Source organism: Uloborus diversus, unplaced genomic scaffold (assembly GCF_026930045.1).
Source record: "Uloborus diversus isolate 005 unplaced genomic scaffold, Udiv.v.3.1 scaffold_1054, whole genome shotgun sequence".
In the NCBI taxonomy this organism is placed as follows: Eukaryota; Metazoa; Arthropoda; class Arachnida; order Araneae; family Uloboridae; genus Uloborus; species Uloborus diversus.
The window spans coordinates 1-67765 of record NW_026557715.1 but is presented as its reverse complement, the minus strand read 5'-3'; the positions used below and the strand labels follow the sequence as shown (position 1 = coordinate 67765).

General features: G+C 34.4%; 1 protein-coding gene across 1 annotated transcript; it reads left to right on the top strand.

Moving 5' to 3' along the window:
* Positions 1-10418: 10418 nt before the first annotated feature.
* LOC129232084 (multidrug resistance-associated protein 1-like) lies at positions 10419-43052 on the top strand (the record flags this gene model as incomplete). The annotated part of the gene is made up of 4 exons (XM_054866322.1): positions 10419-10577; positions 19180-19346; positions 41742-41936; positions 42938-43052. Coding segments are annotated over 4 exons (636 nt in total), but the record flags the coding sequence as incomplete, so codon positions are not given.
* Between the last annotated feature and the right edge of the window lie 24713 nt (positions 43053-67765).

Here is a 67765-nt window from a genome sequence, read left to right as displayed (position 1 = left end):
AATGTCAGTTATGGCAGGAATAGCCCATAACCATCTTGATACCATTGATGAATGATACCACCTGTTAACTGTAATACTTCTTGCAGAGTTAGTGAAAGAACTAACATTTCATCTACTTTCTGTGAATAACTGATGAAGAGACTTCTTTAAAAAATAACTAGAATTTATTAACAAGTGAAAAAATGTAAATATAATTGTATAAACATAACTGAAGCCAAAGGTAAAAAAGATTAATTAAATATGACTAGCAAGTTAGTTAAGCTCATCCTAATACGGCTCGCTAATCTATTACTACGATCAGCCAAGCTCAGTCGGCAATCCGCCGAACAATACGAGCTCTACCCTAGCTATCTTTTACAGGACAGACATCACCGAACGAGTCTTAAAAAAGAGAGAGCGAATCTCAGCTCCGATCGCTATTAAATAGTCTGTCCTCATCATTATTCACATCAATGCCCTTACGTCCACGCAACCAATGAGGATGCACCAAGTGGCAGAGACGCCTCCCTGCTAAGCTAGAGTCCCTATATGAAAACGTAGTTTTCAGAGTTGCGACAACGCGGTATCATTTTCCTATTGGTCGAAGACCGCCTGAGGCAGTGTTTTTTCTTCTCCCGTAGGATTAACATGGAGCGTATGACAGTGCTGTGGAAAAACCCAGAATCTGGAAAATTTAAGGTGAGTCCAAGATTTTAATGCTCATATTACTGTTCTACAATGTTCAAATTATACGTATGTAGCTTTACTTGAGTGAGTCCATTCCTATTTCTTTACCTAATGCGTAATTATATCAAGAACATGTGTTCCGGTGTGCTAAAATTCCCTTCTGACACTTTATTTGGGTCTTTTATAGTTAGTTTTCCTGTTAAATCGATTATTCCAATCACAACGTTATTGAAAAACAACACTTTAAGACAAGACAAAAGTTTAAATTGTGTAAATTAAATTTTTTTAACGATAGATCTCTGTTTTCGGTTTGGCGCGATCAATTTCGTGCTTGGCGACGAGTGGAAGTAAACAAAACACACACTTGTGATGTACGTGAGGATGTCTTAACATGTGATTTGTATTATAAATGCTGTATGTTGCAGAATTTTTTTTTTATAAATAAATGTGACTTGATATTAAAACCCATTTTAACTTATGTTTTGATGTTAGGGCTTTTATTTTTGCCGATCAGTGACAAAAATTGACTTATGTATCGTTTTTAATATTCCTTCAAGCTATAAAACTCCAAGTTAAATCTTCTCTTTATGCAACGTAAGTATTTACAGTGTCAAATTTTTGTTTTTTGAAAGGAGATGCAGAGGAAATAAAATGCTTATAAATTATAGAACTTTCAATGCTTGCTGGCAGTATCTTGTAAAAACATTTAGATTTAAGGAAAAACGATTTGTTATCATTTTCTGCCAAATATTTATTAGTTAAAAATTGTAAAAAAAAATATCAATTCAATTATGAAATTAATGTCACCACATGAATTTGCAAAAGCGTTTGAGGTGGATATGAAGTAGAACACTTGCTTGACACACAGCAGTTTTTATCGATTTTTTAGGTTGAGCGAGTCAATTTAAAATGTACTATTTTATTAAAAATTTAATGAATTGTAGGCAGTTTCGGTAATTTACTCTTTTTTATTCAACAAGCATGTCACTCTCTGTGTGTTCCATCATAAACAGAAAACTGAGATGTTCTAAGTTCGTTTCAAGTAGTGTGTTGGTACTTTTTATTATGCTCTAATTAAGGTTACTAATTTTTAGGTTGCCTTGTTATTTCCTTTACATGCTACTCTTTCTTTATCACCTGAAGAATAAAGTGCATGCTATCACCCCGCTTCAGGATAGTAAAAATTTCTATTTTTATTGAGAAAATGATTTTTAAATAATTATGGCCATGATTGATACGTAATTAAGTTTTAACAAGGGTTGAATTACCTTTGAGATCAGGACCGTTATCATGGGCTTTTGAGATTGTAAAAGTCCTCCCAGCCACAGCTCTTGTTTGTCAGAAATTAGGTACATTTAAAGTTTTGCATGTTGAAATATCAATACTTTTATGATAAAATGCTGAATCAAAGATTTTTTAAGTGAAACTTTTTATGCAAGGGCTTTGAAGTTATGATCCAATCTTTTTGTGTGACGAAAAGTGGTGGGGATAAGCAATGTCGGTTAGAAGGAAAGCAGTGGCTTGCTTGCCTTCAGGTATGGGAGAAAAGTGAGACATTACACTCTTCTCGCTTCCTTTCTCATTTTGTATGGTTGCATGTACTGCGTTCAGGCAGCACGGAGACCAATATGTACATTTGTCGTAAACAGATCATTTCTCTTCTTAAGAAGGAAGAAGATGATCATTATCAGTGGACACATGTATATAATTTTATGTAAAAATATGAATAAGAAACACAATCTGTTCAAAAGTGTTTGATGAATAGTTAAAATGTTTCACGTCTATCGTGTGTCATTATGGCACAACCTGTTTCTTGGAATCAAACTTTAGAAGAATTCTACTCTTCTAGATCAGCAGAAAAATAAAGTACATGAAGCTCTCACCCCACATCAAGTTCGTAAAAATTTCGATATTTGGTGGGAAAATGATTTTTAAATAATCCTATCTCAATTAATGTGGAGTTAAATTTTAATTAGTGTATAATTGCATTTTAAAATAAAGACTCATCGTGTGGTTTTGAGATTATCTGTAAAGATCAGGGTTCGAAAATATCCGATATTTTGATATACAGTCGAGTCCCGACTTACGCGAGGGATCCGTTCCAAGACACCTCGCGTAAGTCGAAATTTCGCGTTGTGGAAAAAGGTATGTGTAAAAACTTTTATAAACGTAACCAATCATTTTAGACACGTGTAAACACAACCTTAAACAGTTAAAAACCTTTTCTTAACCATACCTTACTGTTTCTTACATAAAGAACTAAATTTTTATTTGTATTTAAAAAAAAGCCGTTTTATTCAACATGAAATACTGCTATGATGCACAAAAACAATGATCAATGGGAAAGAAAGACATAAAATAAACCAGTACTGTACGTATGGCATGTAGTAAGGAGAACAAATGCCCTATAGTTGTACCGTACAGTTGATTCAGTAATGATATTTGTAACTTAAAAAAAGTGAAAATGATGATTTATGCTGCAATTATTCTAATATATTTTTAAATACAGTTGCTTCATTGGTTCTTTTATAAAGTTTCCCTCTATGGCATTACCCCTCTTCCTGGTTTCTTTAATTTACAATAAAAAAACAGCTTCCAGTTTCATAATTTTTGCATTTTGCTTGGATACTATTACTCGGTGAACTTTTATGGATTTCCTTTTCTTGACCTTTAATTGTAAGTATGGAAGATTCACTCATACCGTCATACCTAATTGTTGTGCTACCCTTCGAAGCATTTTTTGGTTCAGCTTCAGCTTTTCAAGAAGCTTTACCTTTTCTTTAATTGTCAGAAACGTTCTCTTTTCTTTCTATTTTCACCAACTTTAGATAAGGCAGTGCTCCTAGGTGTCATTATATTTCGTTAAATTTCGCATTTAGAATGAAAAAAAAAATAATGGAAAATGAGAAGTAGTTATTTATATAAGCGATAAAAGACTAGTACAGTGTGGGTACTTCTGCTCTCAGTGATTCTAAAGGGATGAAGGTCCGTTCACGAAAAGAACTTACTCACCACGGTTCCTTTCCGAAAATTTTCATGTTGCGGGCGAGGAATTCGCGCTAGCTCAAAAATTCTTTACTGTTGAAAAAATCGCGTTATAGCCATTTCGCGTAAGTCGGATCGCTTTGTAGCGGGAGTCAACTGTATATTGGATATTTTGATATTCATCTGATGTTTTCAACCAATGCAAAGTAAAGTGTTTAATAACTGCTTCCTTAAATCAGAGTTATTTATTTTCTTATATTATTATTATAATGCATCAACTTTAAAAGTAATTTTTCTTTCATTATTTATATTCATTTATTACATGTTCATTATTTTGCCTCACCCACTCAAAAAGTAATTCAATTGCATCCGAGTTCATTTCAACCACTCATAAAAATAAATATATAAATAAATAAATATTCAATTTATCAGAGCTTATCTTAATTTGTTGAAGTCTTTAGAAAATCAATACTTTTGTCAGGAAATAGAACATTGAAATAAAGGGGAATTCAAATGCTCTAAAACAGTGGTGGCTTTTAAAACTGATTCATGTGGCCAGCTGAAATATCAGGTATAGATAAATGAATTTACTAAAAAATGTAGCTTTATTTTAAAGAATTTAAATTCAAGCATCAGTATATTGCATTCTCTATATTTTTACTTCACTTAAATTTATATATTAAAAACAAACAAAAACAGTTTATAATTAATTTCCTTAGTATGCACTCACATATTTTCAATCACAATCACAAGTAAGCGCTTTGATGAGGTAGTGGCATTCACGTAAAAGTTTAAGACAGGAGTTCAATTTTTTTTCCCCGCAATCTTGACTAAAACCATTAAAAAAATTAATTCATAGTTTTCTGAAAAGTACTCAGGACTGCTAAAATAACACTTTCTGGAATAAAATTTGTTCAATATAACTGTACCATGTGATTTCATTATAGGATTTGTAGGACCATAGGAGCTATTTGTTGATCAAAAAATAAAATAAAAATATTAATATTATTCAAATAATTGGAACCCGTACAACATGTCCCTTTGTCCAACGTGCCCCACCTCCCTCTACAATTTTATTGTGAATATTCATAAGTGAGGTGCAGAAAAAATAAGCAAGTTTTCTCACGTTTCCTAAAAAATTTAGAATCACGAACGTTCATTACTTATTTTAGTCATCATAAACTGATTTCTCTTCTTAAAGGCAAAGATGATGCACAGTAACAAATATGTACATAATTTTATATACATAATTAAATGAAAAACAATCTATGCTAGTCAAAAGAGATTGATAAATTATGTAAAATATTCCCCTGTAATATGTGTTTTACTTTTTCAAGTGTTTTTAAAACACATCCTGTTATTTGAAATTAAATTTTACAACACACTTAATGCAAAGTAGTTGAAATACAGCTCTATTTCAATTAAAGTGTGTTTATTTATTTTACAGTTATAATTTTATGAACTAGTTTAAAAAAACATTCCTGCCAATTTGTGTTCAGCCGATGATTTAGCACATTTGAAGAGTTTTACTTCTGCTTTTAAATTTATTTGCCCTTAATGTTTTTTAAGTTTCTTCCAGATATTCTGCATTTTGAAGAAAGCTCAACTACTAGCTGAACTATAGCCCTGATGCAGATGTTCTAGAAAACTCATGATAGTATTGTACTGTTCCCTTAAAGAATTGTATAATAGAATGATCTCCAATATTTAGTTTACAAGGATGTCCAGAAATCATTTTCCAAGTTTTCTTAGCATGACAGCTTTATCAAAACTAATGAAGTTGTTTAAAAAAAATAATGAACTTCCATACGTAATATGCCATTCATGTTTGTTATGCTTCTTATTATGCTGATGACTTCAGGAAATTTGTTGCTAAAATGGTCTTAGGACTTTCAGCAATGACATGCAAACCAACAAAAATTCTGTGTTTAAATGCTGAATAGTGTAATTAAATGAAATTTTGATCTTCTTCATACAAACAGTGCTGTATTTCTGATTTGTCACGCCTATTATCATATTTATTATCATTCATTTGTATAATAATATTGAAATGTAAAGAGGTAAAACAAACAATGATTTTGCAACAGAAATTGAGAAATAGCTGGAATTCTGTTTTGAGTCTCTAAATTTAGAGTTTTGAATTTGTTTTGTAAAACAAATGCATTAAGGTTTATGCTTGTTTGTCATGTAAAAATATTGTTTTCAATTTAGATTTTTAATAAATTTTTCGGTATTCAATGCAAGGCTAAAAAATTCAGGTATACATAAAATTATGAAAGATATATTTAGGTTTGTTTATTTCAGCATTAAATGAACAGTTCATTCATGCTTATTCTCTTTGTGTAGTTATCCAGAAATCCCCCCCCCTCTCAAGAAGAGATTTTTCTCCCCACTTAAACTACAGGACAGGATTTGAATAACTGCAAATAACTCCAATTTTGGAAAGGATAGATAGCAACTGTTATCTTAGTCCACTTCCGACTGTCAATGCACCTTCTCTGTTTCTGACTAAATTCTGGAAGCATTTTTCAGCATGTTGGAATGTAGGTCATGTTCATCCATCCATGATACAGGGTAATGAATGGAATTGCAATCTATATGAAAAAATCTGAACAAAAATTCAATTTATTTCAATCAAGGTTTTTTTTTTTCCACAAACATTCACTTCACAAATAGTATAAAAGAAAATAAGTTACAAGCATCAGTATACTTTGCCCTGTCTAATCGAAACTCCCTAATTGAGTAGATGGGAGTAAAGCCTATAACAAAATTTATTTTCTTTATTTTTCTATGCTTATAAACAACTGAAATTTTTAATTAAACTTGTGTTTTGTCCATAGTTATTAGTTTTAGGAAATGATACTTTGGAGTAAAGAATTTTTAAAAATTTGATAATAATAACCACATTTTGAACATGTAAATATTTTAAAGTTACGTTGCATTTCAGAAAACAAAAAGATTAATCTTTGCTTATTTTGTTACTTAAGCAGTTATTGACAATAACAGTTTGCCCCAAAATCTATAAAAACTACAAATTCTGTTTTGGTACCCTGAATTTGATTTTAATTGCCTCATTGAGAAAAATATCTCTGTTTTCTCTCTCTTTTTTTTTTTTTTTTGTTTGTGTGTGTGTGTGTAAAAATGTTAGAAATTCTATGTTTGTATTAAAGTTTACAGATGTAACCACATCAAAAAATAAATTGAACATTAGAGACTTTTGTTGTAATCTTTATGTGGTAATGACCTGAACTGTTAGTATGGAATGAATGAGTTTTCTTCATGCTAAGTTGTATTTAAAATCTCTGTCAAAATTAAATGTAAACATTGCTTTTCCACAAACATTGAAAATAAGTACAAGTCCTCTACTGGTGCTGGGAATGATTTTTTTCTTTGTTTCATTAAGAAACTGTCTACTTTCTTTTCTTTATAATATTGTTTTGATTTGAAAATATTGTTCAAAATGTAAGTAATAGATGCATGATGTGATGCAGAGAAATAAATAAATAACAATAGATACATTTGTTTCTTATTCATATGAGTTGAAAATAAGTCATGTTTCAAATTACACCCCCTCAACTCCTCAATATATTTCTGAATATTTCTATCTACATCAAATTAAAGTTATAATTTTCAACTTTATTCAAAATAATATTTTAACCAAGAGTGCCTACTGAACCACTAAAATATTTAGAGGTTCTTGGTATTCTTTCTTTTTTTTGGGGGGGGGGGGGAGCTGTTACCTCGTTTTGACCATCTACCTATTTCTAGTATTGAGCTTTCAAATTTTCCTTTGCATATTTTTCTTTCAAATTTGTAATTTAATGTTTAACTTAATCACATTTAAATCAGAAAATTGTACAGCGTAAACTTAAACATGCAATTTTAATTAGCATTTTTTTTAATAGCAAACCATTTTAATTCGTGATATTGCATTTTAGATGGTTACAGGAAATATTTTTAGATTTAAAACTCTTTACAACATTTGCCTTTCCGAAACAAAAACAAGCAATTTCTAATGTGCATTATCTGTCGTTCATTTATTTATTTTCATTTTCTTACCTTTTTTTATCTCTTTATTTATTTTGAATCAATTAAATTCTAACACATGGAGGTGAGAATTCACATGCTGCGAACCAAAAAAAAAAAAAAAAAAAATAAATAAATAAAAATTATTACAAAAAAAAAAAAAAAACTGTCGGCAGATTTAAATGGATATATTTTTGCTGAAATTAAAAAATAATAAATTATTCCTTTGTTTTAACTGTAAAAGGCATGTGACAGCAAAGTTGCACTTTTTGAAGATTAGCCCATTAGTGACTGAAGTTTTTAATTAAACTAATGTTTTCTTTTTCGAATGAAAATGCTGAAAATTTTGTGTTTTAAATAAAGTTTATAGATACAATAACACCAAAAATTAAATTGAACCACAGAGATCTATGTTGTTTACAACAACAACAAGATTACAACAATAAGATCATGCTATTGATCTGAAAACTTGCATGAAATAAATGAGTTTTCCTCATGCTAAATTGTTTTCAATTTTTAGTTTTTGCTTTGTCGTAAAATTCAAAATAAGTACAAGTCCTTTTTTGGTGCTCTGAATTGTTTTAATTTTGTTTCATTAAAAAAATGTCTACTATCTAACTACCTTTCATTCTAGTATTGTTTTGGTATAAAAATATTTGGTAAAAATTTTAAATAATAGATAGTGTACTTTCAAGAAATAAATATAAAATAATGGAGACATCTGTTTCTTATGCATATAAGAATGTTGAAAAAATATGTCAAAATACACCCCCCCCCCCTCCTTAACTTCCCAATTTATTTCTGAATATTTCTATCTGCATCTAGTTTCAAATAAAAAAGACCTCTGATTAATATAATTTCAGTTTTCAACTTTATACAAATTAATCTATTAACTTGGTGTGCCCACTAAACCATTAAAATATTCAGAGGTTCTTCATCTCTTTTTTTTTTTTTTGGAGTGGGTTGGGGCAAGATAGGATCCCCGCAGTGTGGGGTGCCCCACGTCTTAAGGGGTCCAACGGCCTCTGAAATTAAAGAAAAAAATTGAAAAAACCTAGCACTAAGACTTATTTAACGTTACAAATATACACTGATGGCCTCTGGGGAGGGGCTATACAGATTTTGTTGCAGGGAGGCCTAAAATGTATAGATCCTGGCCTGGGTAGGATACCCTGTTTTAAGCTTCTACATATTTCTTTTATTACTCTTTCAAACTTTCCCTTGCATATACATGGGTGCCACACCCCTAACAGCACCCATCGCCCCCCCCCCCCCCCGTAGGTGGGCATCCTAGGCATATATTTCCTTTCGGAATTTTTAAGCTAATGCTAAACTTTGTTCCATTTAAATCAGAAAAGTATATTTTTCCTTTTATAGAAAAAAAATAAGTAATGCTTTTGATATCAATACAAGAAATATTTCTATGTTCAAAAATCTTTATAAAGCTTAATTTAATGTAGCAAAAACAAGCAATTTTTTATGTTCATTATTTGTTGCTTATTTATTTATTTTAATTTTCTTAATCAGTCTTTATTCTTTCATTCATTTTGAATCAATTAAAATTATAATTTTCGTTGTCTTGGAATCTTTTGATTAATTTAAAATTGATCGTATTAAGAGAATAAGGTTTAAGAAAAAAAATCTGCTCTTAATTTTGCTAACATAGGGCCATTTTGTCTTTTTTTAATGTTTGAATCAAAATCGAGCGTTTCATTTATTGACTGCATGCATTTTCGAATCCGCGTGCTTTTACATCCTTCAGAACCCGTTTCAGCCACTCTTCCCGCTCCCGCTTGTGACTATTTTTTGTAACGGAACTCGAAAGCGAACAAGGAGCCAATCTTGCAGCTCGGCGGCAACCCTATCTTCCCCCTGTAACCGGTTGTGTTTTCCGAGCGTAGCTGTTGTCGCAACTCTGAAAACTACGTTTTCATATAGGGACTCTATGCTAAGCCAATGGCGGGAGTCTGTTACGTCACCCTTCCGATCCGATCACTCACTTCCGATTCACTCGAATCGTTGGTCCGAACAGGCGTCGGTTGATTATCGTGAAGTTCAGTTACCTGGGCAAAAGTAAGTGTAGAGATATTTGTAGAAATTCTATTTCTAACAGAAGCCATTGCTCTTCAGCAGTGGAAACTTCATCCTATGGTCGAAAGACCAAAAATTGTATACTAAAACTAAATGTAAGATGTCCTGTTTCAAAAAACTAACATTCAGGATTATATTGGGCTAAACGCACCACATGTGAAAAATGAATGCAGATTTTTGGAACTAAGAAACCTAAAACTAAGTACTGGAGTTTCGTCTCGGACATTAGAAGCCAAAGTTATCAATAATGTCCCTTCCACGTACTGCCAGCAAGAAATCTAAAATCTTATCTATATGTCCGGGTGCAAGTTCCAATCCATGAACATGGATTCAATTTTCGTGCCTGTCAATAAAAATAAAATTCAAACAAAACCAATCAAATGAGAATAAAAAATAAATAAAAGGATCATCCAATAAAACAGGTCCAAAGACTTTTCAGGTCGACCTAAAAACACGTTTCATAAAACATCATCAACTGGAGTCCAATCATATGGCTTCCTCCAGAAAAATCATGCACTGAACAGTTAGACGGTTACAGTGGTTACTTCTTAGTTCTTAATTTCCTGTTTGAAGAAAGGGGGATGGGAAGAACTGTTTTATGACAATAGTTTTACTTAAAATGCAATTTTAATGCTTACTTCCTTTTTTAGTGTGGAATTGTGGGCCGAACAGGTGCCGGAAAATCTTCTCTTACACTGGCCTTGTTTAGAATAATTGAGGCAGCTGGAGGTAAAATTGTGATTGATGGTGTAGATGTTTTGCTGCTAGGGCTTCATGATTTACGGTCTAAACTCACAATTATTCCACAGGTTGGTATTATTAATCGTGTCAATTTCTCTTTGTTCAAATGAATCTTGAAGTGCCGATACTCTAAGATAAATAAATGCCTTTGTGCTGAACAGTAAAGTAAGACAAACAACGTTAAAAAAAGCACAAATTTGCTGGTTATAGCAGACACGTGTTTCGGCGTTACAGGTTTTTCAATGTAAAAAGTAATGTTGGATGCCTTGTCATCCATCAGCTCATTACTTTTTGCATTGAAAAAGGCATTTTTTTCCCTGTAACATCGAAACACGTGTCTGCTGTAACTGGCAAATTTGTGCTTTTTTTAACATTGTTTGTCTTACTTTGCCTATACTCTGTTTTCTTTTTTTTTTCTTTATATATATATATATATATATATATATATATATATATACACTGGTGTGCAAAAATAAAGGACGAGACGGTTTTTTCAATATAACTTCGTACAAAAGCTTTCCAAATCAACACATTTAATACCGTAAGATCCCCAATACGTAAGGACATATGTAATGTAGGCAACACTTACTAAAAGAGAAATCAGAGGGATTAAAAGAAGCTTTATTGAAAAAGTAGCATGGAGCGCAATGCGACTGAAGGCCGAAATATCCCTGTGATGGGTGTCCAGCAAGAAACATACGGTCTTTAGTAGGGGATATGATCTCCCCCGACTGCTAGGCAGGTTTCACAGCATCTGCTCATGCTGAGAATGAGGGTGTCAATGAGTTGTTGAGGCATTGCTGCCCATTCGTCTTGCAGCGCCAATCGAAGCTCCCAGATCGTTACTGGTGGTAAGGTACGAGCTGCCAAGTGTCTGCCTAGAAAATCCCATGCATGCTCGATGGGATTGAGATCCGGAGATCGTGCCGGCCAATCCATACGTTCATTATCCTCACTCTCTAAGAGCTGTTCGGCAGCTACTGTGCGATGACATGGTGCATTGTCGTCCATTAAAAGGAACTGCGGACCCATAGCGCCTCTAAAAAGACGCACATATGGAAGAAGAATCTCGTTACAATAACTGGTCCCGTTGACTGAAACTGCGTCGAAGATGTGAAGGTCTGTACGACTACCAAGCATGATGCCTCCCTAAAAGAGAACACCGCGACCTCCATACCTGTCCCTTTCAATGATGTTCGAGAGATGATTGCGGCTTCCCCGCTCTCTCCAGATGAGCATGCAATGAGAATCGCTACTCAGACTGAATCTGCTCTCATCTGTAAAGAGTACTCCTCCCCATTCATTGTTTCTCCAATTCCGGTGTTCCCGGCACCGCAGAGAACGCCTTCTCCGATGGGCAGGCGTTAGAGGTGTACACCGTATAGGGTGTCGAGCAAACAGACCACCACCGTGCAGTCTTCTGGCCACGGTAAAACGCGATATCGGTCGTCCAGTCGCCTGTGTCGTGTGTCTAACAATTTCTCCCGCTGTCTGCCGCTTGTTTCTTCTGGCCTGTAAGACAATATACCGGTCATCTGCGGTTGTGGTTCCTCGTGGACGACCACTACTGAACCCCCGGATAGCTGTTCCTGTAGTTTGAAATTGTCTCCAAAGTCGTGAAACGATGCTGTAAGCAATTCCGAACTCTGCAGCCACACTTGTCACACTGCGGCCTTCCTCCAACTTCTCAATGATTCGACATCGAGTAAAAGCATCCAGATGTCGTCTAACAGATTGATTATTCGCCATTTCTCGCTGAGGCAGCAACTCGGTGTGATTTTAACTGCTATACGGCATGCAATCTCTTTGCCAGAAGTACTGATCTTACACCAATAACATGCTTTATACTACTCAGACACTCCCCCATTACATCTGCCTGCATATCTGCGCATGTGCTACCATACATCACCTTACTTAATCTCCTGATTGGTCTTTCTGTCCGCTCTGCCTCTTCATTCAGTTGATATGCTAATTTTTCGACTTCGTCCTTAATTTTTGCACACCATTGTATATTACAACTACATAAAGTATTGTTGCAGATAAAATTTATATTGCATGATTACTGTGTGATTAAATGCATTGATGTCCTTAGTACTTTAATATATAACTTTCTTTGTTGAATATGAAGTTTAATTATTTTTTATGGAAGTTAAATTTATTGCAACTAAGCCTGGTTTTGAATTGTTAAGGATATTTCAACTCAGATTCACAAATTTGAAACCAATGGCTTTTTCTTGTGGCAATTTTTTTATTGAATCTACTTATTTTCTTTGAAGCATTCTAATGGAGGTTTTTGGCACCATAGTGTTTTCTGCCTTTGAAAGCAATTTGGAAACACAAATATCGAGCTCATGCTTCGCTGAAGATCGCTTGCAGTGTTTCAGAGATTTCAATCCTTCAGTAAATATTTCAATTATTTCAGAGACTGAAAGCTACTTTTACATATTCTACCTTAAAACTGCTTATTTTCTTTTTTATTTCAACAGTTTATTTATTTTTAAGTTTGAGATAAGTTATTAAATAATTGGCCACAGCCTTCAGCGCGGTTATTTGCCGAATCTGCAGATTCAAATATTGGTACTCTTGAATCGCAGGGTGACTAAAAACAATGAATTTGATGCTAAACTTTTTTGTGAGCTTAAAAGTTCCTTAAAAAACCATGCAGTAATGAATTAAACCACTGGCGGCGCCACCTGGGGGAGAACTGTGGAGTTAGAATTACTATCTCACAAACGGAAAGGGGGGAAATAATGGCTTCTATGAAGTGAACAAGCATTGGGAAAATATTTCATTGTATGTTACCTGATAGCACCTTCGCAGGAAGATTTTGAACTTTTAAAAATGACATTGTACTAGTCTTTAATTATTATGTATTACACTTTTATTGTTATTTTGGATCTATCTTAGTCAATTTGAGCCTTTCTGCCCACTGTTAATGATTAATTTTGAAGCTTTTACAGTGTGATGTAAAAGATTTTGTCTAATTTTGAAACTTTTGTATGAATTGAAACCAAATCATCACTTATTTTATTATTGTAAAAAAAATTATGCTTTCAAATTGTCCTAAGTACTCCTTGAAAAAGTTTTCCGATATTGTGTACAAACCATGGAAAAGCATCATTGATTTTGTTTCAAAAAGACTTTGTGTCGACTTAAATGCAAAGAATTGAACTGTTACAATGCCCATTTGTTTTTGTTTTTTTTTCCTGTGATTTTCTACTCTGTGACCTGAAAAAACGATCTGAGGAGGAAATGACAAGAAAAGTCTTGAAAATTGGAGGTAATTGGGGCACAAGCAACCTCGGCTTGGTGAAAACTCGAATTATCCGGAAAATTCCTAGTGATTGAAAATTAACACTTTTCAAGTGACACAAGGACGTAAAACAATGTTAATTTCAAGTCCTGCTTACGTATAAAGTTGTTATCTCCAAAGCATATCTTAATCCATCTCTAACAGTCAAAGAATATTTTGGGACCCTTAGCAAGTGTTGTTGAGACTAACCTCACCTCTCAATACTTTTTTATTACTTTATTTTATGTACCTAAGGAAATTTTACAGTAGAGAAAGGTTTTGAGTTTCAGATTTAAATGCAAATCATATTTTTAGCTGTCAAAGATGTACCTTAAAATGTCAATAAATCATCTTGAATCAACCGGAATCTCGAACTTTCGAGACTTGGATTTTTGCGACACTGCTGTAGTTAGAAAAATATACTTTTATTTCTGGTGTTAAAACTCACCACCATAAGCTAAAGTGAATGTTAGGATTATCGCTTGAATGTCATGTTACATATATTGAAGCATAGATTGTGACATGTTAGAAATCATGAAAAAACAAATGCGCTTTGTAATCCTTCTATTCTTTGCATTAAGTCCACAAGGTGTCTTTTAGTACTGAATGGATGATGTTTAGTAACTTTGTAAATCACTTTTTGCTCTAGTTCCGTTTTCAAGATAATGGTTCTAAAGCATAGTTCAGATATCTTCTGCACGTCATGTTAAGCGGACAGACGTACGTTTTCCGAAAGGAGAGACATTCGTTATTGCGGACGCCCTTAAAGTACTCACACAATAGAGGGAACGTTGTGGAGACCAATGAAATGCGACTCACCACTGTACGGACATCAAATATCTACCTTCTCGTCAGGTTGACGGGTTCCATACAATACGCCTTGCTGTTATGGCAACACCGACCAAAAACTGTTTTTAGTGAGAAAAGATCGTCAGTGGCGTGATGTGAGGACGCTGTCTGAATAATGCTTATTTCCACAGTTCTCCACCAGGTAGTGCCGCCGGTGGCTTTATTCAGTAGTGCATGACTTATGTACTATTCACCAAATATCCTAAATAAACAAACAAACCACTGACGTAGACCGGAAGTAGCGAGTCTTATTTCCGGTTAAGCGCCAATAAGAGATAGGTGTTCATAGCGAAAGCGATTTTGTTTTGCTTCTTTAAAAAGCAGAATAATGTTTTCTGCGTATTTCAATGCATTAAATAAGAAAGACAAACTTAGTTATTGTTAAAAATTATCTTTCAATGGCTGTGACCTTACCGATCCTTTAGTAGATGGATGGCGAATCTATTGCTAACGGTTGATGTTTACAGTGTTCAGACAATTTTGTTTTCTTTCAATCATGTCTTTTGCGTATTTTAATGCATGAAATGAGTATAATAGGCTTTGCTATTCTCAAAAATTGTCGATCAACGGATCTGATTTTCCTGATCCTTTAAATACAGAAATAAGAGAAGAAAAAAAAACGAGTTTTCGTTTGTCGATCATTACCGCGATTTCAATGATAAGCATTTATGAATACCTCCTAAACAGAAATAAAGTTGATACAAAGTCTGCTTTCAAGAATCACAAATCTACTGGATTGCAAGTACGTTGTGAATTGTAATTCCTATTCTTAAGTTGAAGCTATTTTTTCAAAGATGGAAGCTTTTCTGCACTGTGTTCACACAGAATGGCTATGACAGGGAGTTTTGGTGTCATATTCAATCAATTCTCCTGTTGTAGCTTTTCAGTTCACACACACTTATTACAGTTGCTACCTAATTTTCAGGTTTGATATTTAATATATTTTATTACATATTTGTTCATCACTTTTTTTTTTTTTTGTTTAATCAACTTGCTTCTGTAGCAAGATTGATAGGCATAAAAAAAATTGAAAGATAACAAAATTTAAATTTAATCTCCGAGTGCTTTCTCCAGCGTTAAAATTGCTTTGAATGTAATACCAATAGCTGTACTATGCTACTATACTATAACTTTAATTAATGTGTTTGTTTACCGATTGACGAATATCTAAATTTGTTTACAATTAGAGCGCCTAATATTAAAGTACCGTCAATAACTGGAAGTCCCAAGAGACGGCTAAATGGCTCGAGTTATTGAAACTGGAAACTTTCAGCTTTGCAAGAAGCAAATAAAAAATTGTTCAGGTTGAGTTTTTCTAATAATCAATTTAATATAGATCAATATAGATCTTCACACATTACAGTAAAAATACAAAGCTGATGAAATTAAGGTGAATGTTTCCAGCTCGCAAATACCTCGCACAAAGTGTGTTTACTACATAATCTTCATTAAGATCCAATCCTTTCGCTTTAAAGCATTGGCTTTGATTCGACGATCAGGACCTTTAGAAATTTGAACATCTTTATTTCTGACATCTTATTTGCTCCTGTCCTCATGCTGTACCCGAAAGCAGAACAACATCCCCTCTTTTTACGAAAATTTTGCGCCTTTGAAATTCATGATTAATTTAAAAAATTCAATCAAATTACAGATATGTAAACAGAGCAATTCGTCGTAAGAAGCAATACAAATAAGACTTCCGCCGGAAGTTTTGAGTGACCCCGTGCAGCCCTGCCACCTAGTGTTCAAAAGAGTAAGCATGGCTTGGAATTTGGTGAATACTTGGACACCCTTGTGAATATAGCCAGGGGCGCACGGAGAAAAATCTTTTGTAGGGGCAAAGGAAATTGAATTCCCCCCCCCCCCCCCGGCCCCTCTAATACACTGTTTTATAACAAATTTTTCATGACTTAATTTTTAAATGTTTTTTTTTCTTTAAGATCCCTTCAGGCCTTTCTCAGAGTCTACTTTAAATACATAAATATTATGCACTAATATACTTTGAATATGGACGTAAAAAATCTTTAATGTTTCAAGCCAATCAAATGCTAAACCCAACATAATGTCACAGAGATTCTGATGCTATATAATAAGCGGTTTTAGTTAGGAACATTTTCATGATTATAACACGAGGGTAAGGTTCTTTAAAAAACCCATACCTCATTTGTGTTTTTAAAGTTAATTTATTTTATACCTACAAAATATTATATAATTAAGAAAGTCATAACCAGGGCCGTCCCAAGAGGGGGGCGAGCGGGGCAATTGCCCCGGGTGCCACGAAATGAGGGGGCGCCGAAAGACGCCCCTCGTATAGATGGAACTCGACGACATTCACACAAAATGAGGGGCGCCTTGCGGCGCGTCTTCATTTTGTGTATCATAGATACATAGTCATAGACACACAAAATAGAGAATCATTGCGATGATTCTCGATTTTTTCCTTGGGTACGAAAATATTAATCTCTCAGTCTCCAAAACATTAGTTTCTTTTGTATCATTGAAGCAGATACAATTTCTGAGAATATAACTGTTTAGATTCAAACAAAATTAACTTCTCCTTTGTCTAGTTCTCACCAAATTTGTTTGAATTTTTCCCCTGCGTGCAGTTACGTAACCAGAAAAAAGTTTTAAGAGAGCACATTGAAAAAACAAAAAAAAATCGATTTTTTTTTTTTTTTCAGATCTGATGGGAAAAAAAGTCAAAAGGTGTCCGGTCAAAAGTTTGAAACTTCTAGTTTTGAAAACGCAATTTTAACTTTAAACGCCATTATAGACCATGTTTATTGACGTTAGGGTAAGGGAAAGAGCACAGAAACTGTTTCCGATCGATTATTTTTTTTCCAACAGATTGAAATCAATCCCTTCTCCCCCTGCAAATTTTTGAATTTGAAGTTTCTAAAACGCAACTTTAGACAAACTTTGAAGATTTTATGGACAGGAGAATCTGGAGCATTTCCCAGGAAAATTGTTTAAAATTATGATTCAAAAAATCTAAGCAATGTTTTACATTCAGAGGCTATTCCACTTAAATTTTTTGTAAGTTGTTTAAAAAAACCATTTTTTGGGATATTAAAGAAAGGCGGCACGAATATTTTCTTAAACTTAAGTCTTAAAAAGCAATTTGTAAGGACATATTTTGTAATATTAGGGCCTGTGATTTTTCAAAACTAGAGCTCTAAAAGCGCAATTCTGAGCGATTTTCGATGTTGTTGAGTATTTGTGTACTTCTCTCTAAAGCTTACAAATATTTGATGCAAAAGAATAACGTCTTTGTTTCTAACATTTATGAAAGTTGGTATTAAGTTGGTACAAGTAAAACCAAAAAACTCTTGAAAAGAATCTTGGATGATTCCTGATCGAAATCTAATTTTGATGTAATTTACTTCGATAAATACATTTTCTATTTATAATCAGAAACTTAGTTATTCGTGTTCTTAGTTTGATCAATATGAATAATCAATTCAGTTTTAATTGTTTGTATTTTATCTAGTGGGATAACATTTTACTAGATAAATGTTTGAATTTTTAACATTTCCATTTTTTGAAAAGTTTTTGGGGCATAAATGTTTCATAAATATTAGAAACAGACTCACTGCTTGTGTTTTAATTGGATTATGCATAGCCCTCTGATTGTTCTGTTCATTAATATGTAAGAAATTCTCGTATGTTTTATGCACTGATGTTATAGCTAACTTGATTTTTCTGTGTGTGTATATGGGGGGGGGGCAGGAAACTTTTGTCCCGGGCGCCATCCGAGCTTCGGGCGGCCCTGATCATAACTTCATAACATTTAAGTTTTATTGAAGAATACAGAAAACTATTTCTATGTGAATTTCAAAGCAGTTGCTGATTTGTTTTTGAAGCCATGATACAGTTGAGAAAACATATTGATACCACATGCCGTTTCCATCAATATCATGATTTTACTTGAAAATACCATATGATTTCTTTCATTTTGTATTTTTTATACGCTGAGAAAGATTTTTTTTTTTTTTGCAAAGTTTCCTGGATCGAAATGACTCTTTTCGGCACACCCACCTTGGAGGAGGGGGGGTTCACTTTTGTGGGGAGTGGTTAATATTTAGGGGCTTTAGAGGTTGGGCATCCCTGCTGCATACCTTTACATTTCTTTAAAAATGTTAATTATTTGTTCTATTAAAGAAGAATTAATGGACAAACTGTGACATTACGTTCGCTTGAAGTCGAAACTAGTGAATTGAATGTAGGCCTCTCACTCCAGTATTACTTCTTTAGCAAACAATAATGTTTTTAGTCAAAATATGCTTTGTGTTCTTTTTAACTGACTATAAAAAAAATAATGCTATAGAGAAGTCGATTAAAAAATAATAAATGAAATAGTTAAGTTAATTTATCTTTTTTGGGGAGCAGACCCCCTAGCCCCCCCCCTAAAATCTGCTACTGAATATAGCAGTAGCCGTTCTGAAGATAAAAAGGTGGCAAAATAATTTAGTGGACACACTGTATATCTCTTGTGTTGAACTAACTTGCATTTTTTTTCCCCCTATAAGGACCCGGTTCTGTTTACTGGATCATTGAGAATGAACTTAGATCCATTTAATTCATATACTGATGCAGCTTTGTGGTTATCTCTAGAACAAGCACATCTGAAAATTTTTGTTAAATCCTTAGAAAAAGGGTTAAACCATGAAATAAGTGAAGGTGGTGAAAATTTAAGGTGTGTATTAATTTTCCCAATTTTTAAATTTTTGCATATATTTGTGGTTTCAGAAATTTTGGAAATACCGTAGATCCTCTTTTTAAGTGGGGGTTACGTTCAACGGTAATGCCGCATAAATCAAAACCTTATAAATTAATGCTCAATAGTAGTGTTAGAAGGGGGGTTAGGTTCCATGGATAAAAAAAATACTTCATTCTATTGATAGATAAATATATATATCAAGTTTCATGTGTAAGTATTCTGATACATATGCACAACGTGCATGAAAAAATATTAATTAACTTAGTGTTTATAAAAATGAATTGTTTATCCTATTTTGTTGGCAGTCATTAATTATTTTTCTCTGTAGTTCTTTGTGAGCCATTAACGCTTCCTGAATCACTTGCATCACTTCCATTACACAGAGCTCCCAAATGGTCCGCTTTTCCTGCCAAAGTCTGCTTTCGACCGCTTTTTAACATCTTGTTCCGTTTAGTCCACTTTTATATTATTCTTACTTAAAAATCAGATTTTTAACCCGCTTGGGACGAACAACCCATCTTTGTCTCAGCGCTAGATGGTTCTTCAGAGACAAAAAACGCCTCCGTGCGTTGCGGTAAGCAGTACACAGCGGGCCCAACAACGCTATTGTGCATTTTGGTTTTGGAACGAAATGTTTACTATTAGATGGCGTTACTTATCCATGTTCCGTTCAAATGATTGCTCTCCTGCATTAGTATTTCTCTGTCTGACGTCAGAATGGGGTCTGTCAAGTGTCTGTGATTTATTGGATTTCGTGAAAGAAACTATAAACATGTGCTCACAAGTGAGAAGGGAAACGTATACTCATTTTGAAGTGGGTCTTTCTAGTTTCAGTTCCATTTATAATGGGATTGGAGGGGAGATATTCTAGTAAGGGGTTTTACTTTTATGTTCATTTGGTAACCATGGTGAACATGTTATCTTTCCGAGGAGGAAATATTTTAATTTATGACCTATCCCTCTATGGATCTTTTGGGTCACATTGAAACAACTATAAATTATTTTTGTTGGAGTTCTTCATACAGTAGTTACTTTCGAAAATCATACGATGCAAAAGAAGGCAAAGAACTTAGACGGAGATCTGTAATTTGCTCAAAGCACAATAAAAGACGTAACACTACGTATGAGTGTAAAATGCTCAATGTGCATTTATCTGTGCTTTGAAATTTTTCATGTGGCTTAAAAATATTAATTGATACAATATTCTTCAAGTATTTCATAATATTAAGCGCAAATATTTTTCCTGTTTTGTAAAAAATATATTGTTAATTTTGGTACGTTTTGTTATTGTAAAAAACAATATATTTTGCATTTTTACTGTTAAATATCAATTATTTTTATTCAATTTTTAGTTATGATTGAAATTTTGATATATTTTATCATATATTAAAAACTGGCTTCATTTCTGCTTAAAGTATACATTTTATCCATTATTATGTACGCATACTTTCCGAAATTACGTATTAGGCTTAGCAGGAGAAATTGCCCCGGCCTGTGCGCACAGTCCGCGTGTAACAGCTGCCGTCCTGAGGGAGCGCTATCTTTTGCGGACTGCCGTCCCGAACGGGTTAAAGCTTTCATTAGGTTAAAAGATAGTGTGTACTGATGTTTGTTACGCCCAAGCACGCAGCCGCGGCGCCTTGTTTTTATTCAAACTGACTTTCCCGTAATATTTCGCTTCAGATTGACGCCATTACTCCTTCAAACGCTGCAGCATGGAAATCTAGCAAATGTAGAGGTTTGGGGAAAGAGTTATGACGTCTTTGTACGCCCTTGAAAAGTGCTTGAAAAAAATTATTTTCAAGTGCTTGAAAATCTTGAAAAATATTTGAAAGGTTTTTTTTAGTGCTTGAAATCAGTAGAAAATCATTGAATTGTGCTTAAATATTTTTCAAGAACATTTCGTCAGTGCAATTTTCTGAACTTGTGTTCAATATGCAGCATCGCGAAAAATTGCTTCCGGTGTTTGCGAATTCAATCTTTCTGCATCTTGTTAATATTTTTATATTTTTGACAATTAGAAGTTAATTTAACATACATTATCTTAGATCAGCTTTTTTTATGTTTAATTTCAATAGGTAATAAATTACTTTTTTCTTTTCGGAACCATGGCAACATCAAACTTACTCGGACTTCACCTAAAATTGCTTGTCGAGTTCGAAATTTCAATTTATTTGCATCTTGTAAATATTTTCCTATTTTTGGCAATCGAAAGTTATTTTGACATAAGCCACTTTAGATTAGCTTATTTTGTCTTTAATTTTAATAGATAATACATTTTCTTATTTTTGGAACCGTGGCAGCATTGCACTTACTCGAACTTCGCAAAAAATTGCTTCTTGTGTTTGAGATTTCAATCTTTTGCATCTTGTAAATATTATAATATTTTGGGCAATCGAATGATATTTTCACATATGCTATCTTAGACTTAACTTATCTTATGTCTAATTTTAGTAAATAATAAATAGATGAATTTTTGGAAAACATGCCTACAGTGAATGTACTTCGCGAAAATTTGATTCTCGTGTTTGAGATTTCAATCCTTCTGCATCTTGGAATTATTTTAATATTTTTGGAAACTGGAAGCTATTTTGACATGTGATGTCTCAGATTATATTATTTAATTTTATTTTTTAAAAACTAAAAACTAAATTACTTTTGTTTTTCTTTGTATCCTTATTTGTAATTGAAAATACCCATAATGAGTATTTTCAATTTGAAAATATAGTTTATGAATCTGAACTTGCACATTAATTAATTACATTGAGTTAATCAGTAAATCAGGCTCAAATTTACATTCAGTAAATTTATCACTTAAGCAGCATTTGCATATTTTTAGATGTGGTGACTTCAATAAAATATTTTTTTTTCTTAGTAATTTTTCTATATACTTGAAGAAAGTTACAATACCTTCATCAGGGGGTGCACACCCAGGGGGGTCATGGGGCAGACTGCAAAATTGAAATTTGAGGGAGGCGGTGCGCCTTTACCCTTTCCTTAGTGGTAGAACAACTAATACATACATATGAAGAAATGATTTGGATACTTAGCATACTAACAAATGATAGGAAACCTCTAATATTTTTGAGCTTCGGCAGTAGCATAGCCAGAAATTACCTCCTCGGTTGGGTGTTTGGTCATAAACTCTCATATATGTATAAATTAGCATATTAAGGTTGGAAATATGTGAGAAAAACAAGGGCTCCTGAGAGGGGGGGGGGACTCCTTCATGGCCTCTAAACTATATCTTCTTGTCTTGCAGTACTTTATATCAAAACAAATTCTGTTTAAACTGGTTACATGAAAAATTTTGTAAATGACTGTGTGCTAAGATGTTTACTGTGAAAACTGTATCTAAAAGGTCTTAACTAGGTATGCTGTTGGGAACCAATCAAAAAAACTCTTACTCGGGATCGATATTCCTGAAACTCAATCAAGAACTCATGTGCAATTTAAATGCAGTACTTTAATACACATTAATAAAACATTTGCAGGTAAAAAACCATCTATATTTACGACATACATAATGAACTTGCTAAAACTGAACTAAAATCTTTGTTCCATCAATTTTATAAGGAAAAATCGTCTGTTTCCAAATGCAGAGATAAAAGGTTAAACACGGCCAAGGCCTTATACGATTACTAATATAATATCACTAGTACATCAATTATTTGCAGTCCATTTTCTACATCCTCCCACCTTGAGTTAGGAGACTTCTCAACTCAACACACATGTTACAAATCAAGTCTTTCTGGTTTTTTGATGTCTCATCCGTACTGAGTTTTCACAGTGCGTGGAATGGACTCGACAAGGCTCACCGTTCGTCCTTGGGATACTTCAGAACAAAATACTGGCCTTTTTTGCACTTTAGCTTGAATATCCTCAGCTATTCCATTCGTGATCTCAAGTGGATACAACCGTTGAATCGGCCTCAATATTTCTCCACGGGCTGTTTTAAGTTTCACGAGTCTCGTAATTCCTTCTTTTCCAGGAATAATTCCTATCACCCTTCCCAGGGGCCAATTGATGCGTTTTTGATTGTCACTGCCAATGAGAACGACATCTCCAACAGATATTGCTGACCGTTTCTGTTGTTTAGGTCTTTGAATTAAAGATCCTAAATATTCAGATCTGAATCTTTTCCTAAGACCTTTCTGAAGTGCAAGTCGATATTTTATTCTTTTATTAAGGCGTTTGTGATCTGCAGCATCACAATCTGGCATTCCAGTTTCCTTTATATCTTGAAGGAAAAGTGATGGAGACAGAGGAACAAACTCTGACTCCTGTTCCGAAACGTATGTCAGTGGTCTTGAATTGATAGTGGACTCACAGTCAGGGGCGTAGCTAAGGGGGGGGGGTTGGGGACAACCCCCCCCCCCCCCCCCGAAACGTTAGTGTCAAAAAAAAAAGAGAAAAAGAAGAGGGAAGAGAAAGAAAAAAAGAAGAAAAAGAAAGAAAATCACTACGACGTTTTTCTGTGTAACAAAGGTCAAAAATTCACTTTTCCCCCCCCCCCCAATGCCATTGAAAATCTGCTCCATGAGTGACCCTCAAGTATAAAGACGCCTCCCTCTGCTGCGACAATTTTTTGATAATTGAGTGAAATTTGACACTTCGCTTTAGAAATGAGATAGTTTGTTAAATCCACGTATAGGCAGCCTTTCTTTGTCATAGATTCTGCAAATTTTTAAATACTAGGGGGCTATCGCCCCCTGCTCGCTATCGCTCGCCAACCCCCGGAACTGCTTACGCAGTTCCCTGTGGATCGCTTCGCGATCCATGCTCGCTTCGCTCGCTCGCTGTATGCCAATACATTAGCCTAGCTAAAATTTTCCGTAAAAATTAAAGTTGGTAATTGCATTTAGGTCACCATCCATTTAACCAATATGAAAATTACGTTCATAATGTTAATTTGTCTGCTTTAGCCAGATTTTCGACAGTTTAACTTTGCTGTATGTAAGATGACTGCCTTGGCAATGTGCACAACTTTACCATTATAGATACAAAAGTGTCTGTCATTGCTTTGGAGAGATTGCACTTCTACCTGTTGGTCCGCGGAAGGTATTTTATTTCCCTTCTACCACCCATTGGAAAACCAATGAAGGCATTCCCCTATCCGCCACCTGGGGACGCGCCCTCTAGGGGTTACAGGCTCCCCCGAGGGATGTATTTACATTATTTACACTCTTATATATTTACATATTTACACTCTTATATATTCTAATCTGAGAAAACTTCCTCATATACACAATTAAAAATGTCCCGTTTGGGAGCCACAACTGACACTGCTTCAAAAGATCTTGTTCTTGATAATGCCACATAGAGCTGGCCATGACTAAAAACAGGCTCAGAGAGCACCAAACATATTTTCTCAAACGTTTGTCCTTCTTGTTGTTATTCTGAATCCTTGCCACGTCACGAACAAAAAATGGTTTAACTAAAAACGCGAAAACTCGCCAAGGCTACTTTGCTTGCACAATACTAAAAACTACTATAACCCTAAACAAATTTGGCGAAACCTTTCAGCTGAGAATAAAAGGAATAAAGTAAATTCTTTCTCGGTTATTCATTTTGAACTGAACTGTCGTACTGAAGCAGAGAATAGACGACGCTCAAAGCGCCTACGCGTTCAAAACAACATTGCCGATGAACATGATTGTGGAGCAATGTGTGAAGAATGCGAATTTTGTGGTGCTCTTTATTGGCAGAAAGAGCGTAATACTGCAAATAAATATACTAAATGTTGCCATGACGGAAAGGTGCGGTTACCGGCATTGTGTGACGCACCTGATCTGTTGAAGGAACTGCTGACTGAAAATTCCCCAGCCGCTAAAAATTATCGGCAGCGAATCAGAGAATACAACTCTGGAAATGGCTCGTCTTAAATTGGATTCAAGAACGGTTTCCTGCCTTCTTTGAACTTTTCTTTGCTGATTAAGGTTGAAATGGGCCACAGCCCGACTCAAACTCATCTCAAAAAAAAAAAGTTCGTTGAGTATTCTGTGATTCAAGATTTCAAAACAACGTAGAAGTTTGTTTACATGATTTATCGGCGAAGTGTTGCCAACAGAGGTTTAGAAATTCACCCCTTCATTTGCCGGCACGTAAGAGAATTATATATATAGATGTTTAATTTTATGAGCCACGCAGTGAGAATATTGCATACAGTCGAATCTGTATATTTTGAATTTCACATTAAAAAAAATCGAGATAATAAGGTTTTGAATTACGGAGGCTTTAAGAAACTTTTTATAGAAATTTGAAATATGATGGTGAAAATTTGAAATCTATACTAAAGACAATATGGGCTCTTGATTAAAATTCCTCTTTATTAGTTTTGTTAGGTATTTATTCTATTATTACATTATTAAGTGCTTTATTGCGAGTTTAAGGAATCATTTTGACAGCAAAAGAAACTTTAAGCATATCTTTTTCAAGAAAAAGTCTTTTATTGCTATTTGGTACCTGATTTTTTTTTGGATTCATTATTTATCCTCTTGAGGTTAGCAATTGCAGCAAATCTAACTTGGCCAGTAGTCTACGATTTTCCTTTTTTCATCACTTGAAAAAAACTTATACTTTCTTTTCACTCCTATCATTTCGGTTTTCTAAGGAATCACAATTTTAAGAAAGAGAGCAACCAAAGAACAGTACTAATCCAGATAAGAGAGCGAAATGGCTTTTAACTTGAATGACCTTTAACTATGAACTTTAATGTTCATCTTAACATGCCAAACCTGTGAATTTCACCCCTTAACTCCTCTTCCAAGAGAGTGCGCGAAACGACTATCCTTTGGTTAATCTTCCTGGAAAGCCTATTCGTGGAACGCATTTACTGCCTCCTCAGCTCTCGAAGACAATTCCTCTGTTTCTGAGTTGAAGAAAATGTTCTTGTTTGCTGCTTTGAAGATCATTGGGCTTCGAATCCGAAAATGATAGCATAACCGGAATTCGAGACGATAGAGGTTTTTGTTGGTCTGGTCTCGTGTGTGTCACAGGTCATAGTCAAAACTACCTTTGCTAACCAGAGCATCCATTGCAATCACATTGATTCTTCAGCCAGTATTTACTGTGTATTCTTTTGGAAACGTACAGTCTGTTTAAAGTAGTACATTCTAAGTGAAAGTTGTTGCATAATGAAACGAACAAGACCGATAACAAGCTTTTTTCAACTCAAAGAAAAAAATTAAAATGATGAAAAGGATTGCTCTAAAAAGAGAAAGTTAACGTCGTCTGAAGAAAACGAAGTACAGTCTGCAAAGCAGCGTTAGTCCCATCGGACCGTTCTGAAGGTAATTTTATTTTAATTCAAAAGAAAAACTGCATAGCATTACATGAATAAAATGTTTAAAAACGAGATGAATCTAGATTATTTCTATTAGCTTGGTTCGGATTGAAAAGTAGAAAATAAAAAAGACTTCTGTTCATAATCTATATATATAATTCTCTTACGTGCCGGCAAATGAAGGGGTGAATTTCTAAACCTCTGTTGGCAACACTTCGCCGATAAATCATGTAAACAAACTTCGACGTTGTTTTGAAATCTTGAATCACAGAATACTCAACGAACTTTTTTTTTTTTTGAGATGAGTTTGAGTCGGGCTGTGGCCCATTTCAACCTTAATCAGCAAAGAAAAGCTCAAAGAAGGCAGGAAACCGTTCTTGAATCCAATTTAAGACGAGCCATTTCCAGAGTTGTATTCTCTGATTCGCTGCCGATAATTTTTAGCGGCTGGGGAATTTTCAGTCAGCAGTTCCTTCAACAGATCAGGTGCGTCACACAATGCCGGTAACCGCACCTTTCCGTCATGGCAACATTTAGTATATTTATTTGCAGTATTACGCTCTTTCTGCCAATAAAGAGCACCACAAAATTCGCATTCTTCACACATTGCTCCACAATCATGTTCATCGGCAATGTTGTTTTGAACGCGTAGGCGCTTTGAGCGTCGTCTATTCTCTGCTTCAGTACGACAGTTCAGTTCAAAATGAATAACCGAGAAAGAATTTACTTTATTCCTTTTATTCTCAGCTGAAAGGTTTCGCCAAATTTGTTTAGGGTTATAGTAGTTTTAGTATTGTGCAAGCAAAGTAGCCTTGGCGAGTTTTCGCGTTTTTAGTTAAACCATTTTTTGTTCGTGACGTGGCAAGGATTCAGAATAACAACAAGAAGGACAAACGTTTGAGAAAATATGTTTGGTGCTCTCTGAGCCTGTTTTTAGTCATGGCCAGCTCTATGTGGCATTATCAAGAACAAGATCTTTTGAAGCAGTGTCAGTTGTGGCTCCCAAACGGGACATTTTTAATTGTGTATATGAGGAAGTTTTCTCAGATTAGAATATATAAGAGTGTAAATATGTAAATATATATAAGAGTGTAAATAATGTAAATACATCCCTCGGGGGAGCCTGTAACCCCTAGAGGGCGCGTCCCCAGGTGGCGGATAGGGGAATGCCTTCATTGGTTTTCCAATGGGTGGTAGAAGGGAAATAAAATACCTTCCGCGGACCAACAGGTAGAAGTGCAATCTCTCCAAAGCAATGACAGACACTTTTGTATCTATAATGGTAAAGTTGTGCACATTGCCAAGGCAGTCATCTTACATACAGCAAAGTTAAACTGTCGAAAATCTGGCTAAAGCAGACAAATTAACATTATGAACGTAATTTTCATATTGGTTAAATGGATGGTGACCTAAATGCAATTACCAACTTTAATTTTTACGGAAAATTTTAGCTAGGCTAATGTATTGGCATACAGCGAGCGAGCGAAGCGAGCATGGATCGCGAAGCGATCCACAGGGAACTGCGTAAGCAGTTCCGGGGGTTGGCGAGCGATAGCGAGCAGGGGGCGATAGCCCCCTAGTTACCAAAATTAGCCAAGTCGTTTAGCCTGTAGGACGCCACATAGGAACAGACATACATACATAGACTGATAAACACATTACCCTCCTTTGCATCGCGCACGCGTAGTCGGGTAAAAAGAACTTGTACCCGAAAATTGCTGTTGCTCTCTCAAATAGATATTTATGTAAATTCTGAAGCAGCTAATAAAATAAAAATAAATATCTTTATAGATATATCTTTATAAATATAATATCTTTATAGTCTGACCACCGATGAGATTGAAAGTCAAACATCCAGTTTGCAGCCGGAAATGGAAGTATCTATTAGCTTTCAGGGATGCCAGCTTTTGTAGATGTGTGTTAGCCTCTAAATTAAGCAGTCACACTGAAATGAACGGAACACGCTCATCAGATATTTGATTTCCCCCTGATTTGGAGAGACTGGTGTTGACAAGACGTTGCTAGAAAATTTCACTTTAAATTAAATGGAAGGAAAAGAAAAAAAAGTTGAATTTTCCATAACATTAAAAAATAAAAAATTCTTTGCTTTTGTTTTGTTTGACACAAGTATCGGAATTGGGGCACCCCATTCCAAAGTATGTAAGATTCACCTCCCTCTTATTTTTTTTAATACTAAAAAAATGTACACACACACACACACCAGGGTTGCCACGCACCGGGAAAACCTGGAATTGTCAGGGAAAATGAAAATGGCCGAAAATCAGGGAAATGTCAGGGAAAATGAAAAATTGCATATTTCCGATCGATCTTGATCGTTCTTAGCGCGGCCCCGCGGTCTATGACGTCTAAAAAAAAAAACTTTCAACATTGTTTTTTTCGCCGACATTCCCATTCGTCGTTTTGTCATTCCCCTCTTTCTTCTTCCCCCTGCAGTTCTTTTTATCAACTCTCTGCCATTGATGCGTGCTCCATAGCAGTCGGCGGCGGATATGCGCAGAAGGTTCTTTTCTCCTTGTTTGAGCCGGCACTTTTTAAACGCTTCTTGCTTACGTCAGCAGTTCTGAAGTTATGATACACAGCACATTGTTTTGTCTGCGAGTGCGACTAAAGTTCTTAATGAGCGTCAATAATCTTTTCATATTTTATATTATTTCTTTAAATTGATGAATGAAATCGTATTCTTCTAAACAATTTTGTTCTGTAAATTTAGTTCATTAGACAATTTTAAACTTAGAAAGTTTTTTTTTTTCAGAAGTATCGCTAATCTTTTAGTATTTTAGTAGTGATCTTTAAAGACTTTGAATGCGCTTGTTTCTTTCAAAATAAAAGAAATCCAATTAAAAAAAAAAATCTGCACATCAGAGAAGTTTCTGATCATTGCTCAAAATTTAACTTAATGACAGGGTGCCCACAGGGAGTGATTATGGCGCAAGTTGCGCCATCAAATTTTTTTTTTTTTTTGGGGGGGGGGGGGTTAATTATTTATTTAACTTTATTTTTATTCAAATTATTCACTCATATTATTTTACTTTATTATTTTCATCTGTGTGTGTGTATTTTATTGCGGAGGAGTGAGCACACTTTTCTTTCAAAACAATAATAATTAAAAATAAATAAATAGGTAAAAAAAATAAATAAAAAAAGAGAGTTAAAAATAAAAAAAATGCTAAGGCGTTCAGAAATATTGGGGGGGGGGGGGTTGTGCCATTGAACTTGGAAGGGGGGGAGCACCCCTGTTTTATGAGCAACAAACAGGGGAAATATGTGAAGCTAAAAGATGCATAATTTTTTTACAGGCCAAAGTCTAAAAGCTCTGTGAATTCAATGGATTGGAGGGGTGAAAGGCAATTAATTGTAAAAGTTTAGGTTTCATATTTTTTTAGTTCAGATTATTTTAGCAATTAACTTTATTTTTGTGATACAGATGTCACAATTGTTAATTTCGCAGTTCTTTCACTTGATGTAAGGCAGTGGCTCCTCGCTATTGAAAATTAGATATGCTACATTTACATTAATTCTTTATTACAGTTATTTGCTTCACTTGTGTTAGTACATTAGGTTAGTTCAAAAATACACTTAAAAAAAAAAGGTTTCTCCTAGGAAACAGGACACCACTCAATGTTTTTAGACTTGTGGATGGTAAAATACTGGAAGAATTTTAACTTCCTATTCCAACTGAAAGCCGGTGCTCGACCCTCTCCCCAAACTTTATAAGTATGGGGAGGGGGTTAAAAAAATACATTGAACTGAAAAAACAATGTTACACACTATAATCTACACGAGTTATATGCATATTCATTGCAATAAAATAATTACTTACATAAAAAAAACAGCTGGGGAAATTAAATGTTTCTAAATTTGTGACTTTTTCTATTCTAGGGCTAATGTTAAATTAAGGGGTCATTGAGCAACCTTTTAAAATTTGAGTAAGAAGCTAAAACTTTTACAGCACAATACTATTAGTAAGTTTAAAAAAGATAAGGGGTGTCTTGGACTCGACCTGAGAGAGAAAAAAAAAATTGAACCACCCTTAGTACATATTTTTGATTATTTCAGCTTGAGTAAATTAAATTTGGTAACCATTGTTTGAAAAGTTTGAAAATGAGGTAAGTTTTATCAAAATTTACGATGCATATATTAATGTTGCAAAATGAAGGTGGAGATCGATAACCTGGAATTTTTCTCAAAACCACCTGGAAAACCTGGAAATGTCAGGGAATTTCATTCTTGAACTTCCGTGGCAACCCTGGACACACACACACACACACATATATATATATATATATATATATATATATATATATATATATAAAAGAAGAACCCCCCCCCCCCCCCCCGAAAGTCGGGTCTAGCTACGCCTCTGCTCACAGTCGCAAAGAACCGTGCTCATTTCTTCATACGTCAAGCAAGCACGACCTATCACTCTCTTCAATACATTTTTCATAACTCGAACTAAACGCTCCCACCAACCTCCCCACCAGGAGGTGGTTGGAGGATTGAATTTCCACTGAATTCGATTAACAGATCCGTCCTCGATGATTCTATTCCAGTCCAGGGTTTTGAACAAATTATATGCACCGACAAAATTGGTGCCGTTGTCACAATAGATTACTGTGAATCTCCCTCTTCTAGCCACAAATCGACGCTGAGCCAACAAAAAGGTATCAGTCGAAATATCGGACACAAGTTCAAAATGCACGGCTCTATATACTGCACAGGTAAAAAGACAAACCCAAACCTTTTTTCCATCTTTCAAATATAATGGGCCGGCCAGGTCTATCCCAACTACTTCAAACACGGCAGCATCTCGTATACGGTCTTTGGTTATGGGGGCTACGTCTGCATCTAAACTTTTCTCAGAATGCCTCTTGCACGTAGCACATTTTGAAACGATTGATCTCACAGTCTTTCTTCCATTTAATATCCAGAAATGTTCTCTCAGAAGATTAAGTAACATTTGCGTTCCCACATGTCCATACCTTTTATGAAAAGAAAATATTAAAAGTTTCACCACCTGATGCTGCGAAGGGAGAATCACAGGTCTTGTAAAGGTATGACTGTCTTCTCGATAGATGATTTTTGTGTTTAATCTAATGATATCATCTTCATCTTTATACACCTTTAGTGTTTTCAGCTTTTCATCCTTCTCGTCTAAGAATGTTTCTCTTTGAATAATCTTTATTACTCTCTTCTCAGCTTCAGAAAATTCCTCTGCATCAAGACTTTCTTGTTTTCTTAGTTCTTTTGTTTTTCTGCAATTTCCCACAAATCTCAATATCCAGCCTATCATACGTATAATTTTTTCGTACTTTGAAAAGTACTGATAGTACCAGCCAGCATTTACATTGCTGTTCTGAGCTGTCAAACAGGTAATTGTGGATGACACGACAGTTTTCTTCTTTTCCTTGAGGATTTCATCCTCATTCACAACAAACTCTGCGGAAGGCCATTTCTCAGCACATAAATACAGCCAATCAGGTCCCTCCCACCATCTTGATTGTATCATTTTCTTAGCAGAGCAGCCTCTGCTCGGAAGATCAGCCGGGTTTAAAGCTCCGGGTACATGTCGCCAATTCTCCTTGGAAGTCAGAGTTCTAATTTCGGAGACACGATTCTGAACAAAGGTTCCCCACGCCTCTTCTCTTTTGATCCAAGAAAGTACAGTAGTAGAGTCGTCCAAAAGTAAACTTCTTCATGTGGAATCTCACACATAATTGTAGAAGCAAGGCGAGAAGCAATTGTGGCTGCTAACAATTCTAGTCTAGCGATAGTGGTTTTTTTCTTTCCAGATGGGGATACTCTTGATTTAGCGCTTAACAACTGTACCTTGACACATTCACTCGTTTCGACACGAAAAAACGCTACTGCTGCATAGGCATACATGCTTGCATCGCAAAAAAAATGTAGAGAGTACTTTTCGCTGTCATCACCAATTTTCAAATATCGGGGAATTTGAACTTTTTCCAAATAAAAAATATTTCTAATCCACTTCAAAAATTCTGCTTTAGTTCCGGGGTCAACTTCCTCTTCCCAATTCAACTTCATTTCCCAAGCTTTCTGCAATAACAGGTTTGGGAACAATGCTACAGGGCAGGTAGCACCAATGGGATCGAAAATCCGATGAGCAGCAGAAAGTATAACTTTCTTCGTAACTTTTTCTACACAAAGTTCTTTCAAACTATTCATGTTGATACCTAACGTATCTGCATCTTTATCCCACTGCATTCCCAATACATTTGTACTGGGAGTGATTTCTTTAGTAGAATTTGTGTATTCCCAGCCTCTTAGGTCGAATTTTCTTTCAGCCATCGCCTTAGTTGCAACTTCAATGAAAAGCTTTAATTCTTGTTCACTTGACACACTTGTCACGCAGTTATCCACATAAAAACTTTTCATCAGTAATTCAATCATATTCTCTGGATATTTCTCATCTCCGCGGTTCAAAACACTTTGCAAATGATGCATAATCACAATTCCAAGTAAAAAAGGACTGCTCGATACACCGAATACTAAGCGACAATGACAAAAGTGTTTTAGTTGGCCGTTTTCTCCAATCCACAAAAACCGCAAAAAATCTTTATCAGAATCGGAAAGACAAATTTGTAAAAAAGCCTTGCGAATGTCCGATATAACTCCGATTTTCTCCAAGCGAAAGCGAAACAAAATGTTTGGAATCAATTCAATTAGATTAATTCCACTCTCTAAACAGTCATTGAGGCTTGGAGCACCTTTTTGTTTTGCCGAAGCATCAAAAACGGGACGTATTTTGGTTGTGCTATTTTCCTTTAAAACCGGTCGATGAAGCAAATAATGTGCTGAGCGTTGAATTTCATCTTCTGGTACTTCTTCTATAACATTTTCTGCTAACCATTCTTTCAGCACCTTTTCGTATGACTCAAACAGTCCCTCGGATTTAAGACTCCTCACAATTTTCTGCAGTCTTTTCTCAGAGAGCTCAAAATTATCAGGAAGTGGTAGATGACCCTCAATCCAAGGTAAACTAACTAAAAATCTATCATTCTCAATCTTAACTGTGTCTAAGAAATGTTGCTTAGCTGCCTCCTGTAATTCAATCGCTGTCTTCTTTTCTGCGGGATCAGTGATGCCCACCCGAGTAGCATCAACTCATCGGCCGTTCATCGAAATCCGATCAAACTTTGATCGGTCGATGATCGGCCGATGATCGGATTCCGATGAGTTTTCATCGGAAATTGCTCCAATATGTCTCATCGGCAATAGTAGAATCCGATCATCGGTATCCGATGAGTTTTGCTCCCTATACCGATGAGATTTGGAGCAATATACGAGCAGTGTTTTTCCAAGGCGATGAATTTTGGATGAAAATACGATGAGATTTGGAGCAATATACGAGCAGTGCTGTTCCGAGGCGATGAATTTTGGATGAAAATACGATGAGATTTGGACCATTATACGAGCAGTGCTGTTCCGAGGCGATGAATTCAGGATGAAAATACGATGAGAAGTAATAACAACCGCGATATAGGGACAAGCAGGAGGAAAAAAAATGAACAGTGGGAAGATGGGTCCGCCATCTTGGATGATCACGTGACACTTTCGCCATCTTTAAAACTTTCAGAAGCGGTATTTTCGGATGACGTCATTTGGAACAATTATTTAATATACTTTAATCACTTGTTTAGTTAATTTCTAATTTAACAACTTTTGATGAACGTGATTCATGAGCTCAATCTAAGTCGCTTTAGCCGGGAATCGAACCCTAGACCTCTGGAATACGATATTCATACGCTAACCACTAGACAAGCAACGCTCTCTACTAGGAGGAAAATAATGCATTAAATGAAAAATCATTTGTGGCGCCATCTATCGGGGGGCAAGGCCATGACAGATTTCTGAACGGGAAGTGAGAATTTTATTCAGTGAATATACTTGTGGCGCCAGCTAGTGAAGAGTCGGAGTCGATCATTTTGCTCGCAAACCGAGTCGGAGTCGGTAATTTTGGGAGTCAAATTGAACAAAATGATATTGTTTTGGAGATAGAGAGAAATCATTCAAGAGTCGGAGTCTCATTTTGTTCGCAATTCCAGTGAGGTAATCGGGGTTGGAATCGTGGAGTTAAAGTTGAATTGATTTTGCAGCAAATCGGAGTAAACCCTTCAAAAATCCAGGAATCGGATTCGGAGTCAAAGTCTCAGTCATTTTTCCTACGATTCTCAACCCTGAATGTTGATCCGTATAGCCTTACGTTTGATCAATAGTCGGATATTCGAATAATAAAACTTATCCTATTTTAACAGTTGGGAGATTTCCAAAAATTTTAGATTGGGAAAACTTTTATCGGAAAATTTAAACGACCTACTTTTTTTAAGATGAAATGTAACTCGGCAAATTTTCATCGGAAAATTTGATCGTTACGATCTCTTTTTCGGATGAAATGAAGCTCGGCAAATTTTCATCGAAAAATTTGATCATTAAGATCTCTTTTTCCGATGAAAGGTAGCTCAGCAAATTTTCATCGGAAAATTTGATCGTTACGATCTCTTTTTCGGATGAAATTTCGCTCGGCAAATTTTCATCGGAAAATTTGATCGTTACGATCTCTTTTTCCGATGAAATGCAGCTCGGCAAATTTTCATCGGAAAATTTGATCGTTACGATCTCTTTTTCCGATGAAATGCAGCTCGGCAAATTTTCATCGGAAAATTTGATCGTTACGATCTCTTTTTCCGATGAAATGTAGCTAGGCAAACTTTCATCGGAAAATTTGATCGTTACGATCTCTTTTTCCGATGAAATGTAGCTAGGCAAATTTTCATCGGAAAATTTGATCGTTACGATCTCTTTTTCCGATGAAATGCAGCTCCGCAAATTTTCATCGGGAAATTTGATCGTAAGGATATAGTTTTCCGATAAAAAACAGCTCATCGAAAACCGTTCTCGGATTCTGATCGCAACGATATCAGCGTGCATTACGCGATGAGTTTAGGAGGAGTCGATGATCGGCCGAGCAAATTCCGATGAGTTGATGCTACCTGGGCAGTGAGTCTAGAGTCCACAAATCGGAAATGCAAGAACTAGTTGTCAGCATTGAAGAAATTAAAAAACTTGCACTCTCATTATTTGAACGACCAATGACTGTCCAACCCAATTTTGTTTCGATTGCAGTAAGTCCACTCTTTAGCTAAAGGTGGTTCTCCGTGATCAACTTTCCTGCAATATCTGCGCCAATGAGAATTTCAATCGGACCTTCCCTATCTTCTGCCATGGTCTCTAAGTTCTTTTAAATGTGGCCCTCGCTTGCTAGCTAATATTGTGTTGCAAATCACTGCTTGTCCAAGCCCTTCAAAATGACAACTGTACTCTTCCGTCCAGCTGGACAAGTATATCGTGAACACATCATGTCCGCAGGTTGATGTATTAGATCCACCGAACAATGCATGTTGTAGATATTCCCTACGTTTGGAACTGTATTTCATTTCTTCAGCGGTTGTATTGAGGATATATGATCTTTGAGATCCAGAGTCGATAACTGCACGAGCTGTACGCCGAATATTTTCTCCTCTTACCAACACGGTCAAGGTCTGCAAAAAAACATTGGAAGATTTGGACAAGTTGGCCAGAGCCTCATCGTGCTGTATCACTGGTTCTTTCATTTCATTATTTTTAAGAGTCGAAGAATTATGCTCCTGTGAAAAAGTTCGGCATAAAAATAAATGGTGTTTTTTTCCACACTGTTGGCATTTCATTTTTGAATGGCACGTTTTCACTCCATGTCCATCTCTCAAACATAGAAAACAACAACGTTTATTTTCAACAGCACCTTGTCTTTCTTGCAAAGTCAAATTAGCAGCCTTCTTGCAGTTCCAAGATTTATGTTCCTCAGAACAAAATATGCATAATTTCTTATTTATATTCGATGTCAAAAGTTCTGTTGCTGATGACATTCTGGGTTGAAATTTCTTTTCATTACTTTCTTTGCGATTATTAAAATGATTTGTCTTTTTACACGGCTCAAAACCTCTGGTGGCAATCAAAATTCTTTCTTCTCCTTCCACTTCATCTTGCAGAAACTCAAGAAGGCAATCTAGGTCATTTGTGGAAGTTATTTTAGTCATATTTTCTTCCGATGAATCCCCTTTCACTCGTCGATGTGCAGTTCTAAAGCGCTCCCATGCTTTTAAAGTCTCATCCGGAAGAGCTGATTCCACTAGAGGGTAAAGCATTGCAGCATATTTATCTTTCGTAACTCCTAAAGTCTCTAGAGCTCTCAGTTTGGTTTCTAACTGATCGTACAGTTGTCGGAGTGAAATATTTTGTGACTTATTTTTTAATAACACAATAGATAGCAGATCCCGCACATAAACTTCGATGAGAAGCTCCTCTTTTCCGTAACGTAATTGTAGCGGTTTTACCGCCTTTTCATAGTTTTCGCCGCCAGGGGGGAAACTTTTAATCAGTTCATCAGCGGCTGAACCTTTCACCATGGCTTGAGCTAAATATGCATATTTGTCATGATTATCAAAGTTAGCGTCCTTGTCAATTTTTTGGAATTGTCCCCAGAAGCACAACCAGTTCTTGATATTTCCATCAAAGGTGGGTAAATTAATTTTCGGGTAGTGCAAAAAATTATTATGCACAGTACTTGCAGCTCCGATATCAGTAGACAACTCAGAATGTGCATTTTTTTCATTAATGAGATCACCTAACTCATTTTCCAAAATCCTCCACTTATCAATATAGCCCTCTGATGCATCGATTTCTTCTTCAATAATTTTCTTTGTCTCTTGGGAAGCAAATAAAAGTTCCCTAAATTCATATTCACTCGCCAACATTAGCTTCGCTTTATCTTCTATAACTTTTAATTTCGAAATTTTATCTTCGGAAGATAACTCCGCTTTAGTTTTATAAAAGTCATTGCTGGCAATCATAAACAGTCTCCTATATTGTTTTCGAGAAGCTTTTACTTTCTCCATTACAAAATATTAACAAGCTCAATAATTATATAACTCACTCGTATCGCAATATAGATGGTCCTTTCGTACGGACGCCAGATGTTGGGAACCAATCAAAAAAACTCTTACTCGGGATCGATATTCCTGAAACTCAATCAAGAACTCATGTGCAATTTAAACGCAGTACTTTAATACACATTAATAAAATATTTGCAGGTAAAAACCATCTATATTTACGACATACATAATGAACTTGCTAAAACTGAACTAAAATCTTTGTTCCATCAATTTTATAAGGAAAAATCATCTGTTTCCAAATGCAGAGATAAAAGGTTAAACACGGCCAAGGCCTTACACGATTACTAATATAATATCACTAGTACATCAATTATTTGCAGTCCATTTTCTACATATGCACTGATTCAACAGTCACTTGACTGATTATTTAGTTTTCACCTGTTGATTAGTAGAAAAATTTTTTTACAGTTAAAATTACTCTGCAAGATCGTTAGTTACATGCTTGCTCGTCATCCACCCACCTGCCCATCCAAATGTTTGTGAATAATATCATTCAATCGATAAAAAGTTCAGTTGTGCAGAAGGTGATAAAGGAATTGTATCATTAAAAATCATTGTTATGGTTCATGAATTATCTTCATGGATTTAGCAGCAGACTGCTAATTTGCCTGTTGGTGCTTCCCTGGGTTTAACTGCGAATGGTCCTCCCAAGATCCTCTTTTTAATCGTAACTGACAAGGCCATATCCAGAAATTTTTTTCGGGAGGGGCGGGCCCGGATTAGCACATTGCCCTAACATATACACACATATAGTATACATAGACACACCAAACTCATAAAAATGTTAACATACAAGACTTTTTGTCTTGATTTTTAATGATTCCACTGTTTGGACTGTTGTTATTTTATTTTAATTTCTTATTATTTTTCTTATTCACCTTGTAGTGGTAAGGATAACAGGAGAGTGTCCCTTTAAGTCGGATGTAGAACATCCATAGTTTCAGGGGGTCTGGGAATTTTTCCCCCGAGAAAGAAAATAGAAATTGCTTGCTCGACAAATCATGAAAATTAATGGACAGAGAAGAAAAACGAGAGAAGAGAAAAGAGAAGCACCCAGTCATCTGCTCATATCGGCTTTTAGTGAAGTTTGTTTTTGATCACTAACCCAACTCTTTTTTTTTTTTTTTTTTTCATTTAATGCCCTACAGTATGAAAATTCTACAAAATAGTTTAAAAGAAATGGTGTAGACATTCAGAAAATAAGAGCAGAAGAGTAATATTCTGGCCATTTGGACAATTCATATTTTATTTTCTTGATAAGATACAAAATTGAAGAAATTTTCAAGGAATTTCAAAAACTTAAATAATTTTCAAAGACTCTCGAACAGTTGAAATTATTTGAAGATCTTTATTTACACTTTTCAGAAGTTGATTGTACAGTCTTACAAAATGATTATAACTTTGTAAGACACACCCGTTTTAAGTTAAAAAATAAATGCAACGAAATATTTCTCGAAACAAACTTTTTTTTTTCAATCACTAGTAGTGCAGAAAATGAAAGAGAGTAGAGTAAGTTTTATTTTTTTTCTCATACTTAAGGTATTAACAGTATGCCGTAGAGGTAAAAAAAAAAAAAAAAACTAGCAATAACAAAAGAACTTCCATGATACTGAATTCGGAATTAAATAAATGCAAGACATGAAACATATCAGTCACAAAAATGATCTTGAAAATTATGCTACAAAAACGCGAGAATTGTGATTTTTGCATTTTTTACTCAGGATGTATCAAGGAGCTGAATTTGGCACATCTTGGTAACAAAATACTCGCCTAATCGGAAAATAGGGGCCCAGCCTTTGGGGAGTCCCCGGCTCGAAATCAGTACAGTGTAAGTTTTATAAGAGTTATAGGGGGAGGAGGGCAGGGTCGTGCACAGAGGGGAGAAAGGACACCTGTTGGCCCGGGCCCGAGCTTAAATGGGGCCCAATATTTTTAAACCTAGGGTTGAAAATATGAGTAAACAATATGGAGGGGGCCCAAAAAAGACATTTGTGACAGCCCCAAAATTTCTGTGCACGCCCCTGGAGGAGGAACTGCACAGAAGTCAGTTTGGTAGACTTGAAAAACAACAAACTGACAAAGGACCTGCCTTAACTCTGGACTGCCCTGAATTGAATTGGGAAAGAGAGCAGGAAGTCCTAATTAAAGGTCTAAATTTCAAGTGTGCCTTGCGGCTTAATGAGAACTAGAACTGCTTTTTTTGTATTTCTTCAAAATATTATAAATTTTGAATAGTAGCAAAATTAAGAATAAAAAAAATTTGTTATTTTCCTTTTCTGACATTAGGAATTATAAAAAAAAAATTAAAAAAAAAACCTTCTGTTTTACGGTACAAAACATTTTGGGTTTCGGGGGGGGGGCCGGGCCTGTCAGCCCCCCCCCCCTCTGGATATGGCCCTGGTAACTAGTCTTCTTTAATCCCCTTTTTGATTGAAAGTGGTCCTCTCTTACCCTTTCCTATGGCTAAAATGTGTTGGAAGCCCTGATTACAAGATCTTCCATCACTAACAAATCAGAAAGATCATTTGTCATTGTCAAGAAATGGCTCAAAATTTTTAGGGTGAACAAACTTCTGGTTGTGTGTCATTTATGTTGATATCCTCGTTGGTTTCGTACTGCTTTGTTACTTCTGAAAGCTCTTCTCTCAGTGGGCTCTAAATTGTGTGAGTTAAATAACTTTACTTCTGGAAAGAGGTCTGGAACCGCTGACAAAAAATGTCTCCAGTGGTCCGAGCTTGTTTATTATAACTCCAAAAAGCAGTTTATTGCGGGTCATCTGCAATCTTAGGAATTTGGATTTTAAAAGAGGTGAAATATTTACCCATTTGCAATGCCGCATCTACGTAAAATCAAAATTCATATCATTCCATGTAAAATAAAATAATGGTATCAAATCTTAAACCGCATAGAATCAAAAACGCGTAAAAGAAACCTGCGTATAACGAGGGTCTACTGTATATTTTAAGAACTTAGTCTCCAAGTCTCGCAGTGCTCACTCATCAGATACTATGTCATCGAAGTACTAGATATTTTGTGTCAATTTCGTACGTATTTTGGCCACATCAGAATGCATGACTTGAAATTTATGCTTCTATGAGTATCTAAATGCATTCAAGTATGCTTACAAATTTTGTAAGTAGTTATTTTTCTAAAATTTTTCTGAAACTGAATTTGTCATAATCTTGCTAAAAATGGTGATTATTTCATATTCCATTCATTTTCATTCAAAATTACCTTAGTTCCAGGTACTCTGACGATTTGTTGATTTCCCCTGCTTTGTACTATTTAGCTTTATGTCTAATAGGTCTAACTTCAAAAATAGGCTTTGTATTGTTCTAAACCGTCTGGCTTTGAGCAATACTCAGCCTACTGAAAGACTATCGTGTTTTTCAATATTCATGTTACTCGGTAGAAGCGTTAAAAGCATCAAATGTGTCGAAAATGTGGAGGTCAATAAAAGAAATCCAAACTTCCGCAGCGTGCTGTTTGTCAGGAATTTTGGCGAACTTTCTTTTCAAATTTATTGTGATGGTAAACAAACAACGACGTTTCGCAAGAAAAACTTGGTTTGCCAAGGTTTGATTAATGCAACCCATTTTTATCATCTTTTCAACCGATTTTGAGGTGGTCTTGTCCAAGCCCAAGCACAAATAATCTTGAGCTGGACTGTACAATCGTAAATTCGTAGGAATTAAAATTGATAATACTCAATGACGTCAATGAAAGAAAAAAAAATGTAGCAAAAAATGTACAAAACTAAATGAAACATACTTATGTTTGGTAAAAAAAACTTGAATAAAATCCAAGGCATTGTATATCAGGAAGAAGGAGCAAAGCCATTTTGCTGTTGTGCATATGTATAGATTAATCACTCATTTCTAGATATTTTTAGTGGATTTGCACTTATTTTTTTAAGGTATAATTGCTCCTTTCTATTCTTCATAAATAATGCTAAAATAAAAATTGGGTGACTGGTTTTGTCGTGATAAAAGAAAATAAAAGATGATTTAATCATTGTTTACATTGTTTGTAATGATATACGTGCCTTTTTTCCAGTGTTGGTCAAAGGCAGTTAATTTGTTTAGCTAGAGCTTTACTTAGAAAATCAAAAGTACTTGTACTTGATGAAGCTACAGCAGCTGTTGATGTTGAAACTGACGACCTGATACAATCCACCATTCGTACTGAATTTAGAGATTGCACAGTATTAACAATTGCACACAGGCTGAATACAATCTTGGATTATGACAAGTAAGTATATATATAAAAAAGAAAGAAAGAAAATAGTACCTGGTTGAATTGTTATATTATTAGAAATCAAGGTATTTTGTATCAAGTTTGCATGTATTTTAGCCACAACAGAATGCAGTATGTACTTGAAATCAAGGCTTCTTTGACTATTGAAATGCATATCATCGCCTAAGGGCAACAGTAGGATATCTTATTGTTCTTGGAGTTAGATGTCTTACTTTTGCTCTGAAGCGACAATATCTGTATTGACAATATTCATGCTAAGTTTACTCCAATTTCTTCTAAAATTTTTATATGTTCCTAAAAATTTCTGTTTCATAATACTCTTCAAACCACAAATCTACAATTTTATTTTTTATTAATTGTTGAAAGACACTTTTGGATAGCCATAGAATTGTTTGCAAATAAATGAGAGTTTGACATTTTTCTTAATTTTTAAATCCCATTTCTCGTTCATTTTTGATAAAAGTTGTCACTTTCCTTATCAGGGTTCGCCAATATGTATCCGATATTTATTTTGAAAATATGATATTTTGATATTTGTAGTATTTATTTTTCGAAGTACAACAGCGTTTTCAATATAAAAATTATATGTATTAATCATATTAATGTTGCTCATTTATTATTAAAAATAATCAAATTAATATACAGTTGAACCTCTCAATAAGGGACGCTAATGGGACTGGGTATTTTGTCCCGTAAATAGAGGTGTCCCTTCTTCAGAGGAGTAATGTGTATGTTTCAACAATGAACTGTATAAACTATATGCATTAGCTTATCTATTGCGTATTAACAAGTACACAAAAAATAAATATAATACATAGCTTATGCATCATATTTATTTTTTGTGTATTTCTCTTGCTTTTGTGTGTAATATTTTGAAAGAATTCATTTAGATAATTCTTCAAAGTTTTATTTTTCACTTGTGAGGTTTTTATGTCCTATACAAAGTTTATTTTGCCAGTATACTGATATTTGTTTCTTATATTTTACATTTTCAGAGTTATTGTTTTGAGCAACGGAGAAATTGCCGAAATGGATTCCCCAGATAATTTACTGAAAAATGAAAAGTCAATATTTTACTCAATGGCGAAAGATGCAGGACTTATTTCATAAGTCTAAATTGGATGGAACTATACTTAAAAGGGTGGGGGGAGCGATTTTTATCAATATGCTGTCAAAGTCAGTAATATTGTAATTTTATAACCAAGGAATCTTTCTTCATATTTTTATATCTTTGACTTAAATTTTTAAACCAATTTTTAAAGGTATTGTTTTTTTTATATTTTTAGTTTTTAATGTGATATTTTTTGATCGTGTTTATTTATTGTTGATTTTTTTAATTTAAAATTTTTAAGCTTTATCAAAATTTATTTGTATTCTGTGTGATTTAAAGCTTATAGAAGTTTTTCAATGTGTTGGCAGTTTTTAAAAATGGTGATATGCTAGAATATATGAACAAAATTGAACAAAAGCAGTACCAGTTTTCTCAGTACTTACAATTTAGTAAAACATGCTAGCGTAGTTTCAATGGTTTACCATATTTTGTTACCAATAACAGGAAAAAAAATACATTTGAAATATCCAAGCTGGTAGCAGCTTATATGTATGTATCCTCATCCCAGAGCAAGAGTAAGACATCTAAGCCACGAAATAATAGCAAGATATCGATCCTATTGTTGTGCTCTGAGGTGATGCTATGGTTACATATGCACAATAGCATTATCAATACGGGTATGTCTCTGGTACATGGTAAATATGTATCATAATCATGTTGTCATAATCTTATGCATTATTACACTTGGTAACCATAAGAGAACAAAACTGGTCTTGGACCTTAGTAAAAAAGTCTCAAAATATCAAAAGTAAAGAATTAAAAAAATACTTTGCTATGTTATTTATAGGTAAGAAGTAATCACAGTTTAAAATCATTTCATGTGATATTTTAAGAATAGTATAAACTTTCATCAAACTTCAACATTTTTTTTTTTTTTTTGCATGTTAATTTTGTATAATATACCATATATACATACATAAACATTTCTTAAGTTCTAAGAAAAGAAGAGTTCAGAAACACTGTTCAAAATCCAAATCACATTGACTAGTTGGTGCAGAAATTTATTGGCATGCAATAGAATACACAAAGAGAACAAGAAAGTAAAGGACATTATCTTAGTGATTAGGTGGCTTATTAATTGATTTACAGCATTGAATTGTGTATGAAGAAAACAATTGTTAAACATCATAATTGGACAACATAAGCGTTACAGTTGTCACTCATCAGTTCTGATGCAAGCTTCATATTTAAGGCTGAGTTTCCAACAAATAAAATGTTTGTACCCAATGCTCTTCAGAACTTACTGTCAACACAAATAGTCCAAATTTTGACTAATGTGTAAAAATGAGTATTAAATCGAAAACAGGAGATGCACTCCCACGCCATATCTGCCAACTATCCTGATTCGTTTAGTTTCTCCCGAGCTCCCTAGTGCAGTAAATATCTCCCGAATGTTCATCAAAACAACGAAATTCCCTTGAAAGGGGATTTTTCGGTGATTAGGATTTCAGGGAAAATCCGTACAGTTTAATGATCACAATGGCAAATCTGAAACCTTTTCACACATCAGTTTGAAAATTGTATATGTCCTATCCTTTTTGAAACATGTTTATTTTATTTTCTTCCATTTTCAAATTTTTATTTCAAAAAGGGGTAAAAGATTCTAGATTTTTTTTCTGAATTTACTAAATTTCTACCTGCTTCAAGGAATGTTTATTATCACTTACAAGAGAAAGCAACATGCCTGTTTAGAAACTTTTACTTAACTCTCCCCTAATGCTTGGTAAGCTGATTCTGAGAAATGCTCTGATACATGACACATATGCAACTGGCAATGTATAAAATTCGCCTTATGCATTCTATTGAGTGCAAGTGTTACAACATTGTCATTAACATCTGTACCTAAAGTAGGTAAACATTATACGTTCAAAAACAAAAAAACAAAAAAAAAATTGTCGATGTTTAACTGAATGCAGACAAATTCACACATTTAAACTTAACAAGTGCCAAATCAAATCTTCCATGGTCACCAAAACTTGACTTCTTGAAACTTGGTTTTTAAATTCATACCATTTACTACTTTAAAACTACACTACATATGGATATCAAAATCTACACAGCTTAAACGCGTATGAGTGACTTGACCAGTCTTGTTAAAAACATTCCTCTCCCTTCACCTGTGCATTTTTGGTGATACCTAGCTTGATCTGTTTCAGTTAATCTGTTTGCCCCATTTGCTTGCATATACAGTGAAACCTCGGAATAGCGGACAGTCAAGGGACCAGAAGTTTTGTCCATAATTGGGAGGTGTCCGCTATTAGGAAGAACTACTTAATTTACCTTTTTCAAAATGGGCTGTTGTTCCTTTTGTAGAACACAATCGAAACAATTGTGAAAGGTTTACTACATTTTACGTTAAGTGTAATAAATCTGTTTTTTCTTAATAAAGGTATACTGACAGCACACACTTGTCTTAAAAAGCATTTAATCAATTAAAGTAATCAGTTAAAACAGTTTGACATCTCTTTTTTGCATTACAAGCCTGTTTCTCAATATAAATATTTAAATCATTTACCTTAGCAAGTCCTTCAGTGTCCCCTTTGCTCAGGAAAAAGTTTCTCAATTCTTTGCTGTATTTCAGTGTTTCCGAAAAGTCTCTAATTGTGATAACATCATTTTCAATCACAGGAAGTTCATCTTCATCATCGTCAGAAAGAACACATAGTTCAGTTGTGTTGTGAGAAATGAAATTCGAAACGTTCAAGTTCTCTTCCTCAACCCACAAGTCTTCATCAATTTGAACGTAGTCTTCAGCACTGACTTTTGAATCCAAATGAACCAGTAGCTCATTAAGTTCATTTTCCTCTTCTGCTCCTCCTAATGCACTGTCAGATATCATTTCACTCCTGAACGAAAATCCTGCTTTTTTAAAACATTTTGAAACGCTCCCAGGTTCCACTTTTTTGAGAGCTGACGTGATCCACGAAACAGCATCCAAAACTGTTACAGATTTTGCTAATTCTTCACTAGCTTTACGCGAAGAAATATGCGAAAGAATGTGCCTGAGTAAAAGCTTTCTGTAACCTACTTTAAAACTCCGAATAATACCCTGATCCAAGGGTTGCAATACAGAGGTGGTGTTAGGTGGCAAAAATTCTAACTTAACATTTTGCAATTTTAAGTCATCAGGATGAGATGTGGCGTTATCCAGAAAGAGAATATTTTTTCTAGCTTTCTTCTTCATCCTTTTACCCAAATCCACTAACCAATCTTTCATTATTTCAGTCGTCATCCATGCTATCAGTAGTATTACCATGCTAATAACTGTATACCTCCCATCCTCTTGTCATGCACAAAATCAACAATCTTTTGATTGGTTTGCATGTTTTATTTTATTTGTAGTTTTGAACTCTTTTTTTTTATGTTATCGTTTAATGTGAATGTTTCTTACATCAACACAACATTTCTTGTCGAGCTTGGAAATTAAACTTATCATATTCAAATAGGAGTTTTTCCGACACCAACTCAAGCATTTGTTCTCGAGTTCGGAAAATGAATTTACTATACAAAGCTTGGTATTTCCAACGCCAACTCAAGCATTTGTTCTCGAGCTTGGAAATTAAACTTATCATATTCAAATAGAATTTTTTTTTCCAAAAGCAACTCAAGCATTTTTCTCGAGTTCGGAAATTGAACTCACAATACAAAAACTGTGAGTGTTTCCGATACCAACTCGAGAAGTTTTCCTTGAGTTCGAAAATTAAACTTATCATATTCAAATAGGAGTTTTCCGATACCAACTCAAGCATTTTTTCTCGAGTTCGGAAATTGAACTCCCCATACAAAAACTTGTGAGTGTTTCCGACATCGACTCAGGAATTTTTCCTCGAGTTCGGAAATTAAACTCATTATATTCAACCGGAGGAGTATTTCCAACATCGACTCGAGCATTTGTTCTCGAGCTTGGAAATTAAACTTTTCATATTCAAATAGAACTTTTCGATATTAACTCAAGCATTTTTTCTTGAGTTTGGAAAATGAACTTACCATACAAAAACTTATGCGTGTTTCCGACACCAACTCGAGAATGTTTCCTCAAGTTCGGAACTGAAAACTCATCATATTCAACTGTAGGAGTATTTCCAACATTGACTCAAGCATTTGTTGATGAGTTTGGAAAATACATTAACCGTTTAAAAACTTTTAATGAGTAGTTTCCAACACCAACTTTGGATTTTTTTTTTCTCGAGTTCAGAAGTTAATTTCGTAATATTCAAATGTGAGTTTTTCTGAATCTAACTCATGCATTTCTTTTCGAGTTTTAGAAATTAAACTAAGTTCAACGGATTTTTTATTAATTGCAGTTGTTGGCATGGTAATACTAATTACAAATTAGAAATTCTGTGTTCTTCAAGCGTTTTAAGAGTAGGGATTTTGATCTAGCTATTCTCCATATTACTTAATATTCAATATTAAGGTGCAAACTCATGCTACAATAATAAACTTGAAATATAAGAGCTTTAAAACACTTTACCATATTCAGGAGTTGTTCTGTCTTTATCTTCCGCGTTCTTCATCTCGCTCTTTATTCCTTTAAATAGATACAACATTTGCATATCATATTAATAAGCTTGAAATATAAGAAATGTAAATATTTTACCGCCGCCAGAAATTACTCCGTCTTGATTTTTATTGATCTTCAACCATCTTATCCAGGGGCAGCTTTGTCTTGATCTTCCGCACTCTTCCTCTGTCTTCGGTTGATTTGGCAGCCTGGAGAACACTAAACAAGTGAGGTGATTTTAAAACTACAACTCACAAGTTCAGTGTTCTTCAGGCCTCTTGAGAAGAGGTCTGCTCTTTATTTCTTTAAATACATAAACTTGAAATATAATGTACATAGAATATTATTAATAAACAAAACAGAATATCATGTATTACAAAACAATCAAATTTAAGCATTTTCAACATGTAAATATAACATATAACGCGTAATGTATTATGAAAACATTATATTATTAATAATCAAAAATGCATTGATCTCAAGTAGACATAACAACATTTTCAACAATACAGATTCTTTTTCAATAAATGAATTTAATTTATTTATAAACACTATTAATATACTCTTATAATCACAAACCTTATCTCTTACTTAATATAAAAATACGATTTGTCAATTAACCAACAAAAAAGGTTTCTAAAATATATTTTGTAAAATATTACAAATCTTAAAAATTATTATTTTTCAATCAAATAGTGTCCATATGCTAATGATGTAATACCATCATCATTCAAGTATTTTTTATCATAATATGCAGATAAAGTAGTTTTGTTTTGGGTAACTGTTGTCAGTTCATGCTTTTTTGAAATAATGAGTGCTTGTTTGTGCTTCAAACTCGATTCAGATTCTAAAACTTCTTTATACGTATTCATCGTAAAATTCTGAAGAGTTGATTTTTTTACACCTTTGCCAGTTTTTTTACATGTTTCACCAAAGGAGAAAGCATACATCTTAGGTTTCAGTCCTATAAACTCCTTAATAGGTTTTATTGTTTCACTTTTCAGATATCCCAATTTACCTTTATTTTTTAAATTATGTAAAATATGACCAGGTGGGAAATTACTACAGTCCATTATATCAGAAAATGAGTCTCTTAAGTCAAGGAATGCAGATTCTGAGAAAATCTGTAGGTAAAGAGAATCCGTGTCACAATAAAGTAAGTGACAATCGCTGCCATACTTTTCTTTAAAATGTGAATAAAAAAGCCGGTATAATCTTAATTTCCATAATTCCAAAACAGAAAAGGCCGCGTAAAGTGGTTTATCAAGAATGATGTTAGCTTTTTTCATTTTGAAAGTAGTAAAATTATCGTTAATCGGTTCAAAGTAGTCCAATAAAGGACTCGCCATATAAGTTGTACAGTCTTTTTCCGTCAGAGCACCTTTTACTGAGATTTTCTTACGTTGGTTTAGCATTAGGCGACCAAAAAAACTATTATTCATTTTTTTAAAAAATGATTTTGTAAATTCATCTGTAGCTGCGGTCCGTTTTTACTTTCTTCTATATCTAATATATAGAAGAAAGTATTGGATTCGTGCAAATTTTCGAATTTCGAATTTTGACGGATTCGAACGTTTTGAGGTGTGCTGAGTCCATTTCGACCATTTTTGGAAAATGTCTGTCTGTCTGTGTGTGTGTGTGTGTATGTATGTATGTGTGTGTGTATGTATGTGTGTGTGTATGTATGTGTGTCACGTCTGTGTGTGACCAGTTTTTTGTGGCCGCTCTACAACAAAAACCACCGCATGAAATCGGACGAAATTTAGTACACATATGTGCCCCTATGTGAACTTGTGCCCATTAGTTTTTGGCGCGAATTCCTCCAAGGGGGGTGGAGCAATGGGACGTTTTTCGAGTTACGCGTGCTTGCTATTCCTCAGGAAGTTACTGGCGGAATCAAACAAAATTTGGTCCATATGTTGGTATTAACAGGAACAGGTGCTGATTCAATTTTGGTGTCAATAACTCAAACGGGGGTTGAGCTATAGAACGTTTTTTGTCGTCAATTGTGACTGCTGTATCTCAAGAAATAATGAACGGAATGAAAGAAAAATTTATCGGCAAGTAGCCCTTAGTGGGTATAAGAACTGATTTTATTTTTGTGTCAACAGCTAAAAAGGGGGCAGCGCAATCACCCGTTCTTTTTTTCCATTTTGAGTGCCCTATCTCAAGAAGTAATGCTACGTTCTGGTTGAAATTTGGAATATATGTGAATCCATATGTAAACAGGCTTTGGTTCTATTTTGACGCCGATCGCTCCAAGAGGTGTTGATTTTTTTTTTTTTTTTTTGCGAATAAAAATATTTTTATTAATGCAACAATAAGAAAGATAAATCGTAATAGATTGTGGTCTGCGTATTTCTCGTGATTTTAATTGTATGGAAATGATAGGAAATATTATCTCAATGATTTAAAATTTTTAACTGTTGCCATCTTATGTTTGTTAACAAATAAAATATTTGTAATTCATTCAAGAAAGGCTTTTAAAATAACTTTCAATTTTCGCTCTTTGCTTTGCTTTTGCAATAATTCAGACATTGGGATAGTCGTCAAGTTTTTGCATGTGTCATTTTGTTTTCGTTGGGAATATTGCTTCCTCGTCAAGCATGGGGAGGGATCAGAAAAAAAAAAATATAGAAGAAAGTTTCGTGATGGCCACAACATACTAGTTTGTTATTAAAATCTATGTAACTCTTTAACCATCTTTGTTGCTTAAAAGCCAATATTTTATGAATTTTAGTAACCACTACACCTTGTTCAACATAATATTTCAGATTTAAATAATGAGTAATATAATTTTTTTTTGGATAAAGGTTTGGAGTTAGTTTTCTACTAGGTAATGTACGTCGTAAATTAAATTTATCGCATAATTTTTTAGAATAAGGAGAAAGCATTTCATATTCAATTTTTAAGTGTTCTACAGCCAATGGGAGATCACTTGTTCGATTATGAATTGATTTCGGAATTAGTAAATCAGCTTCAAGTATAAAGCCAACATTTGAGTTTACATCATAGTCAAAAATATTAAAGTTTAGAACTTCATCATTTGTAAGCCATGAAAAATGACCTATTGGCAAAGGGAGGCTCATCGCATAACCATATAGGTTATTAGCGTCAAATGCAAGGATATAATTCTGACGTTCATATGGGTTATACGTTTCGGGTATGTATGGATTGTTTGCAGTTGCATATCTCGTTCCTAGAAAACTAATCCCTCCTCTCATTTGAGACTCGAACCATATGTATTCGTTTACATCACTCAATAATTGTAACTCTACTTTTGTCAATTTAAGACCGGCATTCCATGTTAATTCTGACATAGTCAGAAAAAACACAGGATCTAACTGATAGTACTTCATCGCGGTGCGACGTAGGGAATTGAAACATTCTGAAAGCATAATTGTGTCAACATTTTGGTATAACTCTAAGTAGTCTGCAAGATTCTTACATTCAAATGTTTTAAAAACTAATTTAGCGTGTTTATATTCACTTTCACTAATAGGAGAGTTTGTGAGAACGTTAAAAAAAGCTTCTTTCGGTGGTAAATTAGTTTCTTTTAATTTTGCAAATTCATCAACGTAAGAATAAGGAAAAACTCCTTTCCTTTTTAGTAAATGACGATTTTTCTCATTCTTATAAAAACTGTTGAAAATTTTGAATTTGTGATTCGATGATTTCAGATTGTTAACTAAAGTATCTAATGATGCATCTAAAAATTGAAACGAATCTAAAAATTTCAACGCATCTAATGAAAACATAGTAAATTTTTCCATATTTACCGGTATAATATTAATTGCTCTTATAACATCGGGTGTTAAATTTTTCAAAATTAAATGAGAATCATAGTTTCTAGAATTGTGAATTATTACAGGTATAAAATATGTAGCTCTGTAATTAAGATTACAGGATTGATGTGCTAAACCTCTAATGTATCCCATACCCCAATGACAATGATCCCGAACTCTTATTTCATTACTTAGAAACTTTTTTTTACAAATGTGACATTTATCAGGATCATAACTGCTGTTAATATTTTCTATCATTCCTGCTGTTTGATGCATTTTCTTCAAAAGTTTTTTAGAAATTTCATTTAAAGTGTTCAGAAACTCTTTTATAACATTCTCCCCGGAAAAATATTCATGAAAAATAATATGATCGTCTACATCGGTTACTATTATAGAATAACTAATTGCTTCATGTCTTTCTGTCACTGATGTGTAGCTCTGTGAGGGACATGGTAAAACTGTGGATACTTTTCGAGTTAAGGAATCAAAGTCTGCGTATATACAAAAAGGGTGATAAAGCATTTTGGAAAGGTTTGTAAATTTTAAGCCGCAGCTACAGATGAATTTACAAAATCATTTTTTAAAAAAATGAATAATAGTTTTTTTGGTCGCCTAATGCTAAACCAACGTAAGAAAATCTCAGTAAAAGGTGCTCTGACGGAAAAAGACTGTACAACTTATATGGCGAGTCCTTTATTGGACTACTTTGAACCGATTAACGATAATTTTACTACTTTCAAAATGAAAAAAGCTAACATCATTCTTGATAAACCACTTTACGCGGCCTTTTCTGTTTTGGAATTATGGAAATTAAGATTATACCGGCTTTTTTATTCACATTTTAAAGAAAAGTATGGCAGCGATTGTCACTTACTTTATTGTGACACGGATTCTCTTTACCTACAGATTTTCTCAGAATCTGCATTCCTTGACTTAAGAGACTCATTTTCTGATATAATGGACTGTAGTAATTTCCCACCTGGTCATATTTTACATAATTTAAAAAATAAAGGTAAATTGGGATATCTGAAAAGTGAAACAATAAAACCTATTAAGGAGTTTATAGGACTGAAACCTAAGATGTATGCTTTCTCCTTTGGTGAAACATGTAAAAAAACTGGCAAAGGTGTAAAAAAATCAACTCTTCAGAATTTTACGATGAATACGTATAAAGAAGTTTTAGAATCTGAATCGAGTTTGAAGCACAAACAAGCACTCATTATTTCAAAAAAGCATGAACTGACAACAGTTACCCAAAACAAAACTACTTTATCTGCATATTATGATAAAAAATACTTGAATGATGATGGTATTACATCATTAGCATATGGACACTATTTGATTGAAAAATAATAATTTTTAAGATTTGTAATATTTTACAAAATATATTTTAGAAACCTTTTTTGTTGGTTAATTGACAAATCGTATTTTTATATTAAGTAAGAGATAAGGTTTGTGATTATAAGAGTATATTAATAGTGTTTATAAATAAATTAAATTCATTTATTGAAAAAGAATCTGTATTGTTGAAAATGTTGTTATGTCTACTTGAGATCAATGCATTTTTGATTATTAATAATATAATGTTTTCATAATACATTACGCGTTATATGTTATATTTACATGTTGAAAATGCTTAAATTTGATTGTTTTGTAATACATGATATTCTGTTTTGTTTATTAATAATATTCTATGTACATTATATTTCAAGTTTATGTATTTAAAGAAATAAAGAGCAGACCTCTTCTCAAGAGGCCTGAAGAACACTGAACTTGTGAGTTGTAGTTTTAAAATCACCTCACTTGTTTAGTGTTCTCCAGGCTGCCAAATCAACCGAAGACAGAGGAAGAGTGCGGAAGATCAAGACAAAGCTGCCCCTGGATAAGATGGTTGAAGATCAATAAAAATCAAGACGGAGTAATTTCTGGCGGCGGTAAAATATTTACATTTCTTATATTTCAAGCTTATTAATATGATATGCAAATGTTGTATCTATTTAAAGGAATAAAGAGCGAGATGAAGAACGCGGAAGATAAAGACAGAACAACTCCTGAATATGGTAAAGTGTTTTAAAGCTCTTATATTTCAAGTTTATTATTGTAGCATGAGTTTGCACCTTAATATTGAATATTAAGTAATATGGAGAATAGCTAGATCAAAATCCCTACTCTTAAAACGCTTGAAGAACACAGAATTTCTAATTTGTAATTAGTATTACCATGCCAACAACTGCAATTAATAAAAAATCCGTTGAACTTAGTTTAATTTCTAAAACTCGAAAAGAAATGCATGAGTTAGATTCAGAAAAACTCACATTTGAATATTACGAAATTAACTTCTGAACTCGAGAAAAAAAAAATCCAAAGTTGGTGTTGGAAACTACTCATTAAAAGTTTTTAAACGGTTAATGTATTTTCCAAACTCATCAACAAATGCTTGAGTCAATGTTGGAAATACTCCTACAGTTGAATATGATGAGTTTTCAGTTCCGAACTTGAGGAAACATTCTCGAGTTGGTGTCGGAAACACTCATAAGTTTTTGTATGGTAAGTTCATTTTCCAAACTCAAGAAAAAATGCTTGAGTTAATATCGAAAAGTTCTATTTGAATATGAAAAGTTTAATTTCCAAGCTCGAGAACAAATGCTCGAGTCGATGCTGGAAATACTCCTCCGGTTGAATATAATGAGTTTAATTTCCGAACTCGAGGAAAAATTCCTGAGTCGATGTCGGAAACACTCACAAGTTTTTGTATGGGGAGTTCAATTTCCGAACTCGAGAAAAAATGCTTGAGTTGGTATCGGAAAACTCCTATTTGAATATGATAAGTTTAATTTTCGAACTCAAGGAAAACTTCTCGAGTTGGTATCGGAAACACTCACAGTTTTTGTATTGTGAGTTCAATTTCCGAACTCGAGAAAAATGCTTGAGTTGCTTTTGGAAAAAAAAATTCTATTTGAATATGATAAGTTTAATTTCCAAGCTCGAGAACAAATGCTTGAGTTGGCGTTGGAAATACCAAGCTTTGTATAGTAAATTCATTTTCCGAACTCGAGAACAAATGCTTGAGTTGGTGTCGGAAAAACTCCTATTTGAATATGATAAGTTTAATTTCCAAGCTCGACAAGAAATGTTGTGTTGATGTAAGAAACATTCACATTAAACGATAACATAAAAAATAAGAGTTCAAAACTACAAATAAAATAAAACATGCAAACCAATCAAAAGATTGTTGATTTTGTGCATGACAAGAGGATGGGAGGTATACAGTTATTAGCATGGTAATACTACTGCTATCTTCTTTCATTTCCAGGACAGCCTGAGTTTATCTACGTCAATGTTTTTGAAACATCTCGGTTTTCCGATAACAAGCGGAGTTTCAAACTTGCCGATCATATTGCAACACAGCAAAACAGTGAGACGTTCTTTAGATATCTTTCCTCCGCTACATTTGTCTCCCTTTCAGCATAAGGTTCTGTTTGGAAGAATGCAATAAAAAAGACCAGTTTCGTCGGCATTGAAAATATTTTTCTCATCATATCCTTCGCACACTGATTTCAATTTCTCTATCCAATCCATGACATGAGCTGGGTCTACAGACTTCTCTTGGCCACAAATGGATTGAAAAGAAATGTTGTGCCATGTTCGGAATTTTTCAATCCATCCATTTGACGCCTTAAAAGAGTCTATCCCCAAAGTTTTTCCGACTTCTCTGACTTTCTCTTTTAGTAATACCCTGCTTATTGGGACGTTCTTTGCACAAGCAGCTCTGAACCATTTCATGACAACCTCGTCGATTTCACTGGTTTCTGTTTTGCGAAACTTTACATTTTTTAAATTTTCATTCAAACTCACAATCTACAATTTTCTAATTTCGTCTTTATCTTTTAAAATTTCACTGACTTGAGTTTTCCCAACTTGAAAACGATCGGCAAGACAGCGCACACTTATTTTTTCTTCTTCGGCAACATCCAAAACATTAATTTTTTCTTTCAATGTCAGTCTTTTTCTTTTAGTTGAAATTTTAAAACTCAAATAATATTGTCACACAAAAAAAAATCAACTAAATCAACATGCCTTTAGGAAAGTTTGCAACTGTAAAGCTACGATTGCTGCATGAAAAGCAGGTCCACTTGCCTCTCAATTCATCTCAGAGTATGAATATCCCATTACCAATGGCGGCGATTCGGCGGAGCAACCTCCCCCCCCCCCCCCACACACACACACTTTTTATGGTTAATTTATTTATTTTATCTCGAGTATCACTATTGCATGATTGACAGTTGGCAATATGACCTTGAATATGGTTAAATCTTTTTCATGTCTAAAAATTAAACAACCCAACGAAACCATGGCGCCATAAAGCCGACTACTACCTGCGCCGGTCTGCTCAATTGCATCTCCCGAGAGCCCCAGTTAGAAAAAGCGCCCAGTATCCTCTTTTTAATCTTAACTTTTAAATAGTAATTGCGTACAAAATTCATTGAAATCTTAAGAAAAACGTACGTTAATTGTTAGAGTGACATCAGTTTTCACTTATCTGCTTCAATACTCTTAAAACTAGCCGTAACAAAATTGACTTTTTTTTTCCTTCATTTTTTGCTGCCCGCAAAAAGTACCATGTCTTTTAGTTCTTTTTTATTCTGCCCCCAACTTTTAAGCCCCAATCGCTGCCTCTGCCCATTACCACCCTTTTAATTCCAAGAAACAGTGATAAGGAAATGACGGAGAGTGGGGAATATCAATTGTGGAGGATGAAAAGCTTTGTAAGGCAAGCAGTTACTAATATATTCTGTGAAAAGAAAAAAAAACGGAAGTGCTATGATCGCAAGGGAAATTTTTTGTGAAATAACTGTCCGTTATTCGGAGTGTCTGTTATTCAGAGTGAATTACATGAAATGGCCTATATTGAGAGACTGTGACTTGCAAAAATGTCCATTAATTAGAGGTGTCCGTTAAGGGAGGTTTCACTGTATGTGTAATCCAATTGCAATGCTGAGCGATCCTTTTTTAATGTTTACATACATTTTTTATTCACTGTTATCATTTTAGCTACAATTTAAATGTGTGCAAGTGTTGTTGATCTTTCAAAAGCTACTGGATGCACTATTATCATTTTTTTTAACTTTATGGATTATCCTCAAAATCAGTTATCTGTGGTTACCAATGCCACCCAATTCTGCGGAAAATCAGGAGTTTAACGTACTACTTAGTACTTTTTAGTCACATCAAAACAATGTGTGCCATGATTATAAAATATTTTAAATTTGTTATTATTGAGAAGTATTCTAAATGTATTGTTATTACTTTCATACCTTAGTTTGTGAATCATCTATTTTGTATGTTGAAAATAATTTTTTACAATTGAATTGAACACTAAAAGTTTCATCTTTTTTTCAAAAGTTTAGAAAATGAAATGTTTTTCACCAATGATTTGCAATAAAATTGTTTTAACAAAAAAAAAACTTGAATGTTTCTTTGTGTTTTATTTATTTTGTCAAAAATTTCTTTTACATCAAAAAATGAAGCTGAAATGAGTAATTGAAGTATCTTGCTGGTTTGATTTGATTGCCGTGTCGTCTTAATTCAAAACACGCTCCCTAAAACAGTGCCCAACCTTTTTTTATTAGCAGGAAGTTTTCCTCTTTTTCTTAAAAACCAGTTTCTGACTATTCGGCTTCAAATTTGCAATTATCTTTTCATTGTCAATACCGAATGGAGACTAAGTTATTTTGGAAGACTCCAAAACATAGTTTTTGATTAGCAGCATTGAAAATAAAAGTGAGTAACAAATATCCAAAATGATCCACGCTGTAAAATAGCAATTTTATCAAAAAAAAAGAAAAAAAATCTATTAAAGAATCTTATTTAAGTTCAGATTTATTTTAATCCCCCACAAATGCATGTTAATAAATATTAACCAAAACCACATTAATTTAAAGAGAAGAAAACCTTGAAGCCTAAGGCGAAAATTCGAATGTATCACAAATAAAAGCCGAAGCCTAGGCGGATTTAGGACTGAGTTCCTGGGGGGGCAGGATTTTTTTTTTTAGCAACATATTTACTGCTCCCCACTCCCATGTTTTTGTCTGTTTCCTGAGGTGCATAAATCCATGCTTTACTTTTTTGTGTGTCGTTTTCATTAATGTGTGTTTTCATGCTGTCCTTTTTGAATTGATCTTAACAGAGGGAGCTGGTATCGATAGTGACGCAGGGCTCCCTTTTAAGTGGGAAATAGAATATCTCCAATTTTAGGGGGCCGGGGGTTTCTCCCCCGAAGGAAATTTTGTAAAATGGATATAAAATTCTGCATTTTGAAGCCTTATAAAGGTTAATTGGATAGACACAGAAATTAACTAGATTATACAGTTGTACAGTATTGTTCAAACTTTGTAAGAAACAGACATTTTACGTTTGAAAGAAAAAGTAAACTATAGATTTCTCATTACAACAACCTTTTGTAATTATAAGTAGTGCAGAAACCGAAAAGGAATAGAGGTAGTGTATAATTTTTTTTCCTGGCTAAACAGATTAACAATATGGTGTAGAAGTAATTGGAGCCCACTTTGCTTAGGATATTCAAAGACTTATCTAATTATTTTCAAGGACTCTAGAATAAATAAAATTATTTAACGCACTTCATTTGTACTTTCCAGTCTGATATTTTAGTACTTGATTGTAAATTTTTACAATCCTGTTCTAACTTTGAATGAAATAAGGTAAATGCACCAGTATTGGCCACTGCTTCAGTAGTGGCCACTTTAAGGTTTATATTGTAACGGATTCGGTGCGACTTCCACTTTCTTGAAATGAAGACACAGTTCTTGATAAAAACACAGGAAATTTATTTACACTATGTACAGGAGAAACCGTTAACAACTGCTAAATTATTCATCCGCAATTATCACACAACAACGTAAACTCAACGTTTACACACGTATTTACTTCCAAATACGAAAACAACACAGCGAAATGCCTCGCTATAAACAGAGCTAATACACACACTCAGTTCGAAATCTGAATCGAAACTCCCCCCTTTATCCATCGCTAACGGCTTTTATAAACATCGAAGAATTTTCGACAACATTCTTTCTGCTTCCAGAAATGCGTAGACCGTTTTACAACTACACTTCCATTGATAAAATCAGTGAATGAAATAAGAAAAAAAAAGAATAAGGGGTTGTATACTTTAGCCATATGTTAAGGGGTTGTATATTCATTACGGGAAACTATTTACAGGTTACGTTACTACAATAATTACTATTTACAGAATTTGTAACAATATTTTAAACATAAGGATTCTAGGGGTCCCAGTGGATTCAAACTTGCAGGAGGTAGAGCTCAGGCTATAGTGTAGTCGGCAGTTCAAGGAGGAGTAGGTAGAGCATCATGGAAAATTGTTATCAATTACTTAATACGGTCGGTCGCCTGTCGATGTTTTTTCAGCTGTCTTCTAACGCTTCTCCATAACGAGGTATATAAACATTGTGCTGTATTATGAATAGAACAACGCTCAAAAATAATATTTTTAGAGCTGTAGCCATATTATGAAATGTGAAAGATCATGTTTGGAACGTTTTCAACTGGAAATAACTGCTTTTTTGTCCGAGAGTTTACCTGGCCACTACTGGTACCAAAAAAGTTGGGAAATTCAAAAGTGGCCACTACTGAATCAGGAAGGTTTTTCATAAATCAACTCAAATTTTCCTTTTAATAGGTTGTAATCTCTTTACATAAAAACCTGCCTCATTTCTGATATATTATTGTGTGATCTAGTAGTGACCACCCGGTGGCCACTTCTAAACAGCAATATGGCCACTACTGACTCATGTACATTAAATAATGGCAGTTGATGGATCAAATTTGAGGTTTGAAAAAAATTGGAACAAATTGACATTCTGGCATTTAAAAAAAATGGGACGATTAAGGAAGACAAGGGCTATAATATGCTCATTGAGTTTCAAATATGGTAATTGATAGTGTAGGCCCACAGTTTAAAAAAGCCACAAAAATATAATTCACTGTGGCGACTGCTAGTGCATACCTCTTCTATGGACAGACCCGGATTACTCAACAGGCCATCCCCTAGGCCCATACGCCCTGTCCTAGTGGCGCATATCACGGGGAGGGGGAATTATTAAATAACTTGTTGGTTAAAAAAAAAAAACAGGATTTTGGCGCGCTAGTACAAAAAGAGGAGAAACATTCCACCAGAACCAAGAGAGAGATTGCAACCTGCTTGCTGAGCAGGTAAAAAAATGAAGGGGGAAGGGCATAATGCTTCATCGAAGTTATCCCTTTTCTAAGCAAAAAGCAGATAATTTTTAATTTCTTAGATTTAAGCAATCATTTCTTGAAAATACAGATGTTTTTTAAAGGTAAAACACTTATTAGAAGTAAGTCACACACAGTAAAATTAGAAAAAGCCACGATATATAAAATTCCCAGCTATAACACATGTTTATGGAACACTTTTTCTCTTTGGTAGTGTAAATCATGTCAGTAAGTATGTGTTTTGCAATTTATAATCTATTGATTCATATTTATTTATGATTGCTAATAGTCAGGGACGCCCAAAATTCAAATTTTTGGGAAGGGGGAAATTATCAGTTTACCGGATAAAACTTCAAAGCTTACCGAATAAAAATAGGAGCATGGTACTACTAGTAGTTTTCTAACTTATCTGTGACTAGCAATAATTTAGTAGTTACTAAAATTATGTTTACAATAAATAGCATAAATAATCAGAAAAAAAAAATAAAATATTAAAGCACTTAAAAAATAGTTTATCAGACAATACCAGATATTTACCGCCAAAGTTTTATGATAGGTTACAAATGCTGTAAAATTTCCGAATTTGTGAAATATGTAACATTTACGGACTTTTTAAAAATTTTACCTTCGAAAATTCCCTGATTTCTGTATTTTATCGATGTACAAAACTTCCGTAATTAATTCTGCAGACCAATTTTATTTTCTACTAGTGGTACCCGCACGGCTTTGCCCGTAATAGAAAAATTAAAAGGTCTTTTGGTTCGCCTGTATATTTACAAATAAATGTATGGTGAATTTTTTCGCCAATTGCTTGTACCCATGATACATGATAATTTCGTATCTCGGCAATTGGCTTGTGCCTATGTTACGGTTCCACGTTATGATAATTTCGTAATTTACTCGTCCATCTTATGATATTTTTGTTCTTAAAATTGGAGTAGAAAAAGAACCACATCGAATTTTCGAAAAATCGCTTCGAGGTGCACACCCCCATGCTACAAACTTTGTGCCAAATTTCCTGAAAATCGGCCGAACGGTCTAGGCGCTATGCACGTCACAGAGATCCAGACATCCTCCGGACAGAGAGACTTTCAGATTTAGTATTAGTGATTTCTGTGAAAAATGGGCTTAAAATTGGAATAGAAAAAGAACAAAATTGCATTTTCCAAAAATCGCTTCGAGGTGCACACCCTCATGTTACAAACTAACTTTGTGCCAAATTTCATGAAAATCGGCCGAACGGTCTAGGCTAAAGCCGCTAGACAGGTCGACGCATTAAAGTTTAGCCATTTTGGATCGGATTTTTCATTGTTGCACTGCTTTTACCACAGCAAAGTTTTGGATTTCGCCAAATTTGCAGAAAATAATACTCTATTTAATAAACAATTCACGTGCCGCTAATTCGCAACTCCAACGAACTAGGGGGCACTGAAGTCACTGTCTAATGGCGGACTTAAAAACTACAACAAACGCACATGGTAACGAAGAAAATGCTAAAAGTGTTGTGATTTTTGTTCGTACGTATGATTTTTTCGCTTTATTCTTTTTAAATTAATTTTCAAAGTCTTGTGGATATTCTGGCCCACGTAGAAAGAAATGAGAATTCAAGAAGCATTACTAAACGTCAAAGATTAATGCAAACTACGTAGTTCGTAGTTCTAAGCAGCTATTTCCACGATGTTGAATTCGATATTTATCAATTCTTGATAAAACTAAATAATAATTGTGGCCTGACAAGAATAACAATTAATGCTAGGAAATTCAATATGACATTACAAATTGTTATCGAAAGAAGATACTTTTTTGCCTTGCTTGGCTAGCGCTTATTGTTTTCCATTTGTAGCTGAGTTCGAATTCCCGAATCGGTTAATTTAAAAATTTTCTGTTTCGATTTTTCTAATTTCTGAGTTACGATTTAATTGTGTCATGTTATGCAAATCATCAACAAAATTCTCACGGATATATGGTGGTAGTTTTCTTTTCAGTTGATTGACCATTATAGTTCGGATAAATCTGCAACGGTCTACCTCTGACGTCACAAGAATGGGTGGAGCTACGTAACCTTCTGACGTCACATCGTTTTCTTTGTTAGTTGAGTTTCGCGTTTGATAATTTTTTCCTTTCGCTTTTCGATGATATTTTTTTATTTATTTATTTCTCTTTTTTTATCTTTATTTCCTTTTTATTATTGTTATAAAACAGAAAGGGAGTTTTTTTTTAAAGCAATAGTGGTTTTACTTCATATTTAATTAAAATATTTTTTGTTTTTAAGACATAAATTTGGCGTTATAAAAGATATGATTATTTTATTCGAAAAAGGGAGGGGGAGGAAAAATCAAGAATAGTTTTTCAAGTTATGTTTTATTTTAGCTATGTTTATAAAATATGTTTTATTTTAGCTATTTAAGGGAAACATTTTGTGGGGAAAAATAGATCTTAAGTTTCTCTGTAAAATAAAACTGTAACAAAAAAAAAAAAAAGAAAAAAAAAAAGAAAAAAATCACGAATTTTTTTGTTAAGAAATAACTTAATTCCTTTGAGCCGAAAAATAACAGGAATTATCTAACGTTTATTAGCACAAATAAATAGAGTGTTGAATACACGTGTTTCAGGGTTTCCAGGAACCCCTTTTTCAATTCAAAGTTGTGAACTTTTGGATGTAAAGACATCCGGTAAAAATTTGTTTATTTGTACTAAAAAACATAGGTTATTTCTTGTTAATAATATTATTAAAGTTTAAAATAGGGGGTGGCGATTGTCAAAATAAGTTTATCAAGTTACTCAACCATTATATTTTTATTTTAGCAATTAAATAAAATTTAATAGCTAAATGGGATAATTTAATAGCTAAGTTTATGGGGAACAATAGGTTTTAAGAGTCCGTGAAATAAAACAGCTGACAAAAAAAAAAAAAACAATGAAAATGGAAGAGCAGGATGGGGGGGAGGGGCAATATTGTTATACCAAATCCAAATTATTTCTCTAAGGAATAAGAGGAAACAGAGGCATGGATTAAAACGAAAAATATACATTACTGCAGTTTAGCGCATTTGTGCTCAGGCATCCAAACTCCTTTAAATGACTGCTTTTGACAAAGTTTCGGGTTTTTTTTTGAGCAATCACGATTGCTTATTGTTCTCACTTGACCGTTTTTGGCGTCCGTGCCTTTTTCAGCTTGAACCAGGCCTGCAGCACCACCGTCCACCGGCGGTGGCGCGGCTGGTCCTGAGCACTGTCCCCCGAAATCCACTTTTGCTGGGCGGTGGCGTCCATGTCCCACACACACGAACGCCTACACACACACACACGAACACCTACACGCACACGCACGTACACAACACTCACTCACACACATGCATACATACACTTACGCACCCACACACATGCGCCTACACAAACACACACGCTCGTGATTGCGAAAAACATAATTTGAATTCAAAATGCCAAAAATTCAAATTTTTTTTTTTTTTTTTTTGTATTATTTTATGGAATAAACTAAGATGACTTGAATAAGAGTCCCCTGCTCATTTCGCTACGCCGCAGAACCGGGTATTATGCCAAGGTTCGGCACGGTCAACTCGGCCTTTCATTTCTTCAGTGGGTCGATAAAACGAGTACCAAGCGTGCTTGGAACCTAAACACTAGGGGCTCCGCGTTCGGCTGACCGGAACATCTGATTTTGGCACCCCAGTGCCAAATGTTAGTTCATAAGTTTTGTTGATTTTTAATTTCAAGGATATATACTACAATACAATTACATTTACAATAGCAATACATTTTTTAAATGAATAAACTTGTAAATATAGGATCGAATTAAAAAAGTTTAAAATTTCGGGGGAGGGGGAATGAAATGAGATGGAAGTGTAACTTTTTTTTTCTAGCAAATTCTTGGTAATAGATTAATAGCAGATTAAAGTAACAGAAAAAGCAATACCTCCGTAGTCAATGTGTTAAATAACACTATCCTACACTCCAGGCTCCCTCGTCAAGGGCACCCATATAGGGGGGAAAGTGAGTACCCCCCCCCCCCCCTAGGTATTGGAAACTCCTTGCTTTTAGTACGTTATCTTTGCAAAAATGTAAAAACATTACTTCTCTAGCCACCAATGAATAATTTATTAAAAATGTCACACTTCAAAAAGTTTAATCTGCACTGAAATCGGTTTCTATGGGGAAAATATCCTGCTAAACCATAAAAAAAATATCTGAGCGCCCCCCCCCCCCCATTTTTAAAATTATGCATATGGGCGCCCATGTTCCCGTACCTACCGCTTACACGGTTTCATTGGCCAGATGGGACCCTGAAAACAGTTAAGTTTCTTGATCCAGACCAGGAGCCGGGCAATCCCTGATCTAGCACCTTCGGAGATATCGATTTGGAATGGAAACTTGGATGTCTTCGTGATCACGACTGATTAAACATGACGTGAACCTGTCACCATTAGCGTACACGGAGGATCTCCGACCAGCCGCATCGAACCCGCGATCTTGTAGTTGCGAATCCAATGCCCTACCGATCAGAAGAATACGGCCACATGTTAAGAACATGCAAAGGTCGCTGTATCATTTACCTGGGGACCCTACTCAATGGGCTTCTTTTTCCCACTAATGGATTTTACCGCAACGCTGTAATTGAATTCTTGACTTCAAAATTCAAATGATTGCCTGGGGCTTAATTGATACTTAATGTTATGTTTTGGATGTTGCCTGCTGGATAATGTTTTCGCTTAAAAAGGATGTGTGAAATCGAAAAGGTCGTTAATAAATACTTCGATTTCGAGGTGCATGGACGCTACCATCCAAGGGGCCGAACATGCTAGCGGAGTCTCGCGGAGTCCTGAGGACCAGAGGACATGGGCGCCACCATTGAAGATGGACACGCTCATGGAGGCACGTGCACCAGAGAAGTTTGCATCATAAGCATAGAAAAATGAAATCAAAGGAAGTCAATTATTGTCAAGTAAAAACAATAAACAACCGAGATTGCTCAAAAACATATTTATATAAACTTTTTTATTTTACATTTTTTAAATTCAGCAATTGTGAATTGCTTATTGTTCTCACTTGACCGTTTTGGGCGTCCGTCCGTCCTTTGATTTTATTGTTGCCACCACCGGTGGATTTTTGGAGGGACTCCACCTTGGCCACCCCCTCCACAGTCCCCATACTGCTACTCCAGCGGACACCGTCTCCAGGTTGCATCCATATCCTACACACAAGCAGAGGCCTACACGCACACACACGCCTGCACACACACACACACACACACACGCCTGCACACACACACACACACACGCCTGCACACACACACACGCCTGCACACACACACACACGCCTGCACACACACACACACGCCTGCACACACACACACACGCCTGCACACACACACGCCTGCACACACACACACGCCTGCACACACACACACGCCTGCACACACACACACGCCTGCATACACACTCACACACCTACATACACACTCACACCTACATATACACGCCTGCACACAACAACATGCCTGCAGATAGACTTACACGCACACGCCTACATACACACACAAACTCGTGATTGCGAAAGACATAGTCAAAATTAAAATTAATTTTTATTTATTTATTAATTTTCCAATTTTTAAAAAATTATGTGAATAATTATTTATTCATTTAATTTACCTTAAAGCGACTTCTAAGACGTATTTCTATTTAATTATTCAATTCAAAAGTTACATTTTTCTGATCACAGTATTTCTGCAGTTTTGTTTTTGCCCTTAGCTTAAATGCAGTTATTTTTACTTTCTTTCTTATTCAGTAAAAGTAGTTACTTTCTTTCTTATTTAGTATCATTAAAAACATGCTTAAAAATATTTTTAAAGTATTAAAAAGTTTTTGTTTTTAAATTATTGCAACTTTATTTTTTAAAGTCGAACGGGAGTGCTTGGGGGGGGGGGGACTTTTTTGCCAATTCAGGTAAACATAAGCGATTTAATAATTTTAATCGTGATGCATTTTGCAGTTTTTTAAGATATTGTGTAATTTTTCAATATGTTTAACTAGTCCAATTTAGTTTTAATAAGTCAAGGATGAAGAATGCCCCTAAAAATGATATACACACCTGAATATAAAGGAAAACCTAGTGATATATGTTTAACTTTCTTATAAATAACTAGTAAAAAAGTTAATATAAAAAAATGTATTTTGGAAATTGTTTTTTGATTTTTTTTTCAAAAGCCGTGAGGTATAAGAAATCCTCCTTTCACCCCCCCCCCCTCTTGCCGGCACCCATGTGCACATCTCTTATTTCCTGTGGAAATAATAGGTGTCACATCATTTTCGTACCAGTAAAATTACAAAAGTATAAGAAAAAGGAAAAGAATGAGTTAAAAAAAAAAAAAAAAAAAACAGCGAGATAAAAACAACGTAAATCCTATTATTTCAGACCGGCTGAAGAAAACGTAGCTCCACCCATTCCGATGACATCATAAGGCAACGTAGCTATGACGTCAGTGGTAGACCGTTGCAGATTTATCCGAACGTGACCATTATTTCTTTTCACTTATCGAATTCTGTAATCTTACTACCATTTTATTCCACTCATGATAAAAATTAAAAATGGTTTAACTAAAAACGTGAAATCTCGCCAAGGCTACTTTGCTCGCACTATACTAAAACTATAACCCTAAACAAATTTGGCGAAACCTTTCAGCTGAGAATAAAAGGAATAAAGTAAATTCTTTCTCGGTTATTCATTTTGTTCTACGATATATTATATTCAAGAAAATATTTTGCATACTGTCCATTCCAACTAAATGCTGCTGTAAGTTTAATTAATTTAAGATTAAAAAAACCCCCCATATAGTCTATGGGCCGAGTGTAAATATCGTTCAAGTTCGTTTACCAATCTTAGGGACTACGTGAACTTGCTTGAAATCTATTATAAATGATGAACTCAATAGAAAAATTTAATGTTCACACGCTGGAATTGTCTCATTAAGTTTTAATTAGTAATTGAAATAGGAACTACGTTCCGTGGACTGTTATCACTTACACAAATTTGTCTCTAGATGGCGCTATTAAACACAATATTTATAATCTAAAAATTTAATAAACAGTTTTTCAACCGAAATTTTACTGTTCTGCTCAATTTTCCGTTGCAAAATATATTAATACGTTTTAAATTACTTACTTTCGCTTAGTAATTTCGTAACTAAAAGGAAATCAAAAATTGTATCAATCCGCAGCTCTGAATGATCTTCATCTCAAGATTTCGTTTATTACAACTGAGCCAGCGCACATAGACATTGTTAAGTACAAAAAATTATAAGGCACTTTACTTCACAAAAAAGATTTAATGAATCACCGAATAGCAATAATTGCCCTACAAAATCTTAAGAACATAAACAACTCTAACAGATACCAATACTGCCGTGCTAAGCACAGATGTGGTATCTGCACATTTTATCAAAATTGAGTTATTGTCACCAGGTGGTCGTTAGTAATTTAATTTACCTAAATCTCAAGTTTTTTTGGCGATTTGTGAACGCGAAATATTAAAAAAAGCTTTAAGAAAAAAGTCGTAAATGCATTGTTTGCGGAGTTTGCTAAGGCAATTTGAACGTAAGTGACAAATACTAAGCCTTTTAAGTGGTATCTGCGCAGTTACCACTTTTTTCCTTAGTATTTTTTGTAGATACGACTTTTATACCTTAGTGAAGCAGCAAATTTAATAATGTAGCAGTTTAGTGTAACACAGAATATTAAAATTAGTTTACCGTTGAATAGTTGATACAGGATGATAATAAAAACTAATACAACTTTGCATAATTGTTAAAGTAAATATACAGCATTTTCTATTTAAATGGTTAGTTAAAATGCAAATTCTGAAAATGAAATGCATGTAAAATATTCATATCTAATTCTTTCATGCAAAAAAAAAAACGCATTTCATTCTACGGCCAGTAATATTTTTATTTAAATATCGTCTGCTGTCAAAATTATCTTCATGCTCGGTAAAAATGAATTTAGAAAATAAAACATTATAAGAAGCACATTCTTTGAACTTAAAAAACAGAAAAGTGTTATGGATTACAGTTTTAACTGTCTGGAGTTTTGAAAATGGTATCTTTCAGAAGGTAGATTCTGTTAGATTTGTATTAACG